The sequence below is a fragment of the Oncorhynchus clarkii genome, chromosome 33 (assembly GCF_045791955.1).
Source record: "Oncorhynchus clarkii lewisi isolate Uvic-CL-2024 chromosome 33, UVic_Ocla_1.0, whole genome shotgun sequence".
In the NCBI taxonomy this organism is placed as follows: domain Eukaryota; kingdom Metazoa; phylum Chordata; class Actinopteri; order Salmoniformes; family Salmonidae; genus Oncorhynchus; species Oncorhynchus clarkii.
The window spans coordinates 10,482,375-10,552,874 of NC_092179.1; the positions used below are offsets into that span (position 1 = coordinate 10,482,375).

Consider the following 70,500-nt stretch of genomic DNA (forward strand, 5'->3'; position numbering starts at 1 on the left):
TGGCAGATCTGGAAGAGTCTGGTCGACTGGCAGATCTGGAAGAGTCTGGTCGACTGGCAGATCTGGAAGAGTCTGGTCGACTGGCAGATCTGGAAGAGTCTGGTCGACTGGCAGATCTGGAAGAGTCTGGTCGACTGGCAGCTCTGGAAGAGTCTGGTCGACTGGCAGCTCTGGAAGAGTCTGGTTGACTGGCAGCTCTGGCTGCTCCATGCTGATTGGCTGCCCCATGCTGACTGGCAGCTCTGGCTGCTCCATGCTGACTGGCTGCTCCATGCTGACTGACAGCTCTGGCTGCTCCATGCTGACTGGCAGCTCTGGCTGCTCCATGCTGACTGGCAGCTCTGGCTGCTCCATGCTGACTGGCTGCTCTGGCTGCTCCATGCTGACTGGCGGCCCTGGCTGCTCCATGCTGACTAGCGGCCCTGGCTGCTCCATGCTGACTGGCGGCCCTGGCTGCTCCATGCTGACTGGCGGCCCTGGCTGCTCCATGCTGACTGGCGGCCCTGGCTGCTCCATGCTGACTGGCGGCCCTGGCGGCTCCATGCTGACTGGCGGCCCTGGCGGCTCCATGCTGACTGGCGGCTCTGGCGGCTCCTTGCAGACTGGCGGCTCCTTGCAGACTGGCAGCTCTGGCGGCTCCTTGCAGACTGGCAGCTCTGGCGGCTCCTTGCAGACTGGCAGCTCTGGCGGCTCCTTGCAGACTGGCAGCTCTGGCGGCTCCTTGCAGACTGGCAGCTCTGGCGGCTCCTTGCAGACTGGCAGCTCTGGCGGCTCCTTGCAGACTGGCAGCTCTGGCGGCTCCTTGCAGACTGGCAGCTCTGGCGGCTCCTTGCAGACTGGCAGCTCTGGCGGCTCCTTGCAGACTGGCAGCTCCCTGCAGACTGGCAGCTCCATGCAGACTGGCAGCTCCATGCAGACTGGCAGCTCCTTGCAAACTGGCAGCTCCTTGCAAACTGGCAGTTCTGAACAGGCGGGAGACTCCAACAGCGCTGAAAAGGAGGAAGGCTCTGGCAGCGCTGGACAGGCGAGACGCACTGTAGGCCTGATGCGTGGTGCTGGCACTGGTGGTACTGGGCCGAGGACACGCACAGGAAGCCTGGTGCGGGGAGCTGCCACCGGAGGGCTGGGGTGTGGAGGTGGTACTGGAAAAACCGGACCGTGCAGGCGCACTGGAGCGCTTGAGCACCGAGCCTGCCCAACCTTACCTGGTTGAATGCTCACGGTCGCCCTGCCAGTGCGGCGAGGTGGAATAGCCCGCACTGGGCTATGCAGGCGAACCGGAGACACCAAGCGCAAGGCTGGTGCCATGTAAGCCGGCCCAAGGAGACGCACTGGGGACCAGCTGCGTAGAGCCGGCTTCATGGCATTAGGCTCGACGCTCAATCTAGCCCGGCCGACACGCGGACCGGGCTATGCACCCGCACTGGAGACACCGTGCGCACCACTGCATAACACGGTGCCTGTCCGGTCTCTCTAGCCCCCCGGTAAGCACAGGGAGTTTGCGCAGGTCTCCTACCTGGCGTAGCCATACTCCCTGTTAGCCCCCCCCCAATGAAATTTTTGGGGCTGCCTCTCGGGCTTCCTTGCCAGCCGTGTTCCCTCATATCGCCGGCTCCTCTCTCCGGCTGCCTCTGCTCTAAGTGCCTCCACCTGTTCCCATGGGAGGCGATCTCTTCCAGCCAGTATCTCCTCCCAAGTGTAACAGCCCTTGCCATCCAAAACGTCCTCCCATGTCCATTCCTCTTTACGCTGCTGTTGCTGCCTGTTGACACGCTGCTTGGTCCGTTGGTGGTGGGTGATTCTGTAACGGTTTTCCGTATGAGAAGGAGAGTCGGACCAAAATGCAGCGTGTAGATTGCGATCCATGTTTTAATAAACAAACGTAAAACACGAATGAATACAAACACTACAAAATAAAGAATGTAACGAAAACCTAAACAGCCCTATCTGGTGAAAACACATAGACAGGAACAATCACCCACAAACACACAGTGAAACCCAGGCTACCTAAATATGGTTCCCAATCAGAGACAATGACAAACACCTGCCTCTGATTGAGAACCATATCAGGCCGAACATAGAACTGGACAAACTAGACATGTAACATAGAATGCCCACTCAGATCACACCCTGACCAACCAAAACATAGAAACATACAAAGTAAACTATGGTCAGGGTGTGACACTCAAATATAAAATATATTTTGATTTGTTTTAACACTTTCTTGGTTACTACATGATTCCATATATGTTATTTCATAGTCGTGATGTATTCACACTATTATTCTACAATGTAGAAAATAGTAAAGATAAAGAAAAACCCTTGAATGAGTAGTGTCCAAACTTTTGACTGGTACTGTATATATACTATATACATTGCGCCCCTGTTGCGCCCCTGTATATATATATATAAATATATATATATATATATATACAGGGGCAACTTTCGCTGAGGGCTGGGTGGACATGTACATTGCATTTTTGTCCCCCTCCCAGTTTTATCATTGGAATGTGATACAAAACAAGGCAACGGTGTGCTTTAGGACCATGCGGATGCCTCCGAGCAGTCGGGTAGGCTGTTTGGAGTGTTTATCTGACTGGATAAAAAAAATAAAAAATAATAATAATGTCCCACCCACTTCTAAAACCAAAGTTGAACCTCTGTGTGTGTGTGTGTGTGTGTGTATAGAGGTGCAACTTTATATATATATATATATACACACACACACACACAGAGAGGTGCAACTTTATATATATAGTCACTTTATATATATATATATATATATATATATATATATATATATATATATATATATATATATATATATATATATATAATTATGTGTATAGACAGTATGGACAGTAAATTAATAGAAATTAATAGAAAAGGTGTGTACAGCAATAGTTCAGCCTTGACTAGAATACATTATATACATATGAAGTGTGTAAAACAGTATGTAAACATTATTAACGTGACCAGTGTTCAATGACTATGTATATTGGGCAGCAGTCTCTAGGGTTCAGGATTGAGTACCAGGTGTGGTAGCCGGCTAGTAACAGTGACTAAGGTTTAGGGCAGGGTACTGGGCGGAGGCCGGCTAATGGTGACTGTTTAACAGTCTGATGGCCTGGAGATAAAACCTGTTCATCAGTCTCTCTGTCCTAGCGTTGATGCACTTGTACTGTCTCCGCCTTCTAGGTGTTAGCGAGGTGAACAGGCTGTGGCTCGGGAGGCTGAGGTCCTTGATGATCTTCTTGGCTTTCCTGTGACATGGGTGCTGTAGATGTCCTGGAGGGCAGGCAGTGTGGCCCCCGGTAATGCGTTGGGCTGACCGCACCTCCTACTGGAGAGCCCTGTGCTTGCGGATGGCACCTACTGGAGAGCCCTGTGCTTGCGGATGGTGCAATTTCCGTAATAGGGGGTGATACAGCCTGACAGGATGCTCTCAATTGTGCATCTGTTTTAGTTTGGCAGGGTTTTAGGTGGCCAAGCCAAATTTCTTCAACCTCCTGAGGTTGTCTTCTCCACCACACAACATTTCAGTTCGTCAGTGATGTGAACGCCGAGGAACTTGAAGCTTTTGACCCTCTCCACTGCTGCCCTGTCGACGTGGACGGACGCATGCTCTCTCTGCTATCTCCTGTAGTCCATGATCAGCTCCTTCGTTTTGTTGACGTTGAGGGAGAGGTTCATTTCCTGGCACCACTCCACCAGGGCCCTCACCTCCTCCCTGTAGGCGGTCTCGTCATTGTTGGTAATGAGGCCTACCTCTGTTGTGTCGTCAGCAAACTTGATGATTGAGTTGGAGACGCGCGTTGCCACGCTGTCATGGGTGAACAAGGGGTACAGGAGGGGGGCTGAGCACGCACCCCTGTGGGGTCCCATTGTTGAGGATCAGCGTGGCGGAAGAGACCCCAATTAAATCATAGCCTCAGGGCTTAAAAAGTTCTCTCTTGCCCTAACGCTACAATAAAAACAATAGGATGATGACTTATCCTTTGGCTTTGTAGGCTTTTTCTCTGGCTTTCTACTTAGATGGGGTAAGGACTTCACTTTACTTGTTACCAAACATTATTGTTACCAAACCCCAAAATGTTTTAAACATGTGCTGTTTGTTGATGATCACTAATGCATTAGCACTGTAACAAACCACTGCTCCCCATGGACTCATCATAGCAGCGACTTCTGTCCACTTCCTCCACTTAGTGATTTAGAATGGGACCCTGCTTCCTGCATAGCTCTCTCAAACAAGCACATACAGTTTTCAAACCTCTCTCTCTCTCTCTCTCTCGCTCTCTCTCGCTCTTTCAGTCAGGTTCATAAGATCAGACTCACTCCAGATCAGAGCGTTTTTAAGGAGCAGAGCCCACTTGACCCAGTCACCATAGCTCCCTTAACAGTTGAGCATTCCCCAGTACTGGGTCTCTGTGCCCACCTCCCTAATGTTTCCCCTTACAGGAGACACTCACTTATCTGGACATCTACTCTATTACTTTAACCCCGGGGTGTCAAACTCATTCCATGGAGGGCCTTGTGTCTGCTGTTTTTTGGGTTTTCCTTTCGAGTTAAGACCTGGACAACCAGGTGATTGGAGTTCTTTCCTAATTAATGGTCTTTATTAATCAATTAAGTACAAGGGAGGAGCGAAAACCTTGATCCCTCCGTGGAATGAGTTTGACCCTTGCTTTAACCCATCAAGCCTCACAATCACAGTTGTTCAGCAGTTCAAGCAAACTCCATCCAGCTGGAGGGTGAGAGGGTCCTTGCTAGTTGCACGCACAACCTCACTCACGTATGCTCACACGCTTACGCATTCATACGCAGTGCTGGGCCCTATACACTGTGACCAGATGTAAACCAGATGGGGACCAGATGAAGATAAGGATACAAACACACCACAGGAATCATAACAGCATTTCACCTTACCTCCAAAAGACAATGAACAGACATGCTATTCAAGACAAGCATGGGTCTGAAATGTATAAATTTAGCTCAAAACTTTACCTTCAGTATGTTGGATTACATATGTAAAGTAGAACATGGGCTATTGGTGTGGTTCAGGGTGTCATTGAGAGAGGGCTGGAGTCACTTTCCGTCATGCACATACGTTGGGACGAAAACAAAGGACACCGTTAACTCCTTGGCCCACCGACCCACACACACACACACACACACACACACACACACACACCTCTATACACACACACACACACACACACACACCTGTATACAGTGCATTCGGAAAGTATTCAGACAACTTGACTTGTTCCACATTTTGTTACGTTACAGCCTTATTCTAAAATGGATTCAATAATTTTTCCCCCTCATCAATCTACACACAATATCTCATAATGACAAAGCAAAAACAAGTTTTTAGACATTTTTACAAATGTATAAAAAATATATATATATAACATTTACATATGTTTTCAGACCCTTTACTCAGTACTTTGTTGAAGCACCTTTGGCAGCGATTACAGCCTCGAGTCTTCTTGGCTATGACGCTACAAGCTTGGCACACCTGTATTTTGGGTTTTTTCTCTGCAGATCCTCTCAAGCTCTGTCAGGTTGGATGGGGTACGTTGCTGCACAGCTATGTTCAGGTCTCTCCAGAGATGTCCGGGCTCTGGCTGGGACATTCAGAGACTTGTCCCAAAGCCACTCCTGTATTGTCTTGGCTGTGTGCTTAGGGTCATTGTCCTGTTGGAAGGTGAACCTTCGCCCCAGGTCTGAGGTCCTGAGCGCACCAGAGCAGGTTTTCATCAAGGATCTCTGTGTACTTTACTCCGTTCATCTTTCCCTCTATCCTGACTAGTCTCCCAGTCCCTGCCGCTGAAAATCGTCCCCACAGCATAATGCTGCCACCACCATGCTTCACTGTAGGTATGGTGCCAGGTTTCCTCCAGATGTGAAGCTTGGCATTCAGGCCAAAGAGTTCAATCTTGGTTTCATCAGACCAGAGAATCTTGTTTTTCATGGTCTGAGAGTCTTTAGGTGCCTTTCGGCTACCTCCAAGCTGGCTGTCATGTGCCTTTTCCTGAGGAGTAGCTTCCATCTGGACACTACCATAAAGGCCTGATTAGTGGAGTGCTGCAGATATGGTTGTCCTTCTGGAAGATTCTCGCATCTCCACAGAGGAACTCTGGAGCCATGTTATAATGACCATCAAGTTTTTAGTCACCTCCCTGACCAAGGCCCTTCTCCCCTATTTGGTCAGTTTCGCCTTGCGGCCAGCTCTAGGAAGGGTCTTGGTGGTTCCAAACTTATTTTATTTAAGAATGATGGAGGCCACTATGTTCTTGGGGATTTTCAATGCTGTAGAAATGTTTTGGTACCCTTCCCCAGATCTGTGCCTTGATACAATCCTGTCTCGAAGGTCTACAGACAATTCCTTCGACCTCATGGCTTGGTTTTTGCTCTGGCATGCACTGCCAACTGTGGGACCTTATATAGACTGGTGTGTGCCTTTCCAAATTATGTTCAATCAATTGAATTTACCACAGGTGGACTCCAATCAAGTTGTAAAAACATCTCAAGGATGATCAATGGAAACAGGATGCACCTGAGATCATTTTCGAGTCTCATAGCAAAGGGTCTGAATACTTATGTAAATAAGGTTTTTCTATTTTTTATATGTAATACATATGCAAAAATGTGCTTTGTCATTATTGGGTATTATGTGTAGATTGATGAGGGGAAAAATAATTTGATCCATTTTAGAACAGGCTGTAATGTAACACAATGTGGAAAAAGTCAAAAGTCTGAATACTTTCTGAATGCACTGTATTCTGTACATGTCTATACTGTATCTACACACACACACACACAACACACACACACACACACACAACACACACACACACACACACACACACACACACACACACACACACACACACACACACACACACACACACACACACACAAAAGCACATACTGTAGCTCACTCCAAAGACAGAGAGTGTAATTGAAAGTCTACACTCTACACCACAGAACCTCCCAGCTCCCCAAAAAGCAGTCCTGCTAGCTCCCCAAAAAACAGTCCTGCTAGCCCCCCCCAAAACAGTCCTGCTATCTCCCCATAAAATAGTCCTGCTAGCCCCCCAAAACACAGTCCTGCTAGCCCCCAAAAAACAGTCCTGTTAGCTCCCCATAAAACAGTCCTGCTAGCTCCCCATAAAACAGTCCTGCTAGCCCCCCAAAAACAGTCCTGCTAGCCCCCCCAAAACAGTCCTGCTATCTCCCCATAAAACAGTCCTGCTAGCCCCCAAAAAAACTGTCCTGCTAGCCCCCATAAAACAGTCCTGCTAGCTCCCCATAAAACAGTCCTGCTAGCTCCCCAAAAAACAGTCATACTAGCTCCCCAAAAAGCAGTCCTGCTAGCTCCCCAAAAAACAGTCCTGCCAGCTCCCCCAAAAACAGTTCTGCTAGCTCCCCAAAAAACAGTCCTGCTAGCCCCCCCCCCCAAAAAAAACAGTCCTGCTAGCTCCCCAAAAACAGTCCTGCTAGCCCCCCCAAAAAAAGTCCTGCTAGCTCCCAAAAAACAGTCCTGCTAGCTCCCCCAAAACAGTTCTGCTAGTCCCCCCCAAAAAAGAGTCTAGCCTCCCCAAAAACAGTCCTGCTAGCCCCCCCAAAAACAGTCCTGCTAACCCCCCAAAAACAGTCCTGCTAACCCCCCAAAAACAGTCCTGCTAACCGCCCAAAAACAAGCACTAGGCCTGGTATCCCCAGGCACAGTTCATCTTAAACCAGTTCACCCTGAAATGTTTACTCCCCCAGTGCACCCCTGACAATATCCAGCTGCTGCACTCTCTCCCTCGCCAACCTACCCCCCTACACCCCCACCAATCCCCACCACCGCTTTGCATTCACCACTCATCCCCCATGAAATTGAACCAAGTCTCCCTCTCCCCTCCTCACCCACCTGCTACTCCTACAGCTGGAGGACTACTAATCCCCTACTGACACCTCCTTTCCCCTCCTTTACTCAATCATGGGGGAGATTGGAGGTGTGGGGGGTCCGTCATGGTTTGCTGCTTGTTATTGCCATACCATTATTGCTCTGCACAGCTTGGGTTGCAATACATACTATGTGGCTGAATTTTGAGGGAGTATGATATTGAGCCTTAGGGAGACAGAAAATGGGAGGTAGTAGTCTTTTAGTACTCTTATATTTTCAATTAATTGACGGTAGAAGCAGGCATGTCACTACTGGAATCTGACAGCCTGCCTCCCTTCTTTCCCTGTAGCCAAAGTCTGATGATATGGTATTAATATCAGGACCACACAAGAGCTAGCAAAGGCAGTAAATGTCCTCATTTCTAGGAGAATCTTGAGAACTTCCTGAAAATAGTGTGATGAACCATTTTAGTATTATGGGGTGCCCTGCATTGTTGACAACCAACTAATGAAACCCCATGTGCTTGTGATACTAGCTCGTGGGACATACTTTATGGTCTCCACAAGCGTATAAACTGATACTTTCTGTAGTATCTGTGAGCCTTGGTTCATTCTGTCAGAAGGGCATGTGAAACCGTCTACACCTGTGAACCGAGGTCTTTCTCTCTGTGGTTCTCCACTTCCTCTTACTATAGACTTCCTGTAGAAATGAAACTGTGAACTGTGTCCTCTGCAGTGCCTCCTACGCTCTGTGCACATTTACTACCTTGGGGCATATAAGCCGGCAAGTATTTCATTTCAGAGCTTCCTTACACTCAGAAGCCCATTGACAAGATACAGTGCCTTGCGAAAGTATTCGGCCCCCTTGAACTTTGCGACCTTTTGCCACATTTCATGCTTCAAACATAAAGATATAAAACTGTATTTTTTTGTGAAGAATCAACAACAAGTGGGACACAATCATGAAGTGGAACAACATTTATTGGATATTTCAAACTTTTTTAACAAATCAAAAACTGAAAAATTGGGCGTGCAAAATTATTCAGCCCCTTTACTTTCAGTGCAGCAAACTCTCTCCAGAAGTTCAGTGAGGATCTCTGAATGATCCAATGTTGACCTAAATTACTAATGATGATAAATACAATCCACCTGTGTGTAATCAAGTCTCCGTATAAATGCACCTGCACTGTGATAGTCTCAGAGGTCCGTTAAAAGCGCAGAGAGCATCATGAAGAACAAGGAACACACCAGGCAGGTCCGAGATACTGTTGTGAAGAAGTTTAAAGCCGGATTTGGATACAAAAAGATTTCCCAAGCTTTAAACATCCCAAGGAGCACTGTGCAAGCGATAATATTGAAATGGAAGGAGTATCAGACCACTGCAAATCTACCAAGACCTGGCCGTCCCTCTAAACTTTCAGCTCATACAAGGAGAAGACTGATCAGAGATGCAGCCAAGAGGCCCATGATCACTCTGGATGAACTGCAGAGATCTACAGCTGAGGTGGGAGACTCTGTCCATAGGACAACAATCAGTCGTATATTGCACAAATCTGGCCTTTATGGAAGAGTGGCAAGAAGAAAGCCATTTCTTAAAGATATCCATAAAAAGTGTTGGTTAAAGTTTGCCACAAGCCACCTGGGAGACACACCAAACATGTGGAAGAAGGTGCTCTGGTCAGATGAAACCAAAATTGAACTTTTTGGCAACAATGCAAAACGTTATGTTTGGCGTAAAAGCAACACAGCTCATCACCCTGAACACACCATCCCCACTGTCAAACATGGTGGTGGCAGCATCATGGTTTGGGCCTGCTTTTCTTCAGCAGGGACAGGGAAGATGGTTAAAATGTATGGGAAGATGGATGGAGCCAAATACAGGACCATTCTGGAAGAAAACCTGATGGAGTCTGCAAAAGACCTGAGACTGGGACGGAGATTTGTCTTCCAACAAGACAATGATCCAAAACATAAAGCAAAATCTACAATGGAATGGTTCAAAAATAAACATATCCAGGTGTTAGAATGGCCAAGTCAAAGTCCAGACCTGAATCCAATCGAGAATCTGTGGAAAGAACTGAAAACTGCTGTTCACAAATGCTCTCCATCCAACCTCACTGAGCTCGAGCTGTTTTGCAAGGAGGATTGGGAAAAAATTTCAGTCTCTCGATGTGCAAAACTGATAGAGACATACCCCAAGCGACTTACAGCTGTAATCGCAGCAAAAGGTGGCGCTACAAAGTATTAACTTAAGGGGGCTGAATAATTTTGCACGCCCAATTTTTCAGTTTTTGATTTGTTAAAAAAGTTTGAAATATCCAATAAATGTCATTCCACTTCATGATTGTGTCCCACTTGTTGTTGATTCTTCACAAAAAAATACAGTTTTATATCTTTATGTTTGAAGCCTGAAATGTGGCAAAAGGTCGCAAAGTTCAAGGGGGCAGAATACTTTCGCAAGGCACTGTATCTCCCTTTTTTTTCCTTTTAGAAAGTTGTGGTACATTCATAGTTTGACCAACAGGATTCAGCGTGGGATATTCTTGTAGTGATAGCAGAAAAGTGATTACTGATTTCTGTCAAACCAATGATAGCTATTTTTAGATGATATGATTATCATCCAACACAATACATAATAGGGCCCACTCAGTCATATAATACAATATACTTTGTGCCATTTAGGGTATGGGCTGTTGTGCTAAGTGTGTGTTTCTAAAGGGACTGTACTCTGTAGACAACATGGGTCAATGTGCTAATGTGCTGTCCTTTGCAATACTGTGATGTGAACAGAGGAATCAGCAAACATTGAGGTTAAATTCTATTGCAGACAGACAGGAGGATTAAAGACTGGCCTGGAGAACAATAGACAGACAGTAAATAAGGACAGGGTTGAGGGAAAACAACGGAGGAACACATTTCCCACAAACACTTAGGAGCTTCATGGTCTGCTGATGATAATCCAAACATTAAAATCAAACCACTATGCACCAGGGTTGGGCTCAATTCCAATTGAATTTGAATTCCCAAAATGTTAAAACTTTTGACATGAATAACTTCTCCTTTTCAGTTAATTAGCAAGCCATTAAAAATAGATGCCCCCTTTTTCAATCATTTAATTTTAATTTCAGTTTGCTTCCTGAATTGACTGCCTTTAATTCCAATTGAGCCCAACCCTGCTATGCACACAGACTGATTTGTTCTAAAATGGTACCAGCTGAATTCAGAGAGTCATGGGCACACTCTCAAGAGCGGGAACAGTCATTGAGTGAGTCAACCCATTACTCTGTCATAAGACAATAGTCGCCATGACTGAGTTGGAATCAAATGGAGACGCCCAGTCATTCTCTTCTGGATGAATCCTCCCTAACCCTTATCTGATAATGTGCAACTAACTAAATGCACCCTAACCAAAGACTATATCTCAAACACATCCTTGCCAGCTCTACAGATCATGATGATCTGTGTTTTAAACTCGTCTCGGGGGGAGAGGGAGAGAGGGGAGAGATGGAGAGATAGGTGAAGAGGGTAGAAGGCCTGGTCGGCCAGCTGTGTTATGATAATACTACCACCAGAGAAGTCGGCATCAAAGCATCAAATCAACTTTCGAGTCAAATGTTCAAAAGTGACCTCTAGTTGGCATGTTTGGGATGCCAATATACAATTCAGTGGGAAAGTGATACTGTATGTCGTAGACATTACATCAGCTGATGTGTATAAATAGCAATAGCCGTTGTTCTGGAAACCTGGGACAGACTGAGGAGTGGTGTTGGGTGTTGGCCCCTGAACAAACAGTCCCTATGACATCACCCCACAACCATGTAAGAACTGAAAGAGGAGAAAGGACCTATGAGGAAGGACATCCACTGGTATGTAATAAAGGAACAAGGAAGGAGAAATGACTTTAATAGTGACACCATATACATTACTTTAAAACTGGACTGTGTAGCTTAGACTACATGTCACTCTTATTGACAGATAAGCCTTGAATCACAAACGTAACGTTTATGGGATAAAAAAAAAAAGGATTGGACTGAGACGTAAGTAGTCTATACAAGGACAACTAGCTATATCTATTAATTATGCAGGCTATAAACCAGGTTAGTTCATTAAATGTACTTTATGTAGGCATATGTATCATATGTAGGAGATATGTGTTGAAAGGGAAAGGGGGATACCTAGTCAGTTGTACAACTAAATGCATTCAACTGAAATGTGTCTTCCGCATTTAACCCAACACCTCTGAAATGTTTATAGGCTGAAGATAGCGCAGTAATTAGAACAGAGATGCAAATGTCATTATCATATTAATCACTAATCTTCCACTCAGTTATTCACTGGAAATGGTTAACAACTTTGTATAGCCTAACCAAACATTTGTTTTAATATATTTTTAATCTTATTGACATAATTTAACCCTCTGTGAGAGTGTAAGAACAGGATACTAAACACAAAAATTAAAATGTATAACAAGACATAAATCATCAATAATAATATGACACTTCAGCTGCAGTTTACACAGGCAGTTCAAATCTGATATTTTTTCCCATGAATTGGTCTTTTGACCAATCACATCAGGTATTTTCACATCAGCTCTTTTTCAGAGCTAATTTGATTGGTCAAAAGACCAATTAGTGAAAAAAAGATCAGAATTGGCTGCCTGTGTAAACGCAGCCTTGTTGTTGTCCATATGTGGGCCTACTATAATAGTGTATTAATAAAGCTTTGTACATGTTTTAATACATTTTCAGTTTATTTACACTAACATTGTAATTCAAGTAAGTTAGAATAATGAATTAATGTTAATTATGACTAATACTAATAGATAGCCCAATAGACTAACTAGAAGAACATAATAGACTAACATAGACCTTATGCTTGATCTGTAACCTACTGTTCTAAATAGTAATCTGACTGTCTCAAATATAGGTCAAACTTTAAGAAAACAGCAAAGCAAAAAAAACATTTTGTGCCTAGTAAATCCCATTGAGAACTTTTCGAGCGGGAGATGACTGTACCTAAATGAAACGTAGGTTATATAAACTGTGGGAGAAAAAAAATACAAAATGGAGTAGAAGGTTGACTAGAGTCACGTTGAAATTCAACGTGACTTATGGTCTTGGAACGCAGCCTTTGCGAAACGTGACGCAATGCCAACATAAGAATGTGTCACATTCTAAAGAGCTGGGAAAATGGGTCCTACGTGCCAAGATATTTTACTTAGAGAGCATAACTCTGGCACAGTGCAGCAAGTCTTTGCGCGCAGTTCGAATCTTACCACTCACGGAACTTCAAAACTTTCTTATGATGAAAACGAGGTAAGACATCTATTGAAAAACTCATAAAACGTTTCTTGATTTCAAGAAAGTAGTCCATACCAATGTTATTTTTATTGTATGCCAGATTTTGCATTAGCCTACACTCTTAGAAAAAAGGGTTCCGTAACGGTTATTTGGCTGTCCCCATAGGATAACCCTTTTTGGACCCAGGTATAACTATTATGGGTTCCAAGTAGAACCCTCTGTGTGTGGAAAGAGTTCTACCTGGAACCAAAACGGGTTTTCATATGGGAACAGTCGAATAACCATTTTCGGTTCTAGATATAGCACCTTTTTTTCTAAGTGCATTGAAGACTGCAAGGCCAGGGTGCACACATTTACCAACCCTTTGTGTCATTTGATGACATTTATTTAAAGACATCAGGAATGACTGATTACATCAAGGTGTTTTCCTTGGGCATTGTCCAGCTCCAAACCCCCGATTGTTATGATGATTATCACGTGATTAAGTATTCTGTTGCGGTAGGACGTCCCATTGCCTTGTTGGAACAAACAAGTCACATAAGGGGACAAGGGAGCGCAATAACTGGGAGCTTTTAAAGTTATATTAGTTCATCGTGGACAGTGAAGAGTATCAGTCTGTACTTCGGTGAGGCGCCTCATTTTATTTTTGAGCAACAACATCAAGAATCGCAACATTATTTCACATTTGAGTGCATCATTGGACACTGCTGGTAAGAGAAGTCACATATTGGCAGCATTTGAGAAGTTTTGCATTCTTATTCAGACTTTGCAGAGGCAAATCTGTGCTGTTTCGGGTTGTTATTGTCCATGTGTATTTTTTCTGTTGCATCTCATTGATCAACATCTCATGTAGTATGCGAATGTAACTGCGTCATCTGTGATGTATACTTCTGCTGTGCTATCTTCAATAAGGCTCGTTTGAATCTATTTTAACATCTGGCAATGATTTCGGGTGCCGTACTCTTAAAATGTGTTTCAAACTTTTTCTCATCTTATCGCCTATTTGGAGAAGTTGGACATAATTATTATCGGAGATTGAGAATGTTCGTGTGGATCTGGGGATTCCAGAGAGTTGTAAATGGTCTAGTTACCGCGCCCACTTTTCGGACGCAAACAACTTTCACTCGCAAGAGTTGAGCTGTTGCTGTTGAAGGGATGACAGTTTCTATTCGTTTAGGATAATGTTGTTATTTTTATTAAAAAATATGTTATTGGAAAGAATACTTATTTCAATCAAAGGATTTAACGTAAAACGTGTTTTCAAACCACGTTGAAAATATTTGTTATTCACTGAACAGGCTAATAAGAATATTCTCAAACTGCGTCATGAACGCAGTGTAGAGTATGGGCATCTATGGCATAGTAGGACTAACGTATATCATACAAAGCCTACTATAATCTTTATGTAAGTTATTCAATATCTATAGCTAAAGAGCAACGAATATAATGTACATTTGTTTTAACACAGTTGACAGGCCATGCTCAACCCCATCAATTCCCTGGCTCTCGCTCCTGTTTTCCTCAAGATTCTTACACTCAAACAAATGCTGGGTTAAAAACAACACCATTTGTGTTATTTGGTAACTCAGCACAAGGTAAATATTGGACATGCTGAATTCTTTCTTGAATAACCCAACATGTTGGGCTGTTGGGATTACCCCAACATGGGTTCATTTAACCATCAATCATGTTTTTATTTACTTTCAGCAACTCGGTCTTTTTTTTACAATGTTCTTTTCAGGAGGGGTTTCCTATAAGGGGCGTGGCTTTCAGATCGTCTCTGACGTGGCCAAAAGTAACTAAGTGTCATACTTGTTCATGATGTTAAGTTTGTACAGTGCAAAATAAAAAGTTCCTAGAATATTTTTGCACATTACATATTTTAATATAAAATGAGTAACATTACTATTTCCATATTGTAACAAAGTGCTAACTATCCCAACAATTTGGATATCCATAGGCTCTTGAGAAACTCATACAGTTGTGTAAGCCTCATTAAAGCTATAAAGGTGTCAGTGTTAAATCTTAAAATGTGTTAACCATTAGGGATGTGACAAATAGTAAACATTTCTTAATGTTTAAACCTCCATTTTTTAAATCAGTTTTCCGTTAAAACACTATGACAAATTCATAAAAATCTACTTGGAATTCATAATGCAGATGCGCTGCTGCAAACAACTATTTGGGGTCTCACGGGGTTGCCTTTTCAGGTGGTTAAGCATTCCACCCAGTGGTGATTTTAGCATGTAGAATGTTGTGTGTGCTGAATTTGCACGTGCAAGCCAAGCGTCATCACTACTATCAGTAGCACTGTCAAAGCTGTACAAAAAAAGTTAGTAAACAAGCACACACCGGCCAGGAATGATGTGTTTACAATACCGCGTTGGTGAAAACAGACCAAATTATTAGGGTGAGGCACGTGGGCTACTAACAGCTTACTACACAACGTACACTTAGTATTACTTTCTTCTCTACAGTACACATATCTCTCTGGCATCCTACATAATTTATGAAGGAGCATAAGACATTTTTGGACTCACGTTGTTGTGATTTGCTTTCCTTTGTGGGCAAATTTTGTCATCAAAGAGAAAGATGCCGAATTTACAATTTGCGAGTTGAATGACCGTTCAAAATGCATTTTCCCAGTTTGAGCTGTTTATTCCAGACTTCCCAGTTGCAATGCTTGCAGTTAGCCACTGTCACTGATTCCTTACAAACCACTCATTGTTGAATTTGCGATCTCCAAATTGTTGTGTAATGTTTATATCCAATGGTCGATGAGCACCGGTACGTTTTATCTATAGTTTCTCTTCATTATTTCTCTTCAAATGACAAGGATTAAAAAGGATTTGCCAGTAGATTGTTGACTTGATTCATGTTGATGACTGCTAGCTAAGATTGTGAAAGTAAGATGATCAGTCCAATCAAAGCTACTGTACATATAACGTGATTTGATGTAATTTCTGTGGCCAAAGACCTTGAGCCTTCTTGGAAGGGCACTTGTAATGTAACTCTATGGCAGGACCCAAAGGGCTGAAATGTTGATGTCTACCTTTTCTAAGGACTTAAGCTTGGGAATTGCATAAGGTTCCCATGAGTGACAGAACACTGAGCCTGTCACAGCGCAATGCTCCTATTTTCTGCTGGCCAGCCCCGCCACCACAGAAAGCACTGAGCTAGGCTCAAACACCTGCATTTTGGAGCTGCGGCTTTATTAACTCAATTATATACTGTATATATATTTGTACATTGTTTGCAAACTGATAGGTGACACGTATTAATACCAAAATAACATGCAAAACAGGCAAGAGTCCCCCTCCCAAAATATGAATATATGTATATATTAAAAAAAAAAAAAAAATCAAGGGTCTCAAAACAGGTGGGGCTCTGCCCTGAAACACGGGTCACCACTGATTATACCTGTACCTCCATTACTGTACCTCAATTCCACTTCACAAAGTTTGCATTTCCTTCTCATTTAAGTATTGCCATGCAGGACTTCACTGCTGTTGCTTGCCTTTCTCTTGCCATTTTCCCAACTCTTAACGATGATGACATAGGGGTGGAGAGTCGACTCCAAATGTATTCCTCCACTCCTTGCACGTTGACTCCCATTTCTGAGTGCAAGACTTGACTCATAAGATTTGGTAATTTTGGAATGGAGGAGATAGATTTTTGCCGTACATCAGAGAACGCAAACACTTGCGTCGTTCATAGTGAGCTAGTGAAGGACGGAGGTAGAGGGATGGGCACAATATAGGCAGGTCGGCCACCATGCAGACAGATTCCGAACTGTGCACTCGGCCTATCTATCGGCAATCAAACGCTGTAACTTCAGTAAAGCAAGGCGTATCATCAATGAATAGGCTACGATATTCTACATGCAACAAACCAAACACTGAACACAAACTCTCATCATTAGGAAAGGAGGGGGAGAAAACAACCCAGCATCAATAACCCATCAGTTATTAAAGAAAACAACCCAGCATCAATAACCCATCAGTTTTTAAAGAAAACAACCCAGCATCAATAACCCATCAGTTTTTAAAGAAAACAACCCAGCATCAATAACCCATCAGTTTTTAAAGAAAACAGCCCAGCATCAATAACCCATCAGTTATTAAAGAAAACAACCCAGCATCAATAACCCATCAGTTACTAAATAAAACAACCCAGCATCAATAACCCATCAGTTACTAAATAAAACAACCCAGCATCAATAACCCATCAGCTATTAAATAAAACAACCCAGCATCAATAACCCATCAGCTATTAAATTAAACAACCCAGCATCAATAACCCATCAGCTATTAAATAAAACAACCCAGCATCAATAACCCATCAGTTATTAAAGAAAACAACCCAGCATCAATAACCTGTCAGTTATTAAAGAAAACAACCCAACTAATAGAACGAACGCCTGCAAACCAGCCGTTGAGTCATCCAAGCAACCCAGCATAGTGTATGCGTCTCTCAAAGTATAACATCCAAAAATTTGATTCAAACATTTATTATTATTTATTTTTTGGTGTGTTTTATTTTCAATTTGGCTGTTTCTTTGAGTTTTCTTTATAGATGAACGTCCTAAAAGGTTGTCCATCTGATCCATAAAACCTAATGTTCTCAATGTGGAATAATGGTTTCTTTTACTCAAGCCCTTTTCTTCGTATGAGGGGGCTGGCATTTTAAGCCAGACGTTTTAACAGTTGCATCCCAGACGCTGTAAAGTTTGCCGTGTAACAATGTTAGGGATTAGCCCCAAGGAGCAGAAATGGTTCACTGCCTGTCTGGCGCACCTTTTTCAGTGTGGTTCCTTCCAATTCACTGATGCTGATAGTGGGTAACTGACTGTTACACTCTGGCGGGTAACACTATATTTCACGGAGGCAAAATAATACGAAAAAAAAAAGATCTAGATGTTTCAGTGAAGGGAACGTTTGAGGGACTTTGTCATTATAGGACCTAGGATAGACTCAGCAAGGCAACTCTGACCAACAGAACAGGTATTTATTTCAGGAAGTCAGACTGTTACATGTGATCTATTGAATATGAATTAATATTTTCTAGACTTTGGAAGTCGTAATGTAGGCTGTATACTGTTTTACTTGCTGTCACATTTTGAATATAATCGCTGTGGGGAATTATGTGACTTTGAACATTTGAACAAAAAGCTGATCAGTCCACAAGGAGTCTCAGAGTAGGAGTGCTGATCTAGGATCTGTCCATATAATCGTATACACTATGATCTAAAAGACAAAACTGATCCTAGATCAGCACTGCTACCCCGAGAGGCTTTGTGGATACAGGGCCAGGTTTCCTTGTTGGGTAGAATGTTTGCATGTCACAAAAAAAGGTGGGAATTTATAACACTAGTTTTGGACAGTTGTAAATAGTAAACTACAACAACGTGTAACATTCCTGAAGTTCAGAATGTATCCCTGCAATTACATGGGGTTACTAGAAGAGCACATGAAACATTCTCACGTGAGGTGAAACATTCTCCATACGTTTCCCGGTCCGCACCATGTGACCTTTCCTCCTGACCTCTCACCTCTGGCAGCCAGAGCAGAGACCAGAGCAGGTGGAGCAGGTTCATTTTTACATACTTCATGTGTTCTTCTATTCTGATTCTGTGGATGTTGGAGATTTATTTGGTGTGTGGGTCTCTTACCATATGGTTAATTACTAAGGGCAGGGGTACTCAACTCTTACCCTACGATGTCCGGAGCCTGCTGATTTTCTGTTCTACCTGATGATTAATTGCACACACTTGGTGTCCAAAGTCTAAATCAATCCCTGATTGGGGGGAAACAATGAAGAATGCAGAAAATGCAGTGGAACTGTCTTCAAGGTCCAGAGTTGAATGTGAGGGAGGTAGGGCATGTGTGTTTGATAACATTAAACTCAACGTTGTCCCAAAAGGTCAAACGCTGATATGAGTATGTGTGTGTGTTTGTGCGTAGCCTAAACCTAGACCACACCAATAGTGACCTGGGTCACACCTCATAGAAAAAACAGACACCTCACCTCTAACCATCTCCCTTTCTCTCTCAGGGACATTAAGATGGCGTCATCATCATTATTATCTGACGGGGCCATGCTGGTCTGTCGGAGTGTAGAGGAGCTGAAGCGCATGGCCCAGGGCCCGGTGAGGAGGAACCTGTTTGGGCCTGTGGACCACGAGCAGCTGCAACAGGATTTCCAGAGGCACCTGGGTATGAGCGTGGAGTCGGCCAACAAGCGCTGGGACTTTGACTTCAACACCGGCCAGCCGGCCGCCAAGGGCGCCAGCGTGGAGTGGGAGGAGATGAAATGCCAGGATGTGCCGGCGTTCTACCGCAACTGTGTGTTGAGGAAGCCGGTGATTGGCATCGACGGGCAGAGGGCGGGGAGAGAGAATGTCAGGTTGGCCCGGGCATCGTCTCCAGGGTTGTCCAGTTGTGGTGAGGAGTACCTGGAGGTGACCACCAGGGAGAGCTATACAATCCAGAGGCCAGAGAAGAAGATGGCCAGCCAGAGGGCAGGAGCAGTCAAACGGAGACAAGCCGCCATAACAGGTCAGTGTCAATGAACGATCTTTCCTCCCTCCTTTTTCCTTCTATTGGGCTTCATACAAAAGCTGTACGAAAAAAAGCAATAGAGAGTTAGTAGTATACACATTTTCTGACACAAATAGTGAGTCCAGAGGTTAACGTGACTATAATTATGATGATAATAAATAAATAATAGTAATAAATACAGTTGTATATTTTGTATTATTATTATAGCAACCATAAGCCCAGAGGTCTTCATTTAAAGAGAGATAATATAAGTTTACAGGTTGTTTTGAACGTCAAAAGAACCTGTTATTAACCTGTTATTAACCTTTTATTAACCATTGAGTAACAGTTGTGAATACCTCAGTGTGCTGCCAAAAGCACTGTATGTGAACTATGTTAGGAACAGGCCATGCAACAACACTGTGTTACCTGTGCTATGTCTCCAAACAGTTTATATAACCCTGTTATAAGCCTTGATGTGTGCGTCACAAATTGCACCATATCCCCTATATCAAGTGCCCTACTTTTTACCCTCTGGGCCCTGGTTAAAAGTAGTGAACTATAGGGTGCCATTTGGGATGCACATATTATTTCCCCGATAGAACATTACTGGGACTGGGAACTAACACCTGTTCTCTCTCTCTCTGCTGGTCATCCACAGAATTCTTTGTCGTGAAGAAGAGGACGACCATGCATGACAAACTGTCCTCTCTGCAGTAAACACAGCCCAGGAAAGAGTGCAATTCAGTGGGCATGCTCCGTTTGGAACTCACCTCATTAAGATGGATATATAATTTCTGCAGCGTTCTGTAGCGACTCTGACGGTCGAAGAGTTCATAGCTACAATATGTCTTAAAGGAAGTGGAAAAGGAAGTGGAAATGATGGATGTTTGTATATATATTTATATAGCTGTATTTCATCTATATTTTCTAAGCTTGTATTATTGTCTAAGCTTTAGATTATACTGTGAAATAATTCAAATGCACTCATCAGGAAAAAAAAAACAATGGCTATGTTGTAAGAGATTTCTTCCAACAGTACCCTTGGTGTAGTATTTAACTCCCAACCACTTCGCCCCACACTCTAACTACCTCTCTAAGAGTAGTTCAACTATTCCTGACCTCACTCCACGTGTCGTCTTCAGTTTCACCACGGCTGTAAAAGTATCAGCCACGCGAGTAAGAGGCCCCGGGGTCACCTCAGGTCAAATTGGCAACGTGACCATGATTAGCCTAGGGTGCAAAGGTCAACTGTGAAGTTCCAGCATCAGGCATCGGTATGATAATGATACATCTTATTGAGCAGTAGTACTTCTCAGTAAATGTCTATTATTACAGTAATTGTTTTATTCTTAAGCCTTTTGGTGTGAGTATTATTACAGAGTGATATTTGGTGTCGGTAGGAAACAAGCTTAAATTAGCTTAAGTTCATTCTCAAATATTGTTATTATGGCTAGCATACACTTCACTGTTGGCACCACCGTCTCTGTAGAATTTGGCAAAAATCTCAGTGCACAACTGAATAAAATAAATTGTTTTTATTTTATTTAGCTCCCTTTGTCTTTTTAAGGTAGTAAAACATATTCTTGGAAACTTTTTGGTAACAAAACTGAATATACCTTGTATGTTTGCTTTGTTGGCTAAATCCTTTTAACAACGTTGCCTTTTCTACTCTTGTCTTTGTATAATGGCAGCCTCTAGGTTTTGAACTCTTTCCTGTATGAAGGAATGTAGCTTTGACATTGTTTGGAATTGAAGTTAAATGGTGTTGCAGTTCACAAAAGTACATGAATCCTTAATGCATACGGAACATTCCAGGTTCTGTCAGTAAATGATTATTTTTTACGAGGAGCTGAGCTGCAACACATTTCCATTCCTGTGCTAAAATACAAGACAGTTGTGACAACTGAGGCAGTTGACCAAAATAAAAAAAAGAGAAAAAAACATATTATATGTGAGTCATCTGTAAGCGTTGGCTTGAGTCAAGGGACATAGAAATCCACATGCCTTAAGCATCTCCAAATCCATCTCAGATAAACCTGTGATTAATATGCCGTATCACAGATTTGTCCGTTGGCATTGCATTCCAAACTTTATGCCGTTCATTCTCCATAGCCTGAGTCGCATCGCAATACTGTAAATAATAGTGGCAAAAATAGCAGTCCTACAGGGAGTGCCTTTCCCTAAATGTGTCATGTTCGAACAAATAGACATCATCTGGATTACCTACCTCATTGAGTGATTGACAAAAAGAATAGAAAAAAAGATATACAACATTTTTTTAAAAAGTCAAATAATTCCAAAATATTTGTTGGAAACTACAGAGATGATTTGTTATTGCTGTTCATAGCTGGTTCAGTGGGATAGCGGGTTCAGACCATAGGCTTTAGTTACACATCAGGTAAAAGTGTGTCAGAGTGATAGGACCCATTCCAGCTCAAAGCAGGACGGAGGAAACTCAAGTCCTCTGGGAGTCCTGAGCTTTGTTATTTTTATTTATTTATTTTATTTAACCTTTATTTAACCAGGAAGGGCTCATTGAGATTAAAATCTCTTTTTCCAAGAGCACCCTGGCCAAGATAGGCAGCACCATGTCATTTTAAAAAAAAATGACAGACAGACAACATGAAAAACTACAAGTAATCTAGTAGAAACCATTGAATTCACAAGAGTATAAAACAGCAAATTAAAAACATTGACAGGTCAGGGAATCAGCCTCAAAAGTTCTTCCAATTTAAAAGTATTTTATACCAAATTCACCAATCGGGACAAGTTCTTCCAGTTTAAAAGCCCTTTACCAATTTCAGTTGGGACATTTGGAACAGTTAGCAGGATAAAGTCCAGCGAACGAAGAGAGTACCCACCACATTTCTGAACAATAAAAATTCACAAATAAAAAGGTAGTAAACCCAAAATGGCTTTGTAAATAAAAGTATACCAGTAACTGAGCCTACGAGTGACTAGAGAAGGCCAGCCAACCCTGGTATACAAAGTGCAGTGGTGCGTAAGGGTTTTGCAGTTTAAAATACATCTCAAAGTGCCATGGTAAAGGGTGTCAATTGATCTCAAACACTGAGTGGAAGCATTCATATATAAAATATCCCCCATAGTCTAGTAAAGGCATAAATGTAGCTGATGCTAGCCTCCTTCTGGCTTCAAAAGAAAAACAGGCCTTATTCCTAAAATAAAATCCCAATTTCAGTTTAAATTTTTTTGTAAATTGTTGAATATGCAATTTAAAAGAGAGGCCGTCATCAATTAAAATTCCATTACCACTAGCTCTCTTGGCTTGCTTTGCTTTGACTGGTCTCCCAGAAGTAGACAGAATGGAGGATAGACCGCAACAGAATGATGTCAGAGACCCTGAATCAAAGAGGTTCTATAGCCAGACGAGTGGCCTGTGTTCTAGAGGGCTTTTGTCTGGATCCAAAGAGGTTCTTATAGCACCGCCCTCTTGACTTGCCAACGTAGAGAGTCATGTCAACAGAATGTTTTCATTTCTGTTTACACACTTCACCTCACCAATGGAATCGATTATCCGTTTTTTATTTAATAATATTTGATGGTGTTTTTTGTGTGTGTGTTCGGATTTGAGTCTGTGTGTATGTTGGTTTATATGCGCCTGTCTTTCAATGTGTTCAAAATAAAACTTTAAAAGTCTGTTAACTTATTTTTAACGATGTATCTTGTTTTTGTAGGGAAATAATTCTAAATGCCCTTTTGGTAAAACTAACGGATTATGTGTATTGCACTAAAACATTGACAAGATGTTTCTGATTTTATAGAGCTACTCTCGTGGAAGGGGAAGTGTTTAGAAAAACTAAACCGTCACTGCTGAACTGGGACACCGACGATGGGCTATCATAGTTTGGGTCGGACACAAAATGATAAATAGATATTAGGTGCTTTCTTGGTATTACAACAGTGTTAAAACAAGGCAATACTCAGCCCTAATATTACTGACTGTACTGGTTTTCCCAGAATTCCCTTTGCAAGCTAACTGTGATAAGTTGCTGCTCCATCCTGCACCCCCCCACCCGGCCCAGTGTGTCCCACAGTGGCAAAATAAACTTTGCTCTAAATCGAATTAACCTGTCTATCGCAGGTATATCAAAACATAGTATTGCATGCCTTATTTGCATGAATGAATAATATCCTTGTATATGTTTTTGATAAGATAATGGCTAATGTATTGAAAGTGTACTACAACGTAATTACATGGGAGCAGAATATTACCTTTGATTTGGTAAAAGTTTGAAAATAAAATGACAAATGTTGAAATTGTGGACATATTTGTGGAAGATTCATTGACCGGTTTTTGGTGCACTGTTGACTTTGATGTTAATTTGTTACAGTATGTTTCCGATCATTATTAAATGATATAAATATACACAAAGTATTGTTTTCTTAGACTGGTCTTCATTCATAATCTATTACGTCCTTATACATTCATATGATCTTCAGTGTCAACAGCTGGAAAATCTAGTAGGCCTACTAATTCAACACATATTAGGCCTACTAATTCAACACATATCAGGCCTACTAATTCAACACATATCAGGCCTACTAACTCAACACATATCAGGCCTATTAATTCAACACATATCAGGCCTACTAATTCTACACATATCAGGCCTACTAATTCAACACATATCAGGCCTACTAATTCAACACATAGCAGGCCTACTAATTCAACACATATCAGGCCTACTAATTCAACACATATCAGGCCTACTAATTCAACACATATCAGGCCTACTAATTCTACACATATCAGGCCTACTAATTCTACACATATCAGGCCTACTAATTCAACACATATCAGGCCTACTAATTCAACACATATCAGGCCTACTAATTCAACACATATTAGGCCTACTAATTCAACACATATCAGGCCTACTAATTCAACACATATCAGGCCTCAGACCTACTAATTCAACACATATCAGCCTACTAATTCAACACATATCAGGCCTACTAATTCAACACATATCAGGCCTACTAATTCAACACATATCAGGCCTACTAATTCAACACATATCAGGCCTACTAATTCAACACATATCAGGCCTACTAATTCAACACATATCAGGCCTACTAATTCAACACATATCAGGCCTACTAATTCTACACGTATCAGGCCTACTAATTCAACAAATATAAGGCCTACTAATTCAACACATATCAGGCCTACTAATTCAACACATATCAGGCCTACTAATTCTACACATATCAGGCCTACTAATTCAACAAATATCAGGCCTACTAATTCAACACATATCAGGCCTACTAATTCTACACATATCAGGCCTACTAATTCTACACATATCAGGCCTACTAATTCAACACATATCAGGCCTACTAATTCAACACATATCAGGCCTACTAATTCAACACATATCAGGCCTACTAATTCAACACATATCAGGCCTACTAATTCAACACATATCACTAATTCAACACATATCAGGCCTACTAATTCAACACATATCACACTAATTCAACACATATCAGGCCTACTAATTCAACACATATCAGGCCTACTAATTCAACACATATCAGGCCTACTAATTCTACACATATCAGGCCTACTAATTCAACACATATCAGGCCTACTAATTCTACACATATCAGGCCTACTAATTCAACACATATCAGGCCTACTAATTCAACACATATCAGGCCTACTAATTCAACACATATCAGGCCTACTAATTCTACACATATTAGGCCTACTAATTCAACACATATCAGGCCTACTAATTCTACACATATTAGGCCTACTAATTCTACACATATTAGGCCTACTAATTCTACACATATTAGGCCTACAAATTCTATTAAGCCTACTAATTCCATTAGGCCTACTAATTCTACACATATTAAGTCTACTAATTCTATTAGGCCTACTAATTCTATTAGGCCTACTAATTCAGCACATATTAGGCCTACTAATTCTATTAAGCCTACTAATTCTATTAGGCCTACTAATTCTACACGTATTAAGTCTACTAATTCTATTAGGCCTACTAATTCTACACGTATTAAGCCTACTAATCCTACACATATTAGGCCAACTAATTCTATTAGGCCTACTAATTCTACACGTATTAAGTCTACTAATTCTATACATATCAGGCCTACTAATTCAGACCTACTAATTCTACACATATTAGGCCTACTAATTCTACACATATTAGGCCTACAAATTCTATTAAGCCTACTAATTCTATTAGGCCTATTAATTCTACACATATTAGGCCTACTAATTCTATTAAGTCTACTAATTCTATTAGGCCTACTAAATCAGCACATATTAGGCCTACTAATTCTATTAAGCCTACAAATTCTATTAGGCCTACTAATTCTATTAAGCCTACTAATTCTATTAGGCCTACTAATTCTACACGTATTAAATCTACTAATTCTATTAGGCCTACTAATTCTATTAGGCCTACTAATTCTACACGTATTAAGCCTACTAATTCTACACATATTAGGCCAACTAATTCTATTAGGCCAACTAATTCTACACGTATTAAGTCTACTAATTCTACACATATCAGGCCTACTAATTCAACACATATCAGACCTACTAATTCTACACATATTAGGCCTACTAATTCTACACATATTAGGCCTACAAATTCTATTAAGCCTACTAATTCCATTAGGCCTACTAATTCTACACATATTAAGTCTACTAATTCTATTAGGCCTATTAATTCTACACATATTAGGCCTACTAATTCTATTAAGCCTACTAATTCTATTAGGCCTACTAATTCAGCACATATTAGGCCTACTAATTCTATTAAGCCTACTAATTCTATTAGGCCTACTAATTCAGCACATATTAGGCCTACTAATTCTATTAAGCCTACTAATTTTATTAGGCCTACTAATTCTACACTTATTAAGACTACTAATTCTATTAGGCCTACTAATTCTATTAAGCCAACTAATTTTATTAGGCCTACTAATTCTACACGTATTAAGCCTACTAATTCTACACATATTAGGCCAACTAATTCTATTAGGCCTACTAATTCTACACGTATTAAGTCTACTAATTCTACACATATTAGGCCTACTAATTCTATTAGGCCTACTAATTCAACACATATTAGGCCAACTAATTCTATTAGGCCTACTAATTATATTAGGCCTACTAATTCTACACACATTAAGTTTACTAATTATATTAGGTTACTAATTATATTAAGCCTACTAATTCTACACATATTAAGTCTACTAATTATATTAGGCCTACTAATTCTACACATATTAGACCTACTAATTCAACACATATTAAGCCTACTAATTCTATCAGGCCTACTAATTCTACACATATTAAGTCTACTAATTCTATTAGACCTACTAATTCTACACATATTAAGTCTACTAATTCTATTAGACCTACTAATTCTACACATATTAAGTCTACTAATTCTATTAGGCCTATTAATTCTACACATATTAGGCCTACTAATTCTATTAAGCCTACTAATTCTATTAGGCCTACTAATTCAGCACGTATTAGGCCTACTAATTCTATTAAGCCTACTAATTCTATTAGGCCTACTAATTCAGCACATATTAGGCCTACTAATTCTATTAAGCCTACTAATTCTATTAGGCCTACTAATTCTACACGTATTAAGTCTACTAATTCTATTAGGCCTACTAATTCTATTAAGCCAACTAATTCTATTAGGCCTACCAATTCTACACGTATTAAGCCTACTAATTCTACACATATTAGGCCAACTAATTCTATTAGGCCTACTAATTCTATTAGGCCTACTAATTCAGCACATATTAGGCCTACTAATTCTATTAAGCCTACTAATTCTATTAGGCCTACTAATTCAGCACATATTAGGCCTACTAAATCTATTAAGCCTACTAATTCTATTAGGCCTACTAATTCTACACGTATTAAGTCTACTAATTCTATTAGGCCTACTAATTCTATTAAGCCAACTAATTCTATTAGGCCTACTAATTCTACACGTATTAAGCCTACTAATTCTACACATATTAGGCCAACTAATTATATTAGGCCTACTAATTCTACACGTATTAAGTCTACTAATTCTACACATATTAGGCCTACTAATTCTATTAGGCCTACTAATTCAACACATACTAGGCCAACTAATTCTATTAGGCCAACTAATTATATTAGGCCTACTAATTCAACACATATTAGGCCAACTAATTCTATTAGGCCTACTAATTATATTAGGCCTACTAATTCAACACATATTAGGCCAACTAATTCTATTAGGCCTACTAATTATATTAGGCCTACTAATTCTACGCATATTAAGTTTACTAATTATATTAGGTTACTAATTATATTAAGCCTACTAATTCTACACATATTAAGTCTACTAATTATATTAGGCCTACTAATTCTACACATATTAGACCTACTAATTCAACACATATTAAGCCTACTAATTCTATCAGGCCTACTAATTCTACACATATTAAATCTACTAAATCTATTAGACCTACTAATTCTACACATATTAAGTCTACTAATTCTATTAGGCCTACTAATTCTACACATATTAAGCCTACTAATTCTACCAGGCCTACTAATTCTACAAATATTAAGTCTACTAATTCTATTAGGCTTACTAATTCTACACATATTAATTCTACTAATTATATTAGACCTACTAATTCTACACAGATTAAGTCTACTAATTACACTGCTCAAAAAAATAAAGGGAACACTTAAGCAACACAATGTAACTCCAAGTCAATCACACTTCTGTGAAATCAAACTGTCCACTTAGGAAGCAACACTGATTGACAATATATTTCACATGCTGTTGTGCAAATGGAATAGACAACAGGTGGAAATTATAGGCATTTAGCAAGACACTCCCAATAAAGGAGTGGCTCTGCAGGTGGGGACCACAGACCACTTCTCAGTTCTTATGCTTCCTGGCTGATGTTTTGGTCACTTTTGAATGCTGGCCGTGCTTTCACTCTAGTGGCAGCATGAGACGGAGTCTACAGCCCACACAAGTGGCTCAGGTAGTGCAGCTCATCCAGGATGGCACATCAATGCGAGATGTGGCAAGAAGGTTTGCTGTGTCTGTCAGCGTAGTGTCCAGAGCATGGAGGCGCTACCAGGAGACAGGCCAGTACATCAGGAGACGTGGAGAAGGCTGTAGGAGGGCAACAACCCAGCAGCAGGACCGCTACCTCCACCTTTGTGCAAGGAGGAGCACTGCCAGAGCCCTGCAAAATGAACCCCAGCAGGCCACAAATGTGCATGTGTCTGCTCAAACGGTCAGAAACAGACTCCATGAGGGTGGTATGAGGGTCCGACGTCCATAGGTGGGGGTTGTGCTTACAGCCCAACACCGTGCAAGACGTTTGGCATTTGCCAGAGAACACCAAGATTGGCAAATTTGCCACTGGCGCCCTGTGCTCTTCACAGATGAAAGCAGGTTCACACTGAGCACATGTGACAGACGTGACAGTCTGGAGACGCCGTGGAGAACGTTCTGCTGCCTGCAACAACCTCCAGCATGACCGGTTTGGCGATGGGTCAGTCATGGTGTGGGGTGGAATTTCTTTGGGGGGCCGCACAGCCCTCCATGTGCTCGCCAGAGGCAGCCTGACTGCCATTAGGTACCGAGATGAGATCCTCAGACCCCTTGTGAGACCATATGCTGGTGTGGTTGGCCCTGGGATCCTCCTAATGCAAGACAATGCTAGACCTCATGTGGCTGGAGTGTGTCAGCAGCTACTGCAAGAGGAAGGCATTGATGCTATGGACTGGCCCGCCCGTTCCCCAGACCTGAATCCAATTGAGCACATCTGGGACATCATGTCTCGCTCCATCCACCAACAGATGCACCACAGACTGTCCAGGAGTTGGCGGATGCTTTAGTCTAGGTCTGGGAGGAGATCTCTCAGGAGACCATCCGCCACCTCATCAGGATCATGCCCAGGCGTTGTAGGGAGGTCATACAGGCACGTGGAGGCCACACACACTACTGAGCCTCATTTTGACTTGTTTTAAGGACATTACATCAAAGTTGGATCAGCCTGTAGTGTGGTTTTCCACTTTAATTTTGAGTGTGACTCCAAATCCAGACCTCCATGGGTTGATAAATTTGATTTCCATTGATAATTTGTGTGACTTTGATGTCAACACATTCAACTATGTGAAGAAAAAGGTATTTAAAAATAATATTTCATTCATTCAGATCTAGGATGTGTTATTTTAGTGTTCCCTTTATTTTTTTGAGCAGTGTATATTAGACCTATTAATTCTACACATATTAAGTCTACTAATTATATTAGGTCTACTAATTCAACACATATTAGGCCTACTAATTCTATTAGGCCTACTAATTCAACACATACTAATTCAACACATATTAGGCCTACTAATTCAAATTCAACACATGTTAGGCCTACTAATTCTATTAAGTCTACTAATTCCATTAGCCTACTAATTCTACACATATTAGGCCTACTAATTCAACACGTTAGGCCTACTAATTCCATTAGCCTACTAATTCTACACATATTAGGCCTACTAATTCTATTAGGCCTACTAATTCTATTAGACCTACTAATTCTACACATATTAAGTCTAATTATATTAGGCCTACTAATTCTACACATATTAAGTCTACTAATTATATTAGAACTATTAATTCTACACATATTAAGTCTACTAATTATATTAGGCCTACTAAATCTACACATATTAAGTCTACTAATTCTATTAGACCTACTATTACCACACATTTTCCTGGTATTATTTCTGCCTTAAGGGCTCCTCCTGGTGGTTCTGAAGTGACGTAACACAACTGCAACAGGTTTGAGCAGAATTTATCCACTACAGGATATCTATCCCATTAGTAATTTACTAAATCCGGATCCTCTTAATTTGTGTCCATTTTATAGGTGAAAATAAATCATCCTGCCAAGAATGCTAATTCAAGGTTTCTAAATGCTGGTTTCATTGCTTTATGAGATTTATACAAAAAAAAAGTCAGTTGTGTGAATACAGTATAGGTCATTTAAGTTCAAATTCATTGAGGTGGTATCCCAAAATATATCGTAAATTCCCTTGGGAAGAATAAAAGATAGGAGTCAACAGTTTTGAAAAATACCATTTGCTTTTCTTGAAAAAAAAAACGTAGGCTCATTAAAACATGAATTTAAAGTGCACATACGGGGAAAAAAATGAACATTTACCACAGATTAAGAACATACATTCGACAATGATAAAATTAAATACACATTCCATGTCATCAAGTTTAGCAGGCCCTGGATCAGCTGAAATGCACTTGTGGCCTTGGTTGAAACCACTACAGTAATTTAGCAACTGATACCAATCCAACCAGAAGAACTACTTGTACCGTTTTAATTTATGTACCTACAGTAAATAAAATCAGTATACCTTTAAATCATTTTGATACGGAAAATATTTCAGATGCGTGCAGTTAATGTTAACTGACCGTTAAGACTTAAAAAAGCCGCTTAACGTACCGTTTAGTCTGACCACGTTTACATGCACACCAATATTCCGTTATTATTCGGGGTACTCAAGTACTCTCTTGAGTTGACACATGTAAACATCATATCTCGTTTACAATAACCCGAAAAAGTTTGTATCCCGGTTATGAGAAACCCGGATAAAATGCCTTGGATTTGCTGATCTTAGATGGGATACTGTGGCATGTATCCCGTTTACTGTTGTTTTTCGCAGTCTGTGTAGGCTCAGTTTTAGGTATAATGGGTGTTGTGTGATGTTTTCATCTGATTGTTAAACAAATCACTTCAAAAAGTAGGCAAACTGTTCAGTTCCATCCCCCATAATAATTTATTTTGCCGATACACCATCCTGGACCGTGTAGCGTAATTTAGACAACTTTCTGTTTACAATTTCCGACATTTGGAAGGACATTTGTTTGTCAACTATAGTCTTCTGTCATAACTTGTTGCCCCAGAAGACTAAATAAAGTAGTGCTCAACAGAATAATGTCTTACATTGACAGAACGAGTGCATTAGTAATCTAGTTAAAACCGGTAAAGTTGTCTGTTTCGTTTAGGGACCCGGGGAGAACAGTGAAAAGATTTGGTCTTTGCAAAATGCCCAAATGTCATCAGTTTGACTGGTTTTAGTGAAATTAAAAGCTGAGAAAACGATTAAATTGGTTTATGATAAGACTTTAGTCTGTCTTGGGTGCATATTTTATGTGGTTGAAATACTGTCTGCTTGCATAACGGTGTCAACGAGAACACACGCACTAGCATTTCCTCAAGAGATGCTGAAATAATTCGTATTTCTCCACTCCTGTTTCCGAGACAAAATTAACATTTGTTGTGTAATTTCACTTTAAGAAATGCATAATTCCGCAATAGTTAATATTATATTACGCTACATGTGAAAGGTTATAGGCCATATTTCAGGTAATATTTAACCCATATCAATTTAAATGAGGAATAATCCGTTTATTCATCGGTACAGGGATACCTGTGAGCGGGATATCAAAAGTGCATGTAAACAGCTTAACCCGAATAAGACCTTCTGCGGGATATGAGCTACTGTCCACAATACCTTGCGCATGTAAACGTGGTCACTGACTACAGTGTGTGCTACAGGCAATGACTAAAAATCCACCGAGCGGATGTGTGTGTGAGATTCTATGAGTGAGTGATGGAGAGTTTTGTGTGTCTTTGAAATCTGATCTCTACTAAGCAAATGAGCAGATTCAATCAATCATTCTATACAAGTAATCATTATACACTCCAGTAAACTGATAAAGGAATTGGAATAATCGTTAGCTGCTTGGAACTTCCAATCTCAGACCACAAACATTTAGAGGGCCCTGCCCCCACTCGTAAAAGGCGCTGAAGTAATATCTTAATTAAAAAAAAAAAAACGCGTTTCTGACCAAATATATACATAAACTGGACATACACATTCATAGACATGTTGTACATACATCTACAGTAGTGATCAGTGGACATAGTCTGACTGACAGGCAGTAGGCCCCATAGGGAAGGAGTAGGAAACAACATGGCCCCGTGAGGAAGGCTTCACAGCTCCTGTGTCCGTGCCCATCTCTCCCTCCACATGGCCCGAATCTCAGTCACGATCAGCGGCAAGATGAAGACTATGCTGCACCCGGTCTGTGAGGCGATCAAATAACAGGACCAAATATGTCACCAACAGGGACAAAACAGTGCCTTATGTAAGATGCTCCTGAGGAGAATGAGTGACTCATTTCTGGAAGACGTGAACATTGTCTCACATTATGGGTTAGACATGATGATCTTACCATGACGATGAAGAAGTAGAAGACAAACATCCAGCCCAGCTTGCTCTCGATCACGGATACCAAATACTGGAAGACAAGGTAAAAAAACTCAACATTAAATCACTGGAAAGCACATATTTCTGTGTGTATGCATGTACTGTATGTATGTGTGTACTTTCTCGGTCTCTAGTGTGTGTTACCTGTCCCGCTGCAGCTCCAATACTCCCAGTCCCGTCCACTATGCCGGTGACGGTAGCCAGAGCCTCCTGACTGCCCCTGAGGGCCTCCTGTCGCCCCAGGTCTGCAGAGATGGCTGAGCTGATCATGTTGGACGGTCCTCCTATGAAGAAACCTGTGGTGGCCAGGAGAGCTGCATTCGCCACCTGGTCCGGAGGGGAGTCTAAGGGGGGGGGCAACACAGGGTTAATTCACACGTTTTTTTTTTTGTGGATTGTGTATGAGACAGCAAGGGATGTGGTTCTATTTTTCTTTTTCCGCCATCATGGGCTCCCCTTGGTGGTCTAGAATTGGCATAAAACACAATAATGAACCATTTCCATTTGTTTCCTTAAATAAATTAGATCACATTAAAATTGAATGTTGGCCTGAATAATATAGTGAAATGTTTTGGGCTAGAAAAAGGAGGACGGCAGATGAAAGAAGGAGGAGTACTCACGGCTGTAACCCACCAGGGCTCCCATAGCCAGCAGCAGACTGACGGCTAACACTGGAGCTCTCTTCCCCATGAAGTCTGAGATCAGGCCCTGGATCGTACCACCTGGGGGGGGGGGGGGGGGGGGGGGGGGGAGAAAGAGAAAGAGAGAGAGAGAGAGAGAGAGAGCAGGAGATTAATACACAGTTTCCTGTACCGTCTAAAGGGGTCTACACAGTCTATGCAAACGGAGCCGACGGAGGTCCGTTTGTCGCGTTCCAAAAATCCAGTCGCACAACTGTACGTGGAACTACGTAGAGAGCGTTGCAAATGGACCTCCGTCGGCGCCGTTGGCGTAGACTGTGTAGACCCATTTAGACGGCATAGATAAATGACTCCACATAGCTAGCTAGGATGTTACCACATCTAAACCGTAGTCAACAACACCAATGTCATTCATATTAACCAGTCCATACAGCCAGCGTTAACTAAGCCTGGGCCGTAACACTCACCTATGATGCCTCCCACGTCGTACCACACAGAGAGCCTGTCGGCCTGGGCCTCCTTCCAGCCAAAGTTCCTGCTCAGGTAGAAGGGCAACCAGAAGAAGAAGGAGTAGTTGACCAGCTTCAGACAGGCATACGCCAGGGAATACTAGGGAGAGAGGATGAGTCACCAGTTACTGGATGAGTCATCTCAGAAAGCCAGAACTAAAATCTTCAGATGCTCCATAATACAATACTTGCTTTATTGGTCCATTTGTTCAGAGAAAGATACTAATGCAACGTGTTCACCCCCTCCTAAACAAAACTGTCAGCCAAAGAATTGAGATAGAATGGAAACTCATATACCGGGAGGGGCAGATAGCAGAGAGGATGATAAGATGATAGATATAGAAATAGATCAGGATATAGACAGGGGGGTGAATGAAAGAGGGAGATAGGAGGGTGAGTGTAAAAGAGAGAGTGGGTGACCGCCGACCAGAGTTAGGGAGGTCATGCGAAAGAGACAGAGACACAAAGAGAGCTCTAGTAATATCCCACTCACAGGCAGCACTCCGGGAAGGCAGAAGGCCTGGCAGAATCCGATGGCTTTGGGTGTTTCCCGCGGCTCCTCATCCCCCTGCCGGATGGTGTAGTACCCTCCGTCACACACCTCCTCCGATCCCTCCTCATCCTCTTCATCACTCATCAGAGGCCTGTGGCTGTCTGCGTCTCTTTCCACTGGTCTCAGACCTGTTTCTGACTCCAAACACAAACCTGATGGGACAGAGAAACAACACTCTTCATCAAAAGAGTCAAAGTACATTGTAGCTAAACTCAGCAGAACTAAATGCGTTTATTTTCAGCAAATGTAACGTGTAAATATTTGTATGAACATAACAAGATTCAACAACTGAGACAAACTGAACAAGTTCCACAGACATGTGACGGACAGAAATTGAATAATGTGTCCCTGAACAAAGGGGGGGGGGTGTCAGTATCTGGCGTGGCCACCAGCTGCATTACGTACTGCAGTGCATCTCCTCCTCACGGACTGCACCAGGTTTGCCAGTTCTTGTTGTGAGGTGTTACCCCACTCTTCCACCAAGGCACCTGCAAGTTCCCGGACATTTCTGGGGGGAATGGCCCTAGCCCCCACCTTCCGAACCAACAGGTCCCAGACGTGCTCAATGGGATTGAGATACGGGCTCTTCGCTGGCCATAGCAGAACACTGACATTCCTGTCTTGCAGGAAATCACGCACAGAACGAGCAGTATGGCTGGTGGCATTGTCATGCTGGAGGGTCATGTCAGGATAAGCCTGCAGGAAGGGTACCACATGAGGGAGGAGGTTGTCTTCCCTGTAACGCACAGCGTTGAGATTGCCTGCAATGCCTGCAATGACAACAAGCTCAGTCCGATGATGCTGTGACACACTGCCCCAGACCATGACGGATCCTCCACCTCCAAATCGATCCCACTCCAGAGAAAAGGCCTCGGTGTAAAGCTCATTCCTTCGGCGATAAACACGAATCCGACCATCACCCCTGGTGAGACAAAACCGCGACTCGTCAGTGAAGAGCACTTTTTGCCAGTCCTGTCTGGTCCAGCGACGGTGGGTTTGTGCCCATTAGCGACGTTGTTGCCGGTGATGTCCGGTGAGGACCTGCCTTAATACAGGCCTACAAGCCCCCAGTCCAGCCTCTCTCAGCCTATTGTGGACAGTCTGAGCACTGATGATGGGATTGTGCGTTCCTGGTGTAACTCGGGCAGTTGTTGTTGCAATCCTGTACCTGTCCAGCAGGTGTGATGTTTTGATGTACCGATCCTGTGCAGGTGTTGTTACACGTGGTCTGCCACTGCGAGGACGATTAGCTGTCCATCCTGTCTCCCTGTAGCGCTGTCTTAGGCGTCTCACAGTATGGACATTGCAATTTATTGCCTTGGCCACAACTGCAGTCCTCACGCCTCCTTGCAGCATGCCTAAGGCATGTTCACAGAGATGACCCTGGACATCTTTCTTTTAGTGTTTTTCAGAGTCAGTAGAAAGGCCTCTTTAGTGTCCTACATTTTCATAACTATGACCTTAATTGCCTACCGTCTGTAAGCTGTTAGTGTCTTAACGACCGTTCCACAGGTGGATGTTCATGAATTGTTTATGGTTCATTGAACAAGCATGGTGAGTCTCTGATCCACCTCTACGCAGACGACACCATTCTGTATACTTCCGGCCCTTCTTTGGACACTGTGTTAACAACCCTCCAGGCAAGCTTCAATGCCATACAACTCTCCTTCCGTGGCCTCCAATTGCTCTTAAATACAAGTAAAACTAAATGCATGCTCTTCAACCGATCGCTACCTGCACCTACCCGCCTGTCCAACATCACTACTCTGGACGGCTCTGACTTAGAATACGTGGACAACTACAAATACTTAGGTGTCTGGTTAGACTGTAAACTCTCCTTCCAGACCCATATCAAACATCTCCAATCCAAAGTTAAATCTAGAATTGGCTTCCTATTTCGCAACAAAGCATCCTTCACTCATGCTGCCAAACATACCCTTGTAAAACTGACCATCCTACCAATCCTCGACTTTGGCGATGTCATTTACAAAATAGCCTCCAATACCCTACTCAACAAATTGCATGCAGTCTATCACAGTGCAATCCGTTTTGTCACCAAAGCCCCATATACTACCCACCATTGCGACCTGTACGCTCTCGTTGGCTGGCCCTCGCTTCATACTCGTCGCCAAACCCACTGGCTCCATGTCATCTACAAGACCCTGCTAGGTAAAGTCCCCCTTATCTCAGCTCGCTGGTCACCATAGCATCTCCCACCTGTAGCACACACTCCAGCAGGTATATCTCTCTAGTCACCCCCAAAACCAATTCTTTCTTTGGCCGCCTCTCTTTCCAGTTCTCTGCTGCCAATGACTGGAACGAACTACAAACATCTCTGAAACTGGAAACACTTATCTCCCTCACTAGCTTTAAGCACCAACTGTCAGAGCAGCTCACAGATTACTGCACCTGTACATAGCCCACCTATAATTTAGCCCAAACAACTACCTCTTTCCCAACTGTATTTAATTTATTTATTTATTTTGCTCCTTTGCACCCCATTATTTTTATTTCTACTTTGCACATTCTTCCATTGCAAAACTACCATTCCAGTGTTTTACTTGCTATATTGTATTTACCTTGCCACCATGGACTTTTTTGCCTTTACCTCCCTTCTCACCTCATTTGCTCACATTGTATATAGACTTGTTTATACTGTATTATTGACTGTATGTTTGTTTTACTCCATGTGTAACTCTGTGTCGTTGTATCTGTCGAACTGCTTTGCTTTATCTTGGCCAGGTCGCAATTGTAAATGAGAACTTGTTCTCAACTTGCCTACCTGGTTAAATAAAGGTAAAATAAATAAATAAATAAATAAAAGCATGGGAAACAGTGTTTAAACCCTTTACAATGAAGATCTGTGAAGTTATTTGGATTATTACGAATTATCTTTGAAAGACAGGGTCCTGAAAAAGGAACGTTTCTTTTTTTGCTGAGTTTATATTACAGGTCGACTGATTAATCGGAATGGCCGATTAATTAGGGCTGATTTCAAGTTTTCATAACAATCGGAAATCTGTATTTTTGGACGGCGATTTCTTCTTTTTTTTTACAACTTTATTTAACGAGGCAAGTCAGTTAAGAACACATTCTTATTTTCAATGACGGCCTAGGAACGGTGGCAGAACGGTGGCAGCCTTGTTCAGGGGCAGAATGACAGATTTTCACCCTGTCAGCTCTGGGATTCAATCTTGCAACCTTACGGTTAACTAGTCCAACGCTCTAACCACCTGCCGCTCATTGCACTCCACGAGGAGCCTGCCTTTTACGCGAATGCAGTAGAAGCCAAGGTAAGTTGCTAGCTAGCATTAAACTTATCTTATAAAAAAACAATCAATAAATCATAATCACTAGTTAACTACACATGGTTAATGATATTACTAGTTTATCTAGCGTGTCCTGCGTTGCATTTAATCGATGCAACGCTGGGGGATGATTTAACAAAAGCGTATTTGCGAAAAAAGCACAATCGTTGCATGACTGTACCTAACCATGAACACCAATGCCATTCTTAAAATCAATACACAGAAGTATATATTTTTAAACCTGCATATTTAGCTAAAAGAAATCCAGGTTAGAAAGCAATATTAACCAGGTGAAATTGTGTCACTTCTCTTGAGCTCATTGCACGCAGAGTCAGGGTATATGCAACAGTTTGGGCAGCCAGGCTCATTGCAAACTAATTTGCCAAAATTCTACGCAATTATGACATAACATTGAAGGTTGTACAATGTAACAAGAATATTTAGACTTCGAGATGCCACCAGTTAGATAAAATACCGAACGGTTCCGTATTTCACTGAAATAATAAACGTTTTGTTTTCGAAATGATAGTTTCCGGATTCGACCATATTAATGACCAACGGCTCGTATTTCTGTGTGTTATTATGTTATAATTAAGTCTATGATTTGATATTTGATAGAGCAGTCTGACTGAGCGGTGGTAGACAGCAGCAGGCTCGAAATGCATTCATTCAAACAGCACTTTTGTGTGTTTTGCCAGCAGCTCTTCGCAAGCACAGCACTGTTTATGACTTCAAGCCTATCAGCCTAATGGCTGGTGTAACCGATGTGAAATGGCTAGCTAGTTAGCGGGGTGCGCGCTAATAGCATTTCAAATGTCACTCGCTCTGAGACTTGGAGCAGTTATTCACCTTGCTCTGCAAGGGCCGCGGCTTTTGTGTAGTGATGGGTAACGCTGCTTCGCGTGTGGCTGTTTTCAATGTGTTCCTGGTTTGAGCCCAGGTAGGGGCGAGGAGAGGGACGGAAGCTATACTGTTACACTGGCAATACTAAAGTGCCTATAAGAACATCCAATAGTCAAAGGTATATGAAATACAAATGGTAGAGAGAGAAATAGTCCTATAAATACTAAATACCATATTAACTACAACCTAAAACCTCTTATCTTGGTATATTGAAGTCTTATGTTAAAAGGAACCAACAGCTTTTAAATGTTCTCATGTTCTGAGCAAGGAACTCATACGTTAGCTTTTTTACATGGCAAATATTGCACTTTTACTTCTCCAACACTTTGTTTTTGCATTATTTAAATCAAATTGAACATGTTTCATTATTTATTTGAGACTAAATAGATTTTTATTGATGTATTATATTAAGTTAAAATAAGTGTTCATTCAGTATTGTTGTAATTGTCATTATTACAAATAAATACTTTTTAAAAATGATTTAAATTGGCCGATTAAATCGGTATCGGCTTTTTTTTGGGTCCTCCAATAATCGGTATCGTGTTGAAAAATCATAAATCGGTCGACCTCTAGTTTATATGTGCTTTATATCATATTCCACACACACAATTTTTTTTAACTTCCTCAAGGAACAATAACGATTAATGTCAAGAGAATTGAAACAAACAATTAGATGGCACAGAAAGGAGGAAGTTGCTTCAATGTTTATTCTATTCTACCGAGCCATTTACTTTATGCTCGTACTCTTATCTTGTATTATTTTCGAGAAGGAACCAGCAAGTAAGCATTTTCTTGGACGGTGTGTACCATGCGTATCCTGTACACACGACTAATAGAACCTGAGACTCGAAGTGAAAGAATGTACAGTATGACACAGTGATAGGGAGACAATGCCAGACCAATGAGGGAAACTGGACATATGCGGACCTAATACTCACCCACTTCTTTAGGGGAGGTGAGCAGACCAAAGAACACCACCACCCCACCAGCAAACTGCAGCACTGAAGTGACCAGGAAGGCATACTGCAGAAACACAGCATAACACTGAGGTGACTTGTATTGTGAATTGTGCTGTTCGTGCTATGTAGCTAACTATGTAGCAAGAGGTTGAGAAAAAGACACCACCACATAACTTCACTTTTCTCTCGACAACAATGTAGTGACATTTTCTAGAGACTTACTAACTAGACCATACCAGGTATTGTCTATGCTACATAGCATGTCCGTTTTTCATCTAGACTTTATAAAAAAAATAGGTGAGTCCCAGAGCGGATCTGTAATAGGTATATCTGTGTGTGTCTGCACTCACCTCATAACCGTACTTGAGAACACTGGATGCCAGGAAAGCGCCCAGGATGTTCCCAACAGACGCACAGGCACTCCACAGGCCAAACACAAAACCTCGCCTGGAGGGAGGAAGAGACATACATCGGTTACTCTCAAGAACATGCACAACACACACAACATGCTCAACACAATACTCAATTAGAACCTTGTCTTCTAGAATACAACAGAACCAAGAATAAAATCGGTACATCACAGGGTCGTTCCGTATGATTTCAATCACTTTCTGACGGCACCCCCTTTGATGTAAAATAAGGTCTTAGATTATGTAAAATAGGGTCTAAACTACAACATTTGTGAAAATTAGTCAAATCTGAAGTCACTTGTTTTTAGATAAATAACATTTATGCATAAAAAAAGTAATTTTCTTAAAATTAAAAACTTTAAAAAATGAAATCATAGAATAGACTAAAAACTAGAAACCCCTGTAAGCTTTTAAATGATATCAAACTCAACCGTTTATCTTTATCTGTGATAAAGACATGGATGTCTCATGGTAGGGTGGGGAATTGTTACAAGTTTTGTTTTTTCCATTTATGTTTTAAGGTTGCACTTTAGCACGTATAGCTTGTTAGCAAGTAGGGCGCACCGATTGGTGTCACCTTGTTAGTCAGTATTGGATACACCTATGCTGGTTGCCATCTCTTTAGTGGGAAGGCGTTAACCTGTCCTGGCCCAGGCGCTATTTAAGAGCGGCTGGCCCTGTGCTCCAGTTATCTTGATAGACGCAGAGGGTTAACACCTTCAGTTGGCGCACTCGATTTTGATTTCTAGACAAAAAATCCTTTATCTGATTTTGTTTTGCTCCACCTTTTTGGTTTGCTTCCTGTCTTTAACATCGGTTTTTCTTTTGTTTGCCTCTCTGGCAAATTTATTGGGCGCCAATGGTAGTCGTCTTTTAGGTTCCAGTTGTGGTTGCTAGTCAACTTTCAGTGGACACGCCCGTGTCTTTCAGAACCTCTCCTAAAACCACCCGTTTCATTTTGGTTGTTGGTCATTGACTCTTAGTTCCCCCTTCTGTTTGCGTGACATTTTTGGTTTTCTTGTTGGAGAATGTAACAGTATGCAAAAATAGGTCAACTTTGAACACCTATCTCCTGATTGTTTTTGGCATTCAGGTCCAAAAAAAAAAGAGTGATCGGCATTGATCAGTAGTGATGGGGCAAACGAACACAGTTACAGAAGAGGATCTTCTTTTTGACGATAATGCAATATTATTTTGGCGCTAGGTTTGCTGTACCTTCGTAGCTTGTTCGCCATCTTATTTTTAGGGTGACCGTTTGTTTTCAGCCCTTTTATTTCCATGACTGACCAAAACTAGTTCTCATGGCTCTCTCAGACATACGGTGAGCAATATTGTTTGGAACACCAAATCGCAATAAAATCACAATATCGAATCACAATACATATAGAATTGTGGGAATCACAATAAATATTGTATCGCTATCATATCGTATGGTCCCTGGCAATTCCCAGCCCTAATGATCAGTGTTGGAGTATACTAGTGTCATGGCAGAGAGAGTGATATGATACTCACCCCGACTTGCCGAACCAGTTCCCCATGACTGCCACCACACAGGGCCAGACAGCAGACTGCAGTAGGCCGTTCAGCACCCAAAGACCACAGTACAGGTAGATGTTATAGAATTGCAGCCACTCAGTCAGGGTACCAAACACAAACTCCTGGGAAGTGAAGGAGGGAAAAACAGAAGGTGATATTGGATTACGCCACTAAATAAACACAGTGAAATATAATGGGATCAAAATGCAGAATCTGCAGTATATGAATATTGTTGTAATTAGTAGCTATTGTATAAATCTGTTGTAACAACTGTGTAGATGTATATGAAATATAAAAGCACTTACCACTATGGCTGAACCACACAGACCAAAGGAGAGGACATATCGGAGGTTCATGCGATCTCCAATCACTCCACTCATATATAAGCCCTGCATGAATATTGAACAACACACGCATGTTTACCCTGTCCTCCTGCTTTGACTACGCATCAGTGTGCTTGTTTCCATGTTGATAATGAAAGATGACATTAATGAATTAGCATACATTAGTTTAATGTGCATATTAGCATGTGGCAGGAGAGAGAAGTAAATCTGATCTCTGATTAGGTTACATTGAGTCACTGTTGCTAGACTACCAACCAGTAGCCCCCCCCCCGTGACCCAAGCTGACCCCGACACTCACCACGGCGTAGGAAAACAGGAAGATGGTGTCGAGGACACCCAGGAACAGAGTGGCTCCATCAGAGTCTGCAAAAAGGTTATTCACCTCCCATGTCTGGAGGAAGATACAGAATAGACAATCAAAGATACATACATTAACACAATAAATCAACTTTAGATCATTTAACACAAAAACATTGACAGAGTAACTGAGTAAAGGGATTTATTTAACCATTTGACCATTAGTATTAGCTGTACTTCATGGTCTGTTTCAACATAATGGTCACGTGCAGAGCACTCGTCAGTAGCTCCACACCTTATAACACTTCCCCATCCACTGCACACAAAGTAAATATTGAGGATCGCACGTGACCAAACCCAATGGTGCAAACTGAGGCAAAACAGCAGACATCCAGGACTTAAGTCATATCAGAGGTCATCATTCAGGGGAGGCGAAAAGGAGAGATAATTCAAGAAGGAGAATCCACATCCTCCCGAGTACGTACCTCCCCGGGTGAGAAGGTAGGAGAGCTGGCATTCTGCACAGAGGGAGTCCACTGGGCTGAGATGCTCACTTTCACATTACTGAAGGTCTTCCTCGAGGCGTGCAGGAGGACATAACTGGAGAGAGAGGGAGGGGAGACTTAATAAAGCCCTGTTATATTCCTAGCACAACAAGGGACCAGAAACACCCAGGGTCTTCCAATGCTGTGTTTAGCTGTTTAAAGCAGCTGGTGTGCAGTACTCAGCCCGTTTACAACTAATAGAAATTCCTCAAGACTATAACCTGTAAATAAGAACTCTAGGCTATACGTCACTTCCTGATGACAGGGCCTGGAAAGCACAACCACAAAATCTTTGCACAGCTGAGTGGGGAGGTCAGGATAGGGAATGTGAGAAGCACCGATTCAGCACGAATCTGATTCTTACTGCTCAACTGTCTGACACGTTCACTTTCTCCTACTCTGGTAACAACCAGTCTGACCAGGACGTAATTTTTTTACAGTGTAATTACAGTGGAGAGCTTTATAAGACTGTGAGTACTGTAGTTCCAGTCCAGGCATTAGCACTCGTTGGGGCCCCTATTTACTTAAGGAGGATGTCGGCCTATATGAGCACAAGTGAGCCTGTGTATCAAATGCGCATGTATGCTCTGGTATAAGTGCTTGTGTAGAGAGCATTTAGGGCAAAGAGAACTGGAATGAGAACTCTGAACATTCAGAGGGTCTTATACCAGATCCCTACAAGGCTGGTGGGAGTTCAGGAGTTGAGTTTACCTAAAGAAGGTGAGGAGGAAGGCGACCAGGTGATGGTGGGTGTACTGCGCCAGGAAGCCACAGCACGGGGACGACATCACAGGGGTCACCAAGAGGGATGGGAGGGGGTGGAGGTCTTCAAGGGAACAGCAGGAGAGGCAGGCAGGAGAGGGAGGGGGTTCAGAGAGGGAAGAGCACCACACTAGTTTATTCAACACTACAGCCTAGGTCAAAAACACAGCTTTGGCTGAAAGGAGAGAACTGGGGTTTAAAGTCCTATGAGACCAGGTGGATATTTTTCACCATAGCAAATGTAGGTAAAAGGCCAATGATATAAAGCCACAAACAAGTCAAAGGTCTTGGTCAGCCTCTTCCAAAAAAATAAAACCATAAGCTTGTTATCATTAACCTACTTCTCACCATGGGACCTTACTGTTAGCCCTACAGCCAACAAACATTGGAACCTGGCCTGAAATATGTATCTGGTGTAAACACCCTCTGAATCACATTCTGTCAATAAAGGCAAAACCCCCCAAAAAGATTGAGATTTCCTTACCTACTTTTTCCGCAAACGTGTACTCGTTCTAGATAGGAAGAATTTAGCTATGGACAGCAATAAATAGCCTTGGGACCTGTCTTCTTTCTGTCTGCTTCTGTCGCTGGCTAGCAGTGCAGCACTGAAGTGACTCACTCTGGTGATATGTAAAAGCATATGAAATACACTAGCTCGATACTTCTCTTTCACTAAAGATACATTGGGCATCGGATAACACTGTATGCAAATGCAAATATGCAATCAACGTCGATGTCAAACGGATAAGGACTTACCTGTTTTATTCACATAATCACCGACGCTAGTGTGAGATCATCTGTCTACAGTCCAGTCTGCTACACTGTAGCAATCGGTTTTCTTCATCTGTGGTTTCACGTTTCCTATTGCCACCAACAGGGCTGGAGTGTACCGGAAGTGAACGCATGCAAATAAGAGCCACATGCCCCTAGTTTCAGCCAATTGTGGTGTTTCGAGTCAGTAGGTGAAGAAATTAACCAATAGTATTGCGAGTCGTGGAGTAACAGCTCCGGGGGGATGCAACCGGCTATAGTTTGTCACCTACGGATCAGCTGTGCCAGTGTCGTCTGATAGAGAGCCAGGAGGCTGTTGTTAGTGCATCTCAAGGTAAATCCTCTCTTTTATTTTAATTCAACGCTTATTTGAGTTTAGAATTAGCATACAGTTCAGAACTGTGTTTCAAGTAGTTTTCACAGTCTCTACGTGCTTGTGATTCTGACACTCTTTTTCTCCCCCATCCACTTTCACTGATTTAAACTGCCTTACCAATTGCTTTAAATGCAATGTAAACGGTTGGGTCATTCTGTGGCTGATTCAACCATCTGTTCACTAGAATAAATACATTTGTAGATCATGTCCCTAGCTAAAGGGGGGTTTTATTTTAAAAACAAAAAGAAAAGCCTATGTCACACAGCAAGTTTTACAGATGTACCATGCCGTGCTTCCTTTCTACAGTACAGGTTAAAACATGCTTACATGGTTATACTTTTGTCAACCTTACATTGTGATTTGCTTGTGTCAGTAACAAACTGTCAACTAACTGTCAAACCTCTCTCTTTCCTGGGCAGGGAGGCAAGAGCTAACCACCAATATGGCCACAGCACAGTCAGTCTTAATGTTAGCAGTATGCATTCTCATGATAACTGAGTTCATACTGGCACAGAGGGACTACTATGACATCCTAGGTGTGCCAAAAGATGCCTCCGAGCGCCAGATCAAGAAGGCCTTCCATAAGCTAGCCATGAAGTACCATCCTGACCGAAACAAGAGTCCTGGCGCAGAGGCAAAGTTCAGGGAAATAGCTGAGGGTGAGTGCTGTCAACTTCTGTGTTAGGTAGATGGGCACTCCCTCGTCCGTTCCATTAGGGCTCGTTACGTCAAGTCCACATCAAATGTATTGGACGAAGTGTTAATTATTCATCCTGTAGTTGTATTAATACTTTTGTAAACATTTCAACAAGTAATGGGTGTTTTTCCAATCTTTAATATTGTCAGTGTAATGGACATTATCAGGTGAACAAGGAGAGCAGTCATTGATAATATCAATTTAAAAAATGTATCTGGTTTAATTACAAATTTGCAGGGATAACAATAGCCCGGACAGGAGCGGAGAATGTCTAACTGGCCTTCACCGAGAAGACTCAATAGCCTAATCAGCAACGCGAAATGTGCTGTTAACACCAGCCGAGAAGCTTGTAGGAAGTCAAAGAGGACAGTGACTTTGTCAGCTACTACAGAACCACAGTGTTCACAGACAATACCATAATAATCCGTGTGTCCTCAGTCCTTCTATCTCCAGTCTGGCGTCAATCACTATCAACAGATGTGAGTTTAATCCATAACAGTCAGCATCGAGTCTAGTGACCAGCAACCCGAGTGTCACAAACAGAACACTGGAAATCATGTGTAATACAGAAAGGGAAAGCGTGTAAATATGCTTAACATTGCGTTAATCACTCTAAACTGAATATGAACTTTATTGATCTTATTAATATTCCCATTACAGTCAGTTATGACATTTTTAAATGTTAAAGCATTTGTTGTTTTTCTGATGTCTGTGGACACCAAGAGACTCATGTTTCCTTTCCTTTGCCAGCGTACGAGACGTTATCAGACGATAAGAGGAGACTGGAGTATGACCAGTTTGGACATGGCCCCTCCCCTGGTGAGCCAGGCACAGGAGGTGGGAGGAGTGGACAGCACTTCCACCCGAACTTTAACTTCAACTTTGATGACCTGTTCAGAGACTCTGACCTGTTCGGTCATAACCAACACTCCCATCATGCCCATCACAAGAGGGCCTTCAACAGCCACTTCCAGGCCCACCAGGAGGCCCAGAGCAGGCACAACAGCCACTTCCAGGCCCACCAGGAGGCCCAGAAGAGACACTTCCAGGGCTCCTTTGGTGGAGAACACTTTGATGACGTGTTTGAGGACATGGAGAACATGTTCTCGTATAACGGACACACGGGCAGGGCGGACAGCCGGTTCCAGGGCTCAGCAAAACAACACTGCAGGACAGTGACACAGCGCAGAGGGAACATGGTCACCACATACACAGACTGTTCTTGATTTATTATCACCAGAAACATATCCCACTACTCACTGTGTATGAGTTTAGCTATCGTGGGTATTTTGGAATTACTGTTAATTTAACACTTTGTGGAACATTTTGGGTGGTTTTGGAAAGAAAGAAAAAAAGTGTGCTATAAATGTGTTGATGCCTACGGGCCATAAAACAAACTGTTCTCAAGCAATACCTTTCACTCATTTTGGATATAATTAAACTGGGCTTATGTATTAGGTTCTTACTTCTGGATAGCATTGCATGTTACGATGCCTCCATTTTGGATTTCAATTTACTTTGTTTACATCGTGCTAAGCACCGGCTCTCCCATTTCTCAGGTTCTCTATTGGCTTCCATCTTTGTTTGAGAGTAGCAATTGTATTGAGTTGAAGAAGAAAAAATAAGCATTTTATTTCATGTCCTTTCTATTTTCCTCCTGGAGCATTAAAATTGCTATGCAAAACCAAAGCAATTCTCTCTTTCAGAAAGAGTTCTTCCAATATGATGACAAATTCAGTGTTATAGCACGTTTATATTGCTTATGCCTTGTACTTTAAGAGCTGTTGCATTTGATTGTGGATTTATTAATTCATTCTCCCCAGTGTGTCAAGTTGCTGTCACTTACTTCAAGGCCCATCTTAAACCTTTCCCGGTTATGAATAGAGCACATGAGTTGAATCTCATCGTGAAGTTGAAGAGAACCTAGCTATATACATGTATTTAACATGGTTATACACCATTATCAACTGTTACCTCTTGTTTTTTTTCTGGAAAGTATGCCTCTTCTGCCGTTTTATTATGTGCAATATTTGCAGTCGGCACCTTTGTTCTCTGTTCTGTTGTCTCTTACCTCGACTTTGCTGCCTGATTGTCATTTTGTGTGAAACCAATGTTCAGTTATTGACTGCTGTCTGCACTTTGTTAATCCTAAGGATGATCTATTTTTAAATATTGAAAGGATGAGGATAAGTACTTGTTTGGAAATAAAAGTGTATTTACTCTAAGGTTCCTGCAGACTAAAATGTATTTCTACAATTCCTATCATTCTATCCTATCATGTTCTATTCTCTTGGTCCATGGATTTAGATTACTGTAGTATCTTCTAAATGTGTGTATTCTATTCATGCTCTGACATTTGATCAATTAATGTAAATCTCAGAATAGGTTCACAAAACACTATGTATATTATCATCTGCAACTATAATGTAGCTACTATTTTAGCCTAGTGGTTTGAGAGGCGAGCATGCAACCGGAGGGTTGCCAGTCCTGGGTCTGACGGGAGCTGATAACTGGATTGTTGACGGTATCAAATCATAGAGGCTTTTGCCTGCCGTTGTGCCCTTGGGCAAGGCACTTAAACCCCCACAACAGCTCCCCGGCTGCCCAGTGTGTCTTTTGGAGGGGTTGGGTTAAAAGAGGATGTCAAATTTCCGTTGGAGCTTGTGTGCAATTGACCAGTAAAGTGATCTTACTCATACACATCTATCGAAAAACTACATTACAATATGTTTTTGAGCTGCGGCCTAATCTTGGGAAATGCAGTCCTATTTGGAAAATTCAAGCAGCATTTGAGAGCGTTTGGAATCTGGAAGACTACAAGTCCCAATAATACACAGCGCAGTCGCAGACTGTTGGGAATGGCTTATTTCAATGGTCTCTATGGGACGTTGAATGACTTTTAACAGAGCTGGTGGACAGCTGTTCCATTAGTTTATCTCTCTAGAAAGGTGTCAATTTAGCTTGAACATGGAGGCCCTAATCCCCGTTGTAAACAAGCTTCAAGATGTCTTCAATACGGTGGGAGCAGACATATTACAGCTGCCGCAGATAGCAGTCGTTGGAACCCAGGTAAAACCCTTCCCCTTCGTAGCTGTCAAAATAGGGTTATGCTGCTAGTCTCTTCACATGACACTGAAAGATAGCTAGCTACATACATTGTTGTCTATCCAGCTATTTTGTGTTCGAGGTTTTCATTATGTTCGGCAAAACATCAGGATTGCTGAAAATGGGCCTTTGAACTTGAGTGAGCGTGGTGCAGTTAAAAATAAACCTCTTTCTGTCTCTGTTTGTGCATGAGCCAGTTGTGTGGCTATTATTGGTGTGCATGTGTTGGTGGACAGCTGGCATGTTCCATTTGACCCGGGCAAAGCCTGCTTTTTGTCAACAGCAATTATGAAGAACTCTCTGTCAATAACTGTAGGACAACCTTATATTATTTGGTAACACTGCTGTTCTCAGATCTGTTCTTATGTGAAAGCTGTTAACCCAACTCCATGATGTCTGTCTTCCCACTGTCTGTCTCCAGATCAGTGGGAAGAGCTCTGTGTTGGAGAGCCTGTTTGGCAAGGACATGCTGCCCCGTGGGACAGGTGTAGTGACCCGCCGGCCACTCATCCTACAGCTAGTCCACGTGGATCCTGGAGATGGTAGGAAAATGATAGATGAGAATGGTACGTAGGCCTACCTGGGATGGAATGCCATAATATATATATATATATATATATATATATATATATATATATATATTAACCTTTATTTTACTATGCAAGTCAGTTAAGAACAAATTCTTATTTACAATGACTGCCTAGGAACAGTGGGTTAACTGCCTGTTCAGGGGCAGAACGACAGATTTGTACCTTGTCAGCTCGGGGGTTTGAACTTGCAACCTTCCGGTTACTAGTCCAACGCTCTAAACACTAGGCTACCCAGTGACCACACGGACCACTAACCGTGTGTGTGTGTGTGTGTGTGTGTGTGTGTGATTCCTCATTCTGCTCTTTGGGTATTTTCAGACCCCTTTGTGTCATTGTTTCTGACCTGCCACTCATGTTGTTATTTCTGACTCAGTGTTTTGCACCCCTTCACACCAATTGTACCAGCCTATTTCAGCAAGTCGTGAAGATCACACGCTTGCCACTGTTAAACCCAGAGAGAGCTGTTTTTGAAATGACCACAGATTTGAAAATAGGAGCTGAAACGTTCTCTATCTCTTTGACTGCCGACCCCACAATGTGGACACACACTCAGCTATGTAAAGGTCTTGTCTGTTGGTGTTTTTTGTGTTTTCCTATACATTCCTCCCTTGACAGTTATTAGGGACCTGTAGACCAGACCGTCCACACCTGAACAAGTATTCTATCTAGGGTTATTCCTTAAATGATTGTGATCTTATTAATATAGTATTCTAATTATATGACTGTAATCCTGTGTGGCTCAGTTGGTAGAGAATTGTACTTGCAAAGCCAAGAGTTGTGGGTTTCGATTCACATTGGGGCCACCCATATGTTAAATGTGTATACCACATGACTGCAAGTTGCTATGGATAATTTCTGCTAAATGGCATGTATGATACATTATATTATTGATACATCTCCCATATTCCATTACCTTATTTTGGTTAGGTGAAAATGTATATCTAAACCGTGTGTTATTGTATTCCACAGGCGTGGAAGGAGATGAATGGGGCAAGTTCTTACACACCAAAAACAAGGTATGACTTATCTCAAACATTGATACGTGTTGCTACTCATGATATTCTGTTTTCTGTGCTGTTGATTGAAGAAAATATACATTAACAAAGCTGGTCTTTTCAGATCTACACAGACGTCAGTGAAATCAGGCGGGAAATCGAAAATGAAACTGAAAGAATTTCGGGTACTGACCAGGTAAGATGATCACAGTGTAATTATTCAGGACTTTATAAATTGATCTCCTTCACATCATACATCCCTAACAATTTCAACAAGGCTAGTCATTGTTTGTCATTGTATTTCCTATAGGGGATCAGTGATGAGCCTATTCACCTGAAGATCTTCTCTCCTAATGTGGTGAACCTCACTCTGGTGGATCTACCCGGCATCACCAAGGTAACAGTGACTAGAGATGGAGATGAACTAGACACTAAGTGTCTGCTCTGCATAGGAGAAGCTAGTAGCCTAGCAGACATGCAGGGCAACTGCAACCTTGGCTGGAGCGTGATACACTAGAAAGGCTCAGTTGTCAGTCACTCCTGTGCTTCATTTTCATCCACAGTGTTTGGGCAGCCACTTATCTCTCTCTGCGACTGGTAAAAGTGTATGGTGTGCACAGTATGTTGTGTTGGACTCATTTCTGTAGTCTGTTGTCGTGCACAGGCAGGAGGACACTGGCAGTGGTGACCAAGCTGGACTTGATGGACGCTGGTACTGATGCTATGGATGTCCTAATGGGCCGGGCCATCCCTGTCAAACTGGGCCTCATCGGAGTGGTCAACAGGTCTGGCGTTATACTCTACTGTAGCACGTTACACTCACTCCCAATAGTAGCCTCTACTCTACCTTACATACAATGAACATCAGCTGATATCTGTCTTGTGTTATTGTGAAGCCGACACGCCTCTGTTTCACGCAGGAGTCAGTTGGACATCAACAATAAGAAGTCGGTGAGCGATGCCATCCGAGATGAACATGCTTTCCTGCAGAAGAAGTATCCCTCTCTCGCTAATCGAAATGGAACCAAATATCTGGCCAGGACTCTGAACAGGTGAGAATGTTATTGTTTCCTCCATAGGGCAGTTGGGTATTACATAAGCAATGGTAGTGGCAACTACAGTAGTGACTTGTAACCACACTTGCCAGTCAAGGTTCTTAGCTCTGGTCAGCCAAACAACCTATGAATCACAAAGTGCAATCTACTTTATCTAATGAAACTTTGAGATCTCGGATATTGTGCCCATAGGATTGCAACTACTAGCATGGAGTTCTGTGATAGGAATTTCAAGGTGAACAAAAGAGAATGGCAGTCACCGGTAAAGTCAATCAAAAATCAATCTGATTTATCACAGCAGGAAGACCCCTCCAGCACAGAAAATGTCTAACTGGTCATTGCTGAGAAGGCCTTTACAGTGCATTTGGAAAATATTCAGACCCCTTCACTTGTTCCACATTTTGTTACGTTACAGCCTTATTCGAAAATTGATTAAATTGTTTTCCCCCCTCATCAATCTACACACAATACCCAAGTGGTGTAAAGTATTTTAGTAAAATACTTTAAAGTACTACTTAAGTCATTTTTTTGTGGGATCTGTACTTTACTTTACTATTTTATATTTTTGCCAACTTTTACTTAACTACATTCCCAAGGAAAATAATGTACTTTTTACTCCATACACCCAAAAGTACTCGTTACATTTTGACAGGACAATGGTCCAATTTATGCACTTATCAAGAGAACATCCCTGGTCATCTCTACAGCCTCTGATCTGACGGACTCACTAAACACACATGCTTTGTTTGTAAATTATGTCTGAGTGTTGGAGTGTGCCCCTGGCTATCCGTCAATAAAAATAAAATGGTGCTGTCTGCTTTGCTTAATATAAGGAATTAGAAATGGTTTATGCTTTTAGTTTTGATACTTAAGTACATTTTAGCAATTCCATTTACTGTTGATACTTAAGTATATTTAAAACCAAATACTTTTAGACTTTTACTCAAGTAGTATTTTACTGGGTGACTTTCATTCCTACTTGAATCCTTTTCTATTAAGGTATCTTTACTCAAGTATGACAATTGAGTACTTTTCCCCCCACAGCAATACCCCATAATGACAAAGCAAAAACTGTTTTAGACATTGTTTGCGAATAAAAAAATAAAAAAAAAGGTTTTAAATATATTACATTTACATAAGTATTCATATTGTGTTGTTGAAGTACCTTTGGCAGAGATTACAGCCTCAAGGCTTCTTGGGTATGATGCTACAAGCTTGGCACACCTGTATTTGTGAAGTTTCTCCCATTTTTCTCTGCAGATCCTCTGAAGCTCTGTCAGGTTGGATGGGGTGCTTCGCTGCCCAACTTTTCAGGTCTCTCCAGAGTTTGAGCGGGTTCGAGTTTGAGCGGGTTCAAGTCCAGGCTCTGGCTGGGCCAGTGAAGGATATTTCAGAGACTTGTCCCGAAGCCATTCCTGCGTTGTCTTGGCTGTGTGCTTAGGGTCGTTGTCCTGTTGGAAGGTGAACCTTTGCCCCAGTCTGAGGTTCGGAGTGCTCTCTCTACTTTGCTCCGCTCATCTTTCCCTCGATCCTGACTAGTCTCCCAGTTGCTGAAAGACATCCCCACAGCATGATGCTTCCACCACCATGCTTCACCGTAGGGATGGTGCCAGGCTTCCTCCAGACTTGATGCTTGGCATTCAGGCCAAAGAGTTCAATATTGGTTTCATCAGACCAGAAAATCTTGTTTCTCATGGTCTTAGTCTTTAGTTGCCTTTTGGCAAAATCCAAGCAGGCTGTCATGCCTTTTACTGAGGAGTGGCTTCTGTCTGGCGACTCTACCATAAAGGCCTGATTGGTGGAGTGCAGCAGAGATGGGAGAACCTTTTCATAAGGACAACCATCTCCACAGAGGAACTCTGGAGCTCTGTCAGAGTTACCACCGGGTTCTTGTTCACCTCCCCGGCCAAGGCACTTCTCCCCTTATTGCTCAGATTGGTGGAGGCCATTGTGTTCTTGAGGGCCTTCAATGCTGCAGACATTTTTTGGTACCTTTCCCCCAGATCTGTGCCTCAACACAATCCTGTCTTTGAGCTCTACGGACAATTCCTTTGACCTCTTTGCTTGGTTTTTGCTCATACATGCACTGTCAACTGTGAGACCTTTATATATACAGCCTTTCCAAATAATTTCTAATCAATTTAATTTACCACAGGTGGATTCCAATCAAGTTGTAGAAACATCTCAAGGATGATCAATGGAAACCGGATGCGCCTGAGCTCAATTTCGAGTCTGAATACTTATGTAAATAAGGTATTTCTTTATTTTAAAAAATATATAATTGGCAAAAAATATATAACCTGTTTTTGCTTTGTCATTATGGGATATTGTGTGTAGATTGATGGTGGAAAAAAACGATGTAATCCATTTTAGAATAACATGTATGTAACATAACAAAATGTGGAAAAAGTCAAGGGGTCTGAATACTTTCTCAATGCACTGTATATCCTAATCAGCTGACAACTGTTCTGTAAACACCAGCCAAGAGGCTTGTAGGAAGTCAAAATAAAACGCCAGTGACTTTGTCAGCTACTACAGAATCACAGTGTTCACAGACAATACTACAATAATCTGTGTGTTCTTGTACCTCCAGTCTGGCGTCAATCACTCAGCAGATAGTTTAATCCATAACATACTGCATCGAGTCTAGTGACCTTCAACCCGAGTGTCACAAGCAGAACACTGGAAATCATGTGTATTACAGAAAGGTAAGTGTCACACTTAACTGAACATGAACTTTATTCATTGGAAATATTCTCATTACAGTTACCTACTGTATCTAATGAAACTTCAAGGTCTCAGATACTGTGCCCATAGAATTACAACTACTAGATTGGAATTCCCATTCAAGTCCCATTCAAATCAATGTTCTGTAAGTTGTATGATTCTAATTCTCCTGTCCCTGCTAGGTTACTGATGCACCACATCGGAGACTGTCTACCGGAGCTGAAGACGCGTATCAACTTGCTGGCGGCCCAGTACCAGTCTCTGTTAAGCAGCTACGGCCAGCCCGTTGAGGACCAGAATTCCACCCTGCTGCAGCTCATCACCAAGTTCGCTGCGGAGTGCTGCCACACCATCGAGGGCACGGCCAAGTTCATTGAGACGGCCGAGCTGTGAGTAGTAGTACCCTCTCTATTCCACAAGGAGGTGCCAATGTGTGGGCAAAATGCCTGTGAAAACCCAGAGATGCACTTCATGTAGTATTACCTGAGATTTGAATGTTGGCACTATTCCTTTGATTCATAGTAGTACATCATGTTTGTCACAACATGTCAACTTCATCTATCCTCTTGTTTTGCAGATGCGGTGGTGCTAGAATCTGTTACATATTTCACAAGACTTTTGGGCGAACTTTAGTCAGTGGATCCCCTAGGAGGACTCGACACCATAGATATCCTGACTGCCATCAGGAACGCCACTGTGAGTAGAAGTACTGAGAGTTTCTTCTTCTCTCCTTCTAACAGTATTTACTAAAGAGTGGGCATACCTTCAACCTGGGGAACGGATAAATAATCATCTGTCTTTCTCTTAATGCTACTTTGTCTGAACAACACACGGTACATGTCTGTCTCTAGTCTCTAATTTCTCTCTCTCGCTCTCTCCCTCTTTCTGTCTCTCTCTAGGGCCCTCGCCCTTCTCTGTTTGTGCCCGAGGTGTCGTTTGAGCTGCTGGTGAAGAAGCAGGTGAAGAGACTGGAGGAGCCCAGCCTGCGCTGTGTAGAGCTGGTCCATAAGGAGATGCAGAGGATCATCCAACACTGCAGCACACAGGTAGACACACACACACACACACACACACACACCAACACACTGTCATGTATAACTAACCCAGTTCTTCTCAAATAGTGGGGCGCGCCCCCCCGGGGAACAAGCTTTTTTGTGCCGCAGGGAGTAGGTTTTTTTTGCACCGAACAAGAGCACACAGCACAGAGCAGGAGATATGAAGTGCAGATAACAAACCCTTAAGAGACACCATGGAAAAAGACAGAGAGAGACAGAGATAATGAGACAAACGTAAGTCTCCCGAAAGCTAAGACAAGGAAATATGACGAAGCGTATGTAGCGCTTGGCTTCACTGTGACTACGGTGGGAGACGAGGAGACATGACAAAGCGTATGTAGCGCTTGGCTTCACTGTGACTACGGTGGGAGACGAGGAGATATGACGAAGCGTATGTAGCGCTTGGCTTCACTGTGACTACGGTGGGAGACGAGGAGATATGACGAAGCGTATGTAGCGCTTGGCTTCACTGTGACTACGGTGGGAGACGAGGAGATATGACGAAGCGTATGTAGCGCTTGGCTTCACTGTGACTACGGTGGGAGACGAGGAGATATGACGAAGCGTATGTAGCGCTTGGCTTCACTGTGACTACGGTGGGAGACGAGGAGATATGATGAAGCGTATGTAGCGCTTGGCTTCACTGTGACTACGGTGGGAGACGAGGAGATATGATGAAGCGTATGTAGCGCTTGGCTTCACTGTGACTACGGTGGGAGACGAGGAAAGACCGGTATGTTTACTGTGTCTAAAAATGTTGGCAGCGGACAGCATGAAGCCAAATAAATTAAGGCGTCACTTAAAGACATTACACCCCAATCACGCTGATAAGCTGTTTTTTCAGCAAAAACGTGCCGAATATTGCCAACAATCGTCCCGCTTTGTGAATGCTACTTCAGTAAACCAGCGAGCACTGTTAGCATCATATAAGGTGGCGAACCAAATTGCTCAGTGCAACAACCCCACTCCATAGCAGAGGAGCTGATACTGCCTGCAGCATTAGACATGGTTTCTGTCATGCTGGATGACTCAAGTGCTGCAAAATAAAAACTATCCCTCCGTCCAATGACACTGTCACCAGACATATAAATGACATTGCTAACGATCTTAAAGACCAGCTTGTAGATAAACTCAAAGACAAACGCTTTGCCTTACAGTTCGATGAAGCAACTGACAGCAACAAAGACTGTTTGTTCATCGCTTATGTACGTTTGGACATGACAAACTCCCTGTGTGAGGATCTACTGTTTTGTAAATATGTCAGAGACAGAGCCACAGCTGAAGAGCTATTCAGAATGCTGGACTGCTTTCTGACTGAGAATGGGCTAAAGTGGGAACACTACATTGGTGTTTGCAGTGATGGTGCACGGACCATGGCAGGGATGAGAAAAGGACTTCGGTCACTCATCAAGAAGGCCTCACCTAATGCTGAGTGGACACACTGTGTTATACACAGAGAAGCACTGGCATCAAGGCACCTTTCCTCTGAATTAAGTGAGGTTATGACTGACATTGTAGGTGTAGTCAATTTTATAAAGACCAGAAAACTAAAAACAAGAGTCTTCTCTGCTATATGTGAGGAGATGGGAGCTGAACATCAAGCTGTGCTGTTTCACAGTGAAGCAAGGTGGCTGTCACGAGGAAAAGTCTTGTCCTGAGTTTTTTGAGCTCAGAGAGCAGATAAGAATGTTTTCGGAGCAGGAGCACAAGTGTGACCTCGCAGAAAAATGTAGTGATGAGAACTTCCTGGCAAAACTGGCCTACCTGAGTGACATACTTGGAAAGCTAAATGAACTAAATCTACAGCGTCAAGGGAAAGATAAACACCTCCCTCAGGTCACAGACAAGATCAGCTCTTTCACTCGAAAGCTTGCAATGTAGGGCAGGCGACTTGATGAAGGAAATACTGATTCATTCGAGAACCTGCATGAATTTGTTGACACTACTGACTATGATGCCACCTCAGTGATTCCATATATTAAGGAGCATATTTCATCACTGATGGGATTCTTTAAAAAGTACTTCCCTGAAAACAGTTCCCAAAATGACTGGGTGAGAGATCCTTTCAATGCACCAGCTCCAACTGGTTTCAGCTCTGCAGAGGAGGACCAGTTCATTGATATGACGTCTGACTCCACATTGAGACTGAGGTTCACATCACAGACACTGAGTGAATTCTGGCTGAGTGTAGAGGCAGTATCCACTCTTAGGGCAGAGGGCCATGGGCGTTCTTCTTCCTTTTGCAACATCTTATCTTTGTGAGACTGGCTTCTCTGCTGTTGCTGCACTGAAGACCAAGTACAGGTCCCAGCTAAGCATTGAGCAGGAGCTGAGAGTTGCAGTATCATGCTTCAAACCTCGCAAAACGTGCTCATTGTAGCCATTAATCCTGACTTCCTCATTTTGATTTTAAAAAATCAGCACAATTTTTTTATTCATTTTTGTTTTATAGGTCAAAGTGTTTCATATATCATATATGTTGCTGATCAATTTGAATTTATTATTATTTATTGATTATATTTTATTTTATTTTTCAGTATCAAATGGTCAAAAAATAATTACAGTTTAAATTAAGAATTAAATTTTCTTTTTTTTTAAATTTCAGGCAAATTGATGCACTTTAAGTATTTTCTGTTACAGACTAAAAAACAATGTTAATAAAGTTATTCTTTGTTGTAAGTTGATCTATATATATATATATATATATATATTTTTTTTTTTGCTTTCTTTAATGTTAATAAGGATACAATGTTATGCAGAGGTGTACCTATAACAATTTTATAGACAAATGATACTATTTACAGTCGCGGCGGAGAGTTGGGGGGCGCAAAATGTTTACTTCTTCCTAGGGGGGGGTGTAACAGAAAATAATTGAGAAGCACTGAACTAACCCAAAAACCTTCTAGGACTTCTAGTCCCCACATGTATAGATAAACACGTCTATGCGCGCACACACACACACACACACACACACACACACACACACACACACACACACACACACACCTGATGCCTGTGTTTTCCATAGGAGTTGTTGAGATTTCTAAAGCTCCACGATGCCATAGTAGAAGTGGTCACTTCTCTGCTCAGGAAAAGGCTGCCTATCACCAATGAGATGGTAAATTCAGGTTCAATCGGTGTAATCTGCACGTGGATTATTTGTATGCCAACTGCATCAGGTTATTGTATCACATCACATACAACTCTCCTGTTCCAGGTGCATAATCTGGTGGCCATTGAGCTGGCCTACGTCAACACCAAACACCCTGACTTTGCTGATGCCTGTGGGGTCATGAACAACAACAGAGGTGACAACCTTTTCTGTTGACATGAATTCTGTAGGATAGTAGTTGGGATGTAAAAATAACATGATGATGTATGCCATTTAGCAGACGCTTTAAGCCAAAGCGACTTAGTCATGCGCGTTTACATTTTACATATGGGTGGTACCGAGAATCAACTGAGCAACAGAGGACATTGTGTGTTGTAAAAGGGATGCAACTTTCTTCCGTGCTGTCTGTCCTGTAGGAGTCAAGGAGAAACCGAATGAGAGAGCTGCCCACTGCAGTCCCCAGGGATAAGGTAACTAACTAACCACCATACTCTGAATCTCTTCTATAATACTCCAAACAAAATGGCTCCCAAGCTCAATCTCTCCAGCTCTCTTTAATCGCAATGTAATACCAATTGTCCCTGGTCTTTTCTTCTTTACCTCTCCTGACTTCACAAGTCCCTTCTCATTCCTCCTCTCTTCTCTTCTTTTTAGTCAGTAGTTAATGGTCCAGTCGGCCAGCTTCCCATTCCTACCGAGCCCCCTGCCTCTGTGGACACGGAGGGTGCCAAGGTGGGGCATGAGATGGGCATGCTCCGTGCTTCCTGCTGTGCTCTACTCAGTCTGCTCCCCAGTCCTCATGCCCTCTCTTAACAATGTCCTCTCTGCCTTCTCCCTCTCTGTGCGTTTGAGTTTGGCTCTGAATTAAATGGATTGGTTTGCATTGTGATTCTTCAAAGCACCTTGAGGCACAAGTTGCTGTAAAAAAATGGCTTTACATCTGATTGTTTGTGTTGTGTGTGTGTGTGTAACCTCAGGCTCCCGGAGCAGGGCCCCAGGGGGACCAGGAGGGGACAGGGAACTGGAGAGGCATGCTGAAGAAAGGGGACGAGGGGGGCCCCCACCTCTGGCCCCTCCAGCCCTCATAAGGGTCTTCCTGTCAACCTGCTGGATGTGGTGAGCGAATAATAAAGTTATTCAATTTCAAAATGCTGTGTGGTGCTCTTCAGTGATTGGCTGATGCTGTTGCTCCTCCCGCAGCCTGTTTCCGTTGCCAGGAAGTTGTCTTCTCGGGAGCAGCGTGACTGTGAGGTCATCGAGAGACTCATCAAGTCCTACTTTCTCATCGTTCGGAAAAACGTCCAAGACCGGTGCTTTCTGACGCTGTCCCTCTCTCTTTGGGAAAGAGGATACCTAGTCAGTTGCACAACTGAATGCATTGAACCCAACCCCTCTAAATCAGAGAGGGGGGTTGCCTTAATCAACGTCCACAGTACCCAGGGAGCAGTTGTTGTTTGGGGTTAACTGGCTTGCTCAAGGACAGAGCTGCAGATTTTTTTCAACCTTGCCGGCTCAGGGATTTGGTTAAAGGCCCAACGCTCTTAAGCGCTAGGCTACCTGCCACCCTTTGTATTTCTGTGCAGTGTTGAAGTCTAGAGGTATTTGCTCCCATTAGGTCAGCAGCTCAGATTTCTCTATCTTTCCCTCCCTCCCTCTTCCGTACAATAGCGTGCCCAAGGCAGTGATGCACTTCCTGGTGAACCATGTGAGGGAGAGTCTGAAGAGTGAGCTGGTGGGTCAGCTCTATAAGTCTGGTCTTTTCAACGACCTCCTCACTGAGGCTGCAGACATGCTAGAGGTTGGTACCTTAACTATGAACAGAGAGGATTGACACACATCCAAAAGTTGGTACAGGAAGTAGATTTCAAAAAAAGGTAGAATTATTCACAACAAGCTTCATAGTCAAGTGTATCTCATTGTGTGTCCACACGCTCTGCAGAAGGCCTGTCAGGTCATTGCTGAGATCAGAGAGACTCATCTATGGTAAGGAGGAGAACTCCACTGAAGTCAATCTGTAATCTACTCATCATGTCTGGAAGACTTGGGATTTGCCAATATTAAAGTGCACTGTTGCGGTTCATGGAAGTGTGTTGATACATGGTACTGGCTCACAGCTATGTTAAGGCTAAATACATATCATCGCTCACCTGTGTAAGAAACCGATACCTCATTAAGACATATCTGTGCTGTGTAGTTATAACCAAGAATGTTTGAAGGCCAAACTTGTCCTGTCTTCAGCTGTCCGTGTGTAACACAACAGGGAGAGATAGATGGATCGTTCTTTCTGTAGCCTAAATCAAAGCTGAAACTCAAACCTCAGTTTCAAACCCTCTCCAGTTCCCGTAAATGTGATACTTCCATCCCACATTGTTTATGAAAATATATATCACTCCAAAATATACTGTAAGCCTGAATATCTTTATTTGTTAAATGTATTTTAAGTTCTAATGTCAATAGCACTGGTGCCGCTTACTATGTCATTTTATGTCTACAATGTGCGGGCAATATGTGGTGCATCCCTTATGTGAAAAAACACAGGAATTTCACATGTGTGAAATGTCATAACATGTGACAACCTACAAAGTGACGTGATAACAGGAAACTACACGTGACCATGTGACAACGTCAGCACATGTGATAACATGATCTCATGTTAAATACATGTGTCAACATTGTCTCATGTTAAATACATGTGACAACATGGGGATGCAAAATGTGATCGTGATACCATGAACATTTTAGCATGTGAAAACCCAAGTGTCAAATGTCATTGAGAATATTTTTGCTTTAAAAAGCATTATTGACATTGAAATGAAACAGAGATTTTTACTGCTAAGTGAAAGTGTTAACATTAAAGGACAGTATGCTGATTACTTGGGAATCAACCTCACCTGGGATTTGAACTCACAACTTCTTGGTTGATAATTAACTGAAGTTTGTGCTGCGCCACCAGGTCTGTGGACCTATGGGAGATTGACTATGCATACACGGAGTATACCAAACATTCGGAACACCTTCCTAATATTGAGTTGCATAACATCAATGTAAATCATGCAGTGCTCAAGGACATTTGGTATTGAGCATACTTGAATGCTTAGGGGATTTGAACTTGGAACCTCTTGGTTGAGTGCATCAATGTTTCTGCAGTTCCACCACATCTGTACTTATTGATTGGAATATCTATTAACACACTCTCAAAGAATACGGCTGTGGTTAGCGAACAGTGTTGTTCCCTGGGGTACAAAAAAACTCCAAATGTAAACTTCACAGGTACACATATGATCTCACATGGTACAGTTTGGTACCTTGCAGGTATAATGGGACATTTTTCCCACCCAAAATGTTGAATATAAGGTACAATCATTGTGCTTTGATAGATGGGAGAATTTCATTGTAGGGGTCACTTGCATATTTGGGTTGCATGGTCAAATATATATATATATGTATTTGTGGCAACCATCAGTAGAAGTTTAAATGTTTGATGGTTATACCACGTCAAGTTGAGCACCTCTAACATTGTCTGCCCTGCAAACGTTGTAAGAGAATGTGTAATGACCTGCACTGTAAAGAGGTTAGTGTGCATTTTGTTGCCAGAATTTGCTGTGAATTTGTCATGTCTTATCTGAAAACCATTTGTCAGTAAGTTATTGTAAGATTCACAATAACTAACTGGCAAAACGTTGTCAGTAGCCTACAGGCAACTTGCTTTCACTAGCAATACATGCTAGTAACCCACTGTGTCTTCACTGACTTCCTGTTGACAACATGACAATACTTGCTGATTGGCAGCATACTGTAGCAGTGGCAGAATATTGCAGGCATGGCTTTCAACTAGCTCTTTTTGGTCTCCCATGACAGGGAATGTAGTCCCAGTTCATGTGGTCTGTTGTATTCTGTTCATAAACACTGAGTTTATACACTGTCACTTATCCAGTCTTATTAAAAGCTAACATGAGTGCATGTGATGCCAAAGAGACTATTCAGGCTATTCAGGCTATTCAGAATGTCATTGTAATACCCACTTTCCTACCAGACCACCAGGTCAGTGAGTGTGACAGATTAGCTACAGTAAGTTACTGTGAATCTTACAATAACCCATCTGCAGCTAGCTGACAGTAAGTTATTGACAATGTAACTTTCTATGAACCAGCTTCCATTATGCTACTGGAAAGGCACAGTAACTTCTTAACAGCGCAGCTCTTGACTGTGTTGGGGAATAATCAGAATTGGTTGGTAACATAGGTAAGATGTTTTATATTCATCATATGTTTGTAAGTTACTTCTCATCAGAATGTTATTTTTGTATAATACTGTGGCGGGGTTGCAGTATCTGTTCTATGTCAAGACTAAGTTGTTTGGGCCGGAGAGAGGGGAGAGGTCAAGCGTGTATCTCTTGGCTCCACAATGTCTGTGTGCCAGTCAGTGTGTCTCTGTGATCTTGTCAAGATAGGATGGATTTGATATATGCCTGTTGATATGGAGGATTGGTTTATGGTTCTGAGTTTGAGAAAAGAACATGTTTTAGGAGACAAAGCTGAACGATGAATTATGCCGATGCTGTCTTATCCTGTGTGTGTCTTCGCTATAAAGGATCTCAGTTGAAATGTGGAAGGAACTCTCAGAGAATTGATAGAAACTGAATTGATCTGAGAGTCACAGGGTTGTGATAGAGCTCATATAATTAAAGATGGACTTTGTGATAACTAACTCTGACTGGTGTGTGGTTTGCTCTCATGATTTGGTAAATAGAGGACATTTCCACAACAACTGTCAGCTGTTCTTACAGAGACTACAGAACTGAAAGTGTCAAAAGAGGGGCTCAACCATCATCAACACAATGATAAATCACTGAAACTGGTACAACATTTCCACTGATGGTTGGCACAAATACATCAAATTTCCCAACATATGATAATGAGCCCCCGCCAGCACATTGCCCCACCTACATTTCAAACCGCAGTAATGATTGAATATATTGGCAAAATCATATTTGCATTTTATTTGTACCCCTTATTTGTGGTATCCAACAGTATTGTCCCATCGCTGCAACTCCTGTACGGACTCGGGAGAGGCAAAGGTTGAGAGCCCTCCAAAACACAATCCAGCCTCTGGGCGCTTAACCCGGACGCCAGCCGCACCAATGTGTCAGAGGAAACACCATACACTTGGCAACCATGTCAGCATGCTTTGTGCCTGGCCCACCACAGGAGTAACTAGTGCTCAATGGGATGAGATCATCCCTGCCGACCAAACTCAGACAACACTGGGTCAATTGTGCACTGCCCCATGGGTCTCCCAGTCACAGCCAGCTGCGACCATTTTACTAGATTATCCGCACATGTACCTTAAAAGGTACCGACCAGTATCATGTACCTTTGACCTTTTTGTAAACCAGGGAACAACATTGTACCGTAACTGTACTCTTATTTTTGAGAGTGTGTGGATATACAGTGGGGCAAAAAAAAAGTGTTTAGTCAGCCACCAATTGTGCAAGTTCTCCAACTTAAAAAGATGAGAGAGGCCTGTAATTTTCATCATAGGTACACTTCAACTATGACAGACAAAATTAGGGAAAAAAATCCAGACAAAATTTTTAATGAATTTATTTGCGAATTATGGTGGAAAATAAGTATTTGGTCACCTACAAACAAGCAAGATTTCTGGCTCTCACAGACCTGTAACTTCTTCTTTAAGAGGCTCCTCTGTCCTCCACTCGTTACCTGTATTAATGGCACCTGTTTGAACTTGTTATCAGTATAAAAGACACCTGTCCACAACCTCAAATAGTCACACTCCAAACTCCACTATGGCCAAGACCAAAGAGCTGTCAAAGGACACCAGAAACAAAATTGTAGACCTGCACCAGGCTGGGAAGACTGAATCTGCAATAGGTAAGCAGCTTGGTTTGAAGAAATCAACTGTGGGAGCAATTATTAGGAAATGGAAGACATACAAGACCACTGATAATCTCCCTCGATCTGGGGCTCCACACAAGATCTCACCCCGTGGGGTCAAAATGATCACAAGAACGGTGAGCAAAAATCCCAGAACCACAGGGGGGACCTAGTGAATGACCTGCAGAGAGCTGGGACCAAAGGAACAAAGTCTACCATCAGTAACACACTACGCCGCCAGGGACTCAAATCCTGCAGTGCCAGACGTGTCCCCCTGCTTAAGCCAGTACATGTCCAGGCCCGTCTGACGTTTGCTAGAGAGCATTTTGATGATCCAGAAGAAGATTTGGAGAATGTCATATGGTCAGATGAAACCAAAATATAACTTTTCGGTAAAAACTCAACTCATCATGTTTGGAGGACAAAGAATGCTGAGTTGCATCCAAAGAACACCATACCTACTGTGAAGCATGGGGGTGGAAACATTATGCTTTGGGGCTGTTTTTCTGCAAAGGGACCAGGACGACTGATCCGTGTAAAGGAAAGAATGAATGGGGCCATGTATTGTGAGATTTTGAGTGAAAACCTCCTTCCATCAGCAAGGGCATTGAAGATGAAACGTGGCTGGGTCTTTCAGCATGACAATGATCCCAAACACAACGCCAGGGCAACGAAGGAGTGGCTTCGTGAGAAGCTTATCAAGGTCCTGGAGTGGCCTAGCCAGTCTCCAGATCTCAACCCCATAGAAAATCTTTGGAGGGAGTTGAACGTCCCAGCAACAGCCCCAAAACATCACTGCTCTAGAGGAGATCTGCATGGAGGAATGGGCCGAAATACCAGCAACAGTGTGTGAAAACCTTGTGAAGACTTACAGAAAACGTTTGACCTCTGTCATTGCCAACAAAGGGTATATAACCAAGTATTGAGATAAACTTTTGTTATTGACCAAATACTTATTTTCCACCATAATTTGCAAATAAATTCATAAAAAATCCTACAATGTGATTTTCTGGATTTTTTTTCCATCATTTTGTCTGTCATAGTTGAAGTGTACCTATGATGAAAATTACAGACCTATCTCATCTTTTTAAGTGGGAGAACTTGCACAATTGGTGGCTGACTAAATACTTTTTTGCCCCACTGTATGTTCTTGTTAACAAATACGTTTTGAAGCACTGCTGAGTTACATAGTTACCAAGCACTGCTGAGTTACATAGTTGCCAAGCACTGCTGAGTTACATAGCTACCAAGCACTGCTGAGTTACATAGTTACCAAGCACAGCTGAGTTATATAGTTACCAAGCACTGCTGCGACATTAATTGTAATCCAGACCGAAAGTGTACAAGTTCAAACCTGAGTGCATTTATGCACACTTCATGTTACGTGTCCCTGAGCACTGCTACTTTTTTGTTAGTGTTGTCAGATAATCGCACAATTATTGACTTGATTCTGTGCAACTTTTAGCAGTGCAAAAATGTATTCTTGACAATAAATCTGTGGCCGATTTTTGTCATGGCCACAGACCTGGTGGTGTAGCAGGAAATTCAGATTTCTGGTGTTCCCCTTATGGAAATCCCAAATGATTTCATATGTGAAATATCACGTGAAAGCGTGTTTTTGAACACGTTGTGTGACATTTCATATGTGAAAATGTGTTTTTGGAACACTTCACATGTGAAATCATGTGCAAGTGAAATTTCACATTTGAAATCATTTGCAAACGTATTTTTGGAACATCACATGTTTTCACACGTGCTTACATGTTGTCATTTGTCGTTTCATGTTTTCACATTTTGCTTTACATATTGCCACGTTTATCACGTTAACTTCACATATGATCACATGCAATCTCGTCAAATTCATGTGGTTTTTCCGTTAAGGGTGAGGACCATATTAGGATGTTTGTGAGATGTTCTCAAGACATGTGTTTTATCAGTTGTCAGGACATCACGTGATGGTCCCAAACCATCCCAAACAATTTATAAGTAAAGTAATGAAAAGGTATGGTGGTTTTAAAGTGAGTGGTTCGCTGTTCAGCTAAGATATGACCTGGGATTTGAGGTGTGAGGATATTTCTGCAGTGCCACAAAGTCTGTAGTATTCCCCTACTCATTCATTACCTATGCACTTAGCAAAAGAGTGCCAGGTGCACTGCTATTTTAGTTATCAGTTAATCTGTGTATTTTCACATCATTGATTTAATTGAGGTATTTCAGTCATTTGAGGGTTTTCTGTATATATATATCTAATGTTGATGGGGCATACTATTCTATTTCAATGTTACTCCTGAATCACTATGATAAATACAGTTTTTGAATGTATTTTTGAACAAAACTGAGAATTTTTATATCATTTTTTTAAAGTCCAGTGTAGGAATACAGGTGAAATCAGTTTTTGACACAGACATGGTGGGGGTAACAGGACGATCGGAATGCCGTTCAAATCCCAGGTAAGGACAAAATGATTATTAATAACTGTAGAAATAAACACACACAATATAATCATGTGTGTCAAATACGTAAATCGAAAACACTATGATAAAAGCATTGTGTATCATTTCTGTTTTCGCATGTGCAGTGTTCCAAAAACCCGATTTCACATGTAAAACATCACGTGAAATGTCCCTAAAGCATGTTGTCAAGTGACTTTTCTTATGTGAAATCGTGATTTTCTACACGTGAAGTCGTGTTCTTTCTGTAAGGGATTGCACTGGGCAGGCACTATTATGTGTTATGTTGTACTGTGGTATTATATGTCTGGTTAACAGATATATGTATTTATTTCAATCACTTGTTGCCAAGTCTAATAATACCAATTGATTGGATTTATATAACGCTTTTCCCAGATGCTCGAAACGCTTTACGTTATGTTAAGTTATCAGCCGGAGGTGGAGGGAGAGAAGGAAGCTAGATTTGAATTCACGCCCCCCAGGGAATTGAGACGAAAGCGTCAGCGCTACTGGAGCCACAGTATTGTACATTATATAATAATAATATATACAAATTGGCAGACGCATTTATCCAAAGCGACTTGCTGTAGTCTTCCGTGCATTATCATATGGGTAGCACCAGTCTTGTACATTTTTTTTCGGCCTCAAACTTTTCATTATTTTTCTTTGAAATTAAATCAGACACAATCAAAAGCAAACATCTTTTTATTGTTTCTAGCCTCATGCACAGCAAACAGTGACCGTGACAACAGCACATTTCCATAGTAATTTGCATGTGCACTGATAACAAGAAGAACAACAAAACAATCTTCCATCATCATCTGGCGTCTCAGTCCTGGAGACTTCATCCTGCCAGGTCTCATTACCTCCTGACCGCCTTGGCCTTGCCTCTGCCCTTGGCACTGTGAAACCACACAGAGTCGACAGACCAGTCAAACTCCTCTGTCACTGTTTCTATCTGACCAGTAGGTGTCGCTATTATATTGATATACTTAAGAACAATACATGTAGTTATACTAAGAGCTAAAAGGAATAGTAAAAGTGATTATTTGCTAATGTAGGTGAATACATATGACCAACAAAATATTTTAAATATTGAGGACATGTATATGGAGGCCATTCAAAGGTTCTACCAGCAACATCTTCAGCATATCTATCCTCAACATTTTCTATAATGATTACAGGACCAGAGAGAGAGTTGAGTTTTGAAAGAATGAGTCAGAGATAGATAAACTGATGCATGAAAGCGGGGAGAGGGGAGATGGGAATGAAAACAGAGACTGTTCTGTGAGAGTTGGCATGCGTCACAGGATGAAAGGGAACACAGAACTTTCACAAACAGGGGTTAGTGAAGGACGAGGATGAATGAATGAATGACATGGCGATCGTGTCCTATTTTCAGCGGTCTTACCGTGATGTTCTCTTAGGGCCAAATCCTAGCTTTCATTTTCTCGTAGTTTCCCATTGACATCAGTGCATGACTAAGTGAACATTTGACTGAATTGGAAATTAGAATTTCACCCATAATGCACAATTGAAATGTATAATTTATCATAGGCTATCAATCTATCATTCATAAAGTCTGACATATGAGTTAAAAAGCTATAGCCAGCCAATATATCTGTAAAATTCAACTTACCATCAGAAAACAGTGAAACTTCAGATAGTGGACAGGAGTCAACCCAGACATCTTGGATTCTGTACTTTAACTTACAGATTTTTGTCCAGAGGTCTTTTTTTGGAGGCATTACAGTACATATTGTATGCACTGCAATACATACAACTTAACTAAGTTCCTTAGCCTACAGAGAATATAATCTACTGTCAGTTTTGATGATGACACAATGTTCTGGGGCCAATAGTAGGCTGTTGATTAGGATCACGATCTTCCCAGACTACTGGGGTCTATTCTAGATGAATGGAGAGGGATGGATGGAATGGAAGGAGCCACTTAAAAGACTGGTCAAATTAGGATGCAGCACTACGATCCTAATGTTTTCTCCCAGGTTGAATCATATGCGCCCTGCTAGTTCTCTTCAAGCAGGATCATGTGACTTTAAAAGGCCTTGGGGTTAAGACAGTGAACAGTGAATGGGTGAGGGACAATTGGTGTATCTCAATGGTCTAAAGTAGCTCCTTCACCTTGTCTCCTTTCCTTTGTCTGCATTGATGAAAAAAAAGCAGGAAAGGTTGCTTTCACACACCCTGTGTCTTCAGATCAATACAGATTAAGACTTTAGACTTTTTGAGACACCCCTGAATGTCTTGATAGTACTCCAACACTGGGCTTTTATTTTTTTAATATGTTTTTAATGAGTAGCATTCAATATAATTGCTTGGTTGGTTTAGGCCCCCCAAGCTCTTTTAAATAGAGGGGAAACTGACCAGTGTGGCTCTGGGTACTTACCTCTGGTGGTCCTGGACACGGGCCAGAAGCTGATTGATCTGTGAAGGGACACAGTGGAGGCTGCCTAAGAACTGAGACAACACACTGACTGACACCTGTAGGGAAACCTGGAATCCTGCAGTTTGGAGCCACGGCCTGGCTGCACCACCACCTGTCTGAGGAGCGTGTGGTTCACCAGTGGTTCACCTGTGGTCGAAAGGATTCACCTGTGGTCCACCACCTGACCTGACCCGGTCGCCCGGTTGAGCTTCCCTGAGCCCCGAGTGTAAAATAAAAAACGCTCACTCTGACAACAACGACTGACAGCGGACTACACAACAGTGAGGTTGACGCCCCCACAGCCCATTACTCACAACTTCTGCTGCTCATTGATTCGGGTCTGGAGAACATTCATCTGAAAGCAAGTCAGAGTTTTAGACAGCTGCGCCCCTCGTAGGGAGTAGGATTAACACCACCAGTTTCAGAATAGGGGATGTGGCTTGTTACGCATGTATATATTTCAACTGCTTTGTATTTCATGAGTGTAAGTTACTCTCAGTGAAATGGACTCCATTTACAGAATGTTAAGGGACACGTGTAATGCTTTGGTATAGAGCACAGGCGGCTGGTGGCACCTTCATTGGGGAGGACGAGCACATAGGAATGGCTGGAACGGAATAAATGGAATGGTATCAAACACGAATGATACCATTCATTTCACAGTAACACTTGAGTCATTTAGCAGACCCTCTTATCCAGAGAGACGTACACAGTCAGTGCATTCATTTTAAGGTAGGTGAGACAACCCTATCACTGTTGTAGTAAGTACGTTTATTCTCATTTCACTCCCATTATTTATTATGAACAGTCCTCCCCTCACCAGCCTCCTGTGGTATGCAGTCATTGGATGACAGAGGAGATGATAAGGAGTTCAGAGGAGATGATATGGAGGTCAGGACACAAGAAAAAGACCCAGACCCATTTGAAGTAAAAGATCACAATCTTGCAATCATCACCGTACTATGCTGTCATGTCATTGGCACGACCAGTGATCTTGTTTTTACCCTGTGGATCACAATGCACAGTACAGCCACGGGTAATATCACCATAGCTTGGACCTGAGTGAGAACCCTTACGTCGTATTTCTGCTTCTTCAGTTTCTCGCCGAGGTCAAACTTCTCCGCCTCCAACTCCATCATCCACTGCCACAGCTCATTGGCCTTCTCCCTGCAGGACGACAACCAATGGGAAGCCAGCGTTCAGTCAGCGCATGCGGTTCTACTTTTGGTCTCTCTTTCACAGGAGACTTTCTAAGCAACCATATGTATTTATGTACAGTAGATCATTTCAACAATGAAATAGAGCTTTCAACCTGTGTCCCTGAAAAGTGCATAACTTTTGACCAGAGCC

The 70,500-nt window shown here is 42.0% G+C and overlaps 4 protein-coding genes and 1 pseudogene across 9 annotated transcripts in view; 3 read left to right on the top strand and 2 right to left on the bottom strand.

The window, feature by feature from the left end:
- Positions 1 to 12,927: 12,927 nt before the first annotated feature.
- On the top strand, positions 12,928 to 24,134 carry LOC139392742 (cyclin-dependent kinase inhibitor 1-like). Of its 2 annotated transcripts, none has more exons than XM_071140961.1 (3): positions 12,928 to 13,214; positions 19,254 to 19,756; positions 20,400 to 21,282. In XM_071140961.1, the coding sequence occupies exons 1-3, from the start codon at positions 13,201 to 13,203 to the stop codon at positions 20,456 to 20,458; spliced, it is 576 nt and encodes a 191-aa protein (XP_070997062.1). In that variant the 5' UTR covers positions 12,928 to 13,200; the 3' UTR covers positions 20,459 to 21,282. The 2 variants fall into 2 exon arrangements, with proteins under 2 accessions (XP_070997062.1, XP_070997063.1); XM_071140962.1 differs by lacking the exon at positions 12,928 to 13,214 and adding an exon at positions 13,420 to 13,909 and having other exon boundaries at positions 20,400 to 24,134.
- Positions 24,135 to 31,594: 7,460 nt separating this feature from the next.
- On the bottom strand, positions 31,595 to 44,768 carry LOC139393072 (sugar phosphate exchanger 3-like). 3 transcript variants are annotated; one of them, XM_071141413.1, is made up of 15 exons: positions 44,634 to 44,768; positions 44,362 to 44,497; positions 43,827 to 43,941; positions 43,056 to 43,170; positions 42,572 to 42,664; positions 42,235 to 42,318; positions 41,906 to 42,051; positions 40,334 to 40,430; positions 39,963 to 40,047; positions 34,754 to 34,965; positions 34,219 to 34,360; positions 33,731 to 33,832; positions 33,255 to 33,454; positions 33,076 to 33,141; positions 31,595 to 32,926 (listed from the first exon to the last, which is right to left on the bottom strand). In XM_071141413.1, the coding sequence occupies exons 3-15, from the start codon at positions 43,901 to 43,903 to the stop codon at positions 32,834 to 32,836; spliced, it is 1,512 nt and encodes a 503-aa protein (XP_070997514.1). In that variant the 5' UTR covers positions 43,904 to 43,941; positions 44,362 to 44,497; positions 44,634 to 44,768; the 3' UTR covers positions 31,595 to 32,833. The 3 variants fall into 3 exon arrangements, with proteins under 3 accessions (XP_070997514.1, XP_070997516.1, XP_070997515.1); XM_071141415.1 differs by having other exon boundaries at positions 44,366 to 44,497; positions 44,634 to 44,745; XM_071141414.1 differs by lacking the exon at positions 44,362 to 44,497 and having other exon boundaries at positions 44,634 to 44,728.
- A 125-nt stretch (positions 44,769 to 44,893) lies between these two features.
- LOC139392508 (dnaJ homolog subfamily B member 9-like) lies at positions 44,894 to 47,946 on the top strand. The gene is made up of 3 exons (XM_071140520.1): positions 44,894 to 44,982; positions 45,444 to 45,683; positions 46,472 to 47,946. Exons 2-3 carry the CDS (start codon positions 45,467 to 45,469, stop codon positions 46,945 to 46,947), a joined length of 693 nt encoding a protein of 230 aa, XP_070996621.1. The 5' UTR covers positions 44,894 to 44,982; positions 45,444 to 45,466; the 3' UTR covers positions 46,948 to 47,946.
- Positions 47,947 to 48,588: 642 nt separating this feature from the next.
- On the top strand, positions 48,589 to 60,347 carry LOC139392565 (dynamin-1-like protein; annotated as a pseudogene).
- Positions 60,348 to 67,391: 7,044 nt separating this feature from the next.
- LOC139392509 (troponin T, cardiac muscle-like) overlaps positions 67,392 to 70,500 on the bottom strand; it is a 13,217-nt gene continuing 10,108 nt past the window's right edge. For 2 of the 3 annotated variants that reach the window (XM_071140521.1, XM_071140523.1), the window contains 3 exons: positions 70,227 to 70,317; positions 69,465 to 69,505; positions 67,392 to 67,606 (listed from right to left, as the gene is read on the bottom strand). In XM_071140521.1, coding sequence (XP_070996622.1) covers positions 67,567 to 67,606; positions 69,465 to 69,505; positions 70,227 to 70,317 — 172 coding nt within the window. In that variant the 3' untranslated portion in view covers positions 67,392 to 67,566. Of the gene's footprint in view, positions 67,607 to 69,111; positions 69,150 to 69,464; positions 69,506 to 70,226; positions 70,318 to 70,500 lie in introns of all 3 variants that reach the window. The other variant, XM_071140522.1, reaches the window with a different exon arrangement.

What these genes read in the sequence shown, in the direction of transcription:
- LOC139393072 (XM_071141413.1), bottom strand. Translation starts at nt 43,903, where the DNA reads ATGTCGTCCCCGTGCTGTGGCTTCCTGGCGCAGTACACCCACCATCAC. An exon ending in TTCCTCCTCACCTTCTTTAG is followed by an intron (nt 43,171 to 43,826) that starts GTAAACTCAACT and finishes CTCTCTCTCCAG; the next exon opens with TTATGTCCTCCTGCACGCCT. An exon ending in CTACCTTCTCACCCGGGGAG is followed by an intron (nt 42,665 to 43,055) that starts GTACGTACTCGG and finishes ATCTTCCTCCAG; the next exon opens with ACATGGGAGGTGAATAACCT.
- LOC139392742 (XM_071140961.1), top strand. An exon ending in GAGACAAGCCGCCATAACAG is followed by an intron (nt 19,757 to 20,399) that starts GTCAGTGTCAAT and finishes GGTCATCCACAG; the next exon opens with AATTCTTTGTCGTGAAGAAG.
- LOC139392508 (XM_071140520.1), top strand. Translation starts at nt 45,467, where the DNA reads ATGGCCACAGCACAGTCAGTCTTAATGTTAGCAGTATGCATTCTCATG. An exon ending in GTTCAGGGAAATAGCTGAGG is followed by an intron (nt 45,684 to 46,471) that starts GTGAGTGCTGTC and finishes TTCCTTTGCCAG; the next exon opens with CGTACGAGACGTTATCAGAC.